The sequence below is a fragment of the Phyllostomus discolor genome, chromosome 3, assembly GCF_004126475.2.
Source record: "Phyllostomus discolor isolate MPI-MPIP mPhyDis1 chromosome 3, mPhyDis1.pri.v3, whole genome shotgun sequence".
Classification (NCBI taxonomy): Eukaryota; Metazoa; Chordata; class Mammalia; order Chiroptera; family Phyllostomidae; genus Phyllostomus; species Phyllostomus discolor.
The window spans coordinates 210,787,298-210,855,295 of NC_040905.2; the positions used below are offsets into that span (position 1 = coordinate 210,787,298).

General features: G+C 59.7%; 2 protein-coding genes across 8 annotated transcripts in view; both read left to right on the top strand.

Moving 5' to 3' along the window:
• The first annotated feature begins 971 nt into the window (after positions 1–971).
• On the top strand, positions 972–48,501 carry FUBP3 (far upstream element binding protein 3). 7 transcript variants are annotated; one of them, XM_036022381.1, is made up of 20 exons: positions 3,250–3,386; positions 4,292–5,140; positions 13,366–13,471; positions 24,048–24,081; positions 25,470–25,519; positions 25,831–25,902; positions 27,127–27,184; positions 29,039–29,201; positions 30,424–30,522; positions 32,816–32,920; positions 34,171–34,273; positions 35,341–35,441; positions 37,038–37,179; positions 41,008–41,168; positions 41,904–41,977; positions 42,296–42,376; positions 42,531–42,607; positions 45,115–45,186; positions 46,184–46,311; positions 47,208–48,501. In XM_036022381.1, the coding sequence occupies exons 5-20, from the start codon at positions 25,507–25,509 to the stop codon at positions 47,214–47,216; spliced, it is 1,458 nt and encodes a 485-aa protein (XP_035878274.1). In that variant the 5' UTR covers positions 3,250–3,386; positions 4,292–5,140; positions 13,366–13,471; positions 24,048–24,081; positions 25,470–25,506; the 3' UTR covers positions 47,217–48,501. The 7 variants fall into 7 exon arrangements, 6 of the variants coding, with proteins under 6 accessions (XP_035878271.1, XP_035878272.1, XP_028375283.1 ...); XM_028519482.2 differs by lacking the exon at positions 4,292–5,140 and having other exon boundaries at positions 3,230–3,386; XM_028519492.2 differs by lacking the exon at positions 4,292–5,140 and having other exon boundaries at positions 3,231–3,386; positions 24,051–24,081.
• A 19,064-nt stretch (positions 48,502–67,565) lies between these two features.
• Positions 67,566–67,998, top strand: part of PRDM12 (PR/SET domain 12) — a 13,680-nt gene continuing 13,247 nt past the window's right edge. Inside the window, exon 1 of the mRNA XM_028528281.2 lies at positions 67,566–67,788. Coding sequence (XP_028384082.1) covers positions 67,566–67,788 — 223 coding nt within the window. The remainder of the gene's footprint in view (positions 67,789–67,998) is intronic.

The following is a 67,998-nucleotide window of genomic DNA, read 5'->3' on the forward strand; positions in this document are numbered from 1 at the left end:
GAATTGAGCACGGGCTGCAAACCAAAGCATGAAGGTTCGATTCCCAGTCAGGGCACACGCCTGGGTTGCAGGCCACGGCCCCCAACAACCGCACATTGATGTTTCTCTCTCTCTCTCTTTCTCCCTCCCCTCTCTAAAAATAAATAAATAAAATCTTTAAAAAAACTCAAGAAATCTACCCTCCCAACACCTTTAGAAGTAAAAAGTTTAACAAAGTTTAAGGATAAAAGTTTAATGTAAAAAATAAATTTCTATATACCAGTAATGAACAAAAATGGATCATCAAAATTTTAAAAGCATACCATTTACAATAGCACACACACACAAAAAAATAAAACATGAAAAATTTAGGTCTGCATCTAACAAAATATATTCAGGATCTTGATCCTGAAAACTACAAAACACTGGTGAAAGAAATCAAAGTAATCCAAAATAAATTCAGAGACGTGTACTGTTAACCGAGTGGAAGGCTTGCTGTTGCTAAGATAGGAATCTTCCCCAGACTGATCTGCAGATTCAACACCTCCTCCGTGAGATTATTTTGTAGGTATCAACAAGCCACGGTTCTGCTCAGATAAGGGAGCTTAAGTAGCCACAACAATTTTGATACAGAGTAAACTTGGAGGACTCACGCTACTTCCTTGTAAGATTCACTGTAAAGCTACAGCGAACGAGACAGCAGGGTGTTGGAGAAAAGGCACAGGTGCGCGTGTGTCAATGGCAGGCGCAGAAGTAGACCCGCACCTGTGTGGCTCATCTTTTGACCAAAGTACAAGGCAACTCCATGGAGAAAGCCTCATCCTTTTACAGTTAGTGTGAAACAAATGAATATCCTCGTGAAAAAAAAATGAGTTTGACCCATACTACACACCTTAGGCAAAAGTTAACTCTTAATGAATCACAGACCTAAATATAAACCCTAAAACAATAACACTCCTAGAAGAAAACGGGAGACGATCTTTGTGACCTTGAACTAGGCAGTTCTTTTATTGGACGAAACACCAAAAGTATGGTGTATGAGAAAATAAACTGGGTTCCATCAAACCTTAAAACTTTTGCTTTTCAAAATATTGGAAAGCTATAGACTGAAAGAAGATTTTTGCAAATCATGGATCTTATCAAAGGTATCCAGAGCATACAAAGACCCCTCCGCATTTGCTAGATGCTAAATGTTTGCATCCACCGAAACCCAGGCGTTGAGATCCGAATGCCCGGTGGTGTTAGGTGAGTCCTGTGGAGGGTGATTAGGTCACGAGAGCAGAGTTCTCACAAACAGGATGAGGGCCAACGAAACGCCAGGCACTGTGCTAGGTGCTGGTGACAGCTAGGTGCTGGTGATGGCCCCTGTCTCAGCAGAGGTTTTATTCCAGCAGAACAGGCAGATAGTAAACAAATAATTACATGGGGATTTAAAAACAGTTGTGATACACATGAAAATAATGAGGTCCAGGGTGTTAGTAGAACATATAACAGTGGACTTGAGTCTGCCGTGGTCTTCCTCTTCTGCCCCAAGAAATAAGTAAGTTGCCTGAAGTTGGTCAACCAATAAGAGAGGGACCTTGTCTTTTTCCTTGGGTATTCTGTGGTCTTTGGACCAAACTTGAATGTACTTTGTATTACAGCCAATAGCCCTGTTTTCACTATTTATGCTCAGAGAGAGAAACAGCTGAAATGTGATGAATAAACGTATCTGAGGTTTTGAAAAATATTCAAAACAAATTATCACTAAAACTGGGTCAGTGAAACCTTCCCTGTCCTGGAAGGCTGATGTCACACCCTTGATTTTTACAAGCATAGCCAAGTTAAAACATTGAACACGGACAGATGCGTTGGCAGGTATCATCCCCGCCTTATGATAGCACGGTGACAGCCACACAGCCCGCTCTGTGCTTTCCTATGTGGGCTGAGACATTTTTGTCAGAAAGTGATCATCCTCAATATTGCCATTTTGCCAAATACGTTCCTTTTCCCTTAGCTAGGAATTATCCTAATGTGGCATTATTGAATTCAAAGTCAGTTTCCTATGCACCTACTATGTGTCGAACTATAGGGATACAGGTTGGGGGGTGGGGGATCAAGCTGTGCGTGGAAGACATTCACAGTCTAGTAGTGAAGTCATGAAAAACGAGGAGCTGCTCTTGAGTATCGGGCGGTTATTCTTCACACCTCTCCCCCCAAAACCCAAAGCTCTCCTACCATGCTGACCCAAGGGACCAAGAGAAGTCACGCTGGGTTGTACTTCTTTCTTTCCCTTTCTTCCAGCTTCTCTGGCTTCCCAGCCTCAAGTTGGGCATAAAATGCTGGACAGCACGACTGCCCACGGAAACCCAACTCCTTGGCGTCACACCTGCCTCCCACAAGGTGTGTCCAGAAGCCCCTAAGCCTTGGTTCTTTTCTGGGTGCTTTGTGAGCTAAGAGCCACCTCAAAGGCTCAAGTGTGTAGCGACACTAAGGTTCCTTCTCTTGCTTTGTAATGTCTGTACCCAGTCACTACCATTTCTTAAAAAAAGTTAAGCATTCCAAGAAGCCCTCTTGCAATACGGTCGGCCTTGACTTAGCAGGCACGGAAGCAAAGGTGGTCCCCTGGTGTTTCCTGCTTCCTCGGAGTCCCAGGGGAAGGACTGTGAGAGGATGCCAAGCTGGTTTTCCAGTGGGAGCGTCCTTCCTGAGCTGTGTCGCTAGGCAACCCCAGGTGTGACGTGAGCCCCTCCTCAAGCAAACTGATTACGGTGCAAGAACTGGGGCCAGGGACTCCGTGCCACCATGGGGCACTGATTTTGGGGGGTGTTGTCCGTTGCCCTCCAGCCTCCCTTTGGGTCCTCATGGCGCCATTTCAAAGCGCTCCGTCCCAATCTTCCAAACCAATGGCCATTTCTGGGCGGGTTGCCAGGGTCAGACTCTCGGGGAACCCGCACGGCTCGGGTGCTGCCTTTTGGGAGAGCCACGTCACTCTTCTCTCAGTTTCCGAAAAGCCGACAGCCGGACACCTCGGGCCACATTCGAGCTTCCAGAGCCCGTCACGGCCGCACCATCGACCAACCGGGACCGAATCACGTCTGGGATGGGCGGGGCCGCAACCTGTACCTCCAGACCCGACGGCGGCCTCCCGCGTCGGCCCCGCCCCCCACTTCCGGCCGGACCGCGGTCACGTGTTCTGACTCGCCCAGCAGACGCGGCTCCTCCGGCGTCCACTGTCCCGTCTTCCCTTCCGCCGGAAGTGGGGCGACTTTCCTTTTCCGGCTACGGGTCCCCAAACGGAGGGGGAGGCCGGACGGGGCAGCGGAGCGGCGGCGGGGGCGGTAATGGCGGAGCTGGTGCAGGGGCAGAGCGCTCCGGTGGGGATGAAGGGCGAGGGCTTCGTGGACGCCCTGCACCGGGTCCGGCAGGTACGGGCGTGGCCGGCTGGCGGGAGCACGGGAGCCCGAGGCGGGGCCGGGCCGAGCCCGGTGGGGAGGAGGGGGTCCGGCCTGGGGTCTGGAGGGAGCTCGTGCTGACGCCCTAGCCGGGCTTGGCGGTTCCTGGGGGCTTTTGCAGCTGGGGCGGAGCCGAGAGATGGGGCGCCTCCGCGAGGCCCAGGCCCAGCCTGTCGGGCGGGTCTCCCAGGTGCATGCAGCTGCTGGGACAGGGTTTGCCCGGGACGCCTGGCCCCATCGCTTGTGGCCAAAGCTGGACCTTCAGGGCAGCCAGCGAGGGTGGGGTTCTGAGGTTCGCGAGAGGAGGTGACAGGGGAGCTCACGGGGAGGATCCGGGTATAGACAGGAGGCGGCTGTCTGAGGCCCAACAGCTCCGTAAAACTTGGAAAACATAGTCTTCGGACTTTCTGTATTTCGAGGGTGGAGTGGAGAAGTTCGAGGGTTTTTATTTTTGAGGGTGCTCTTTCTTGGAGAGGCGAGAGAGGAAAATGTTAAGGAGTTGCGGGTAGTCCATAAGACGTAGAGATTCCTTATGGGCAAGAGTGTTGCGGGGAAAATGTGATATAGACTCATTCCAGCAGTGAAAATTTACCATCTGACAATGTCGTGCATTTTGTCAGACTTAAATAAACTGATTTTTAAGAGTTCACAAGCTTCCTTGGAGAATGAACACGGGGCCTGCCATATGGGGCCTCTGACACGGTGCCTTGACCAGAGCGCGTCCCTGAGCTGTGTGTAAAGCTCACGGGCGAGCCAGCTCGGCCACTGCGGCTTCTGCCAGGGCCTGGTGTCCGGCATCTCCTCCTGTCTAAGTGTAGGCATACTAACCGATGTTTTCAAAGTTGGGCTGTAACTAATTACTGCTTGATTCCTAACAGAGAGCCACAGGATTGTGGTAGAAGATCCACTCGGTCACGTGAAGACACGGTCTTTTCCATCTCTTTCCAGTATTCCAGGGGCGGGAACCCTACCTGTCTCCCAGACACTGGCTTTTCATTTTAACACTGACGCTCCTGTAGACATTATGTTGGATCCCAGAACTTTCCAAACCTGTGGTTCCACCCAAACTTTTACCCGGTGACTTGTTGCTTACTGCCCAGGCACCAGCCAGTACAGTAGTGAATACCCACCTTCCTTAGACTCCAGAGCCAGCCAGTGCTGTCATGGATGAACATGCCATCCAGCTCCCCTCCAGCGCCCTGCTTGCCGGCGTGTCACACTGCTCTCCTCTGCTCTGCAGGGTCCTGAACCTTGTTTCTCACTGGCTACTAATATGTAATGGCTTTCACTCTGTGCCGCTGTGTGACAGTCACCTTGTCGGCCTTCTGTGCCCAGGAAGAAGTATAGTCACTGCCCTAAAGAGCGCAGAGCCTCGGCTGGCCGGAGGCCTGTAGTTGAACGTAAAATGAATTTTGAACCATTGAGAAGACTTTCTGCTTCTCTTGAGCCAGTGGTTGAGCTCATGTTCTTGGACAACCTGCTCGCGAGGGAGGGAGACCCTCTGGTAAATGCTGACCTAATGTGGATTGTGGAAGCAGTGGTGTTTGCTACTAGCAGAGAAAACTTCATTGGAAATGTTCCCAGCTCTGAAATGCACCATTGACTGGAGCGGTAATAAGCCCAATGGAGACACTGCTGTGAGTGTATTGCTTCTGAATGTTAACTGCTGGAGGTCGATACTATCTCCAAGGATTTGATGGCCTTTAAAAACTAAAGCAAAGAAACAGGTTTGTGGGTAATTTTAGGTTTCTTTATAGATGTGCACTGGGCAAGAACACAGCAGTAGAAATCTGAAACATTGCATGCTGACAGCCACACTCGCCCGAGAGGCGCTCGCGTCATTCAGGCAGCTGGATGACGGTGGTCTGTACCTCTCCGCTGTAGACACAGCATGTTGCGGAGATGCGGTTTTTCCCTAACAGTATTTGGAAGTAAAAGACTGTGTTTATGGAAATGATTGCAAAGCTTCCCCCCTTCTTCTGTGCCCTCGTAAACACCAGCAGCAGTCCAGAAGGCCCTTGCAAGTGTGCTGAGCGGCAGGAGGCTCTCTGGCGCTCAGTTTATCTAGGAAATCGTAGTAGCGTCTGAGTTGACTCTGCTGGGATTTGAACCTGCAGGTTCCCTTATGGCTGGTGTTTGGAGTCCAGCACCCATCTGCTCAGCTTCCCTCCTGGCATCTGGAAGCCTCTGTCTATATATATAGCCTTTGAACTTTTTCCAGCAAAGGGAACCAATTGTTGCTGCTAGTGCTTGGCACAGCGGACAGTCCAGGCATCCCGGAGGGAAGTTCAGAAGCGTAGAAATGCGATCTGATTCGGTGCCATTGATGAGTATCTCATGCTGCTGGGCATTAACCAACCCTCGCGTCAGTGCTGCGGTCGTGGGCGGGTTCGCAGTGGCAAAGGGCCGTTTCTTCGGCCTGTTCGGAGAGGGCAGCATCCTAACGGGAGTGGGAGGTGGGCTCGGGGCCGGAAGAGGTCGCCCTGTTCTGTGGCTCCACTGCACCCCTGCCCTGACTGTCTCTCTGGGTTATAAGGGACCTCATGGAGATTACGGGCGAAGAGATAAAAATGTTTGATTTAGTTTTCCAAGCATCCCAAAATGTGTCCAGAAAGCCCGCTGCTGGTGGTTTAGTAGCATCCGTCATCAGGGGCACGCACATTTGCACGCGCACAGGACAGTGTGGCACCGCAGTATGTTACGGATTCCCAGCAGCCTTCCCTAAACCAGACCCGCTGTCTGCCGGTCAGCAGCTACGCAGAAGAGATTCTTGGGCCAAACGGCTGCTGTTTTCTTGGGACTTCTGACTTAGACCCAGCCAGTGCCTCTGTATTGCATAACTCCGCAGTATTCCAGCCCCATAATGCCCCATTACGTTGATTCTGCACCCAAGCGATCGTGGTCAAGCCACTGTAGACTCAGTAGAAAGTTATGTTCAAACCTGTTTTCTACCAGCACTTTGAAAAAATACTGAGTAGCGAGGGCCCTCAGAAGCCCCGCAGTACTCCGGGAAATGCCTCCCGGGGCTGCTGCCCCACGCCGAGCCCGAGCGGTGGGTGGTTTGGCACGAGCGCTGCACACGGGCGGCAGCTTCCCCGTGAGAGCATGCGCATCCGCCATCGGGAGGAGAACCCCGTGTTCTTCGGCCACCAGGTGCCCCCGGGGCGACACTGCCTGTGCTTGCGTAGCGCGCGGTGTTTCTGACGCAGAGAGCGTAGCGCGCGGTGTTTCTGACGCAGAGAGCGTAGCGCGCGGTGTTCCTGACGCAGAGAGCGTAGCGCGCGGTGTTCCTGACGCAGAGAGCGTAGCGCGCGGTGTTTCCGACGCAGAGAGCGTAGCGCGCGGTGTTTCCGACGCAGAGAGCGTAGCGCGCGGTGTTTCCGACGCAGAGAGCGTAGCGCGCGGTGTTTCCGACGCAGAGAGCGTAGCGCGCGGTGTTCCTGACGCAGAGAGCGTAGCGCGCGGTGTTTCTGACGCAGAGAGCGTAGCGCGCGGTGTTTCCGACGCAGAGAGCCGGGTGTGCTGACGGCTCGGTCGCTGTGAGTTATGCTCCGATGAGGCCGGTGGTTGGGTAGCTCAGGCCGTTTGACTGGGCACGCGGTCCTGCGTGTGCCTGCGTGTTAGCGTCCTCAGACACGTGAAGAAAGCCGCTGTCTGCGGGAACCCCGGGACCCGGGAGGTGCCCTGCAGAGAGCGAGGCCTTGCGGCAGGGTCTCCCGTTTGAACGGCAGTGCTGATTGCGGCTTCGGTGTTGAAGGCAGACAGTACACGAACGGTGTCTGTGCCTCAGACTCCTCTGTCCCCTCGGAATCGGGTGTGTGTCGTCAGAGCTTGGTCTCCCCTGAGGTCCCAGTGGTGCGTCGTCAGAAGTTTGTATAGAGCAGAGGTCTCGAAGGGGGGCCCGCACGGTGCTGCCACCGAGTAACCAGCAGGAATTCACGTACAGATGGAGATTTCTAGCTTCTCCGGGAAAGGTCTGGCCGCACTGTCCCTGTAGTTTGCAGCCACGGCGGTCGACGGGAGCCGGGTGGGCTCAGCCCCTTTGCAGGGGTTGCATCTCCGGGTGCCTCCCTTCCCCCCCTTGACTCATGTTCGCGTGCCCATTGGGATGCCTGGCCAGTGGCCTTTTCTCCTCGTCCTTTTTCACATTATGAGCCCATCACCACTGGTTTTCTTTTGCAACTGATAATGGAAAAAACTTGGGTGGCGAGTTGGGCAGTCTAAATCTGCAAGCAGCTACGCGACCTTGGAGTAAGCTACTCTTTCCCAACATTCGATCTGCCAGCTTTTAATACTCATGGCCCCACGGAAGGGGCTCGTGGATAGATAAGTTAGGGGACTCCGGGGTTAAGTCAAGTGAATTGGCCTCTTTCCTGTGAGACTTCTCGTTGCCTGGCCCACACCCTTGTGCACCGAGGCCCACAGCGTCTGGAAAGGGCATTGTAAGCATCTTCCCTCGTGCCCTCTTTCCACAAAGCCACATCCCGTTTGGTGCATCAGACTCGGGGAAGTGTGGAGCTGGGTAATCTGAGGGGTCCCTGCAAGCCCACTGATACTCAGAGCTTGCATCTAGCTGAATTTGAAAAAAGAAACTTTTGGCCACATTAGTTTGGCTCTTCCGTTCTGTGTTATACAGCAGGTCCTCAAAAAAGGTCTTTTCATTCCGTGTTTTGTTACAATGATGAGATGCCACAGGAACTTTACTCTTCTATCGATTAGTGATTAGCATGTGGTAAAATTTGTTTCTTTATATGTTGTTTGGCCGCAGTTCCAAGAACCCTTGGATGAGGGTTCTACCATTACCAGCTGAGTCACCAACGAGTCATCCGCCTTCCTTAAGCCTCAGTTTCCTGGTGTAAAAGGGAGATCTTGAGGGTAGGAGTGATTTTTTTTAAAAGTAGTAGCTAATGCTAGAGGTCGGGAGGTGGGGCGGGGCAGGTCCTGAAGGGACCCGAGGCAGGCTTGGGGGGGGGGGGGGGCGGTGATGTTGCATTTCTCACCTGGGTGCTCTGGCTCAGGTGTGTTGGTCTGTGGAGCCACACGCGTGTCCAGGCGCTGTTCTGTTCTGTTACTCTTCAGTTAAAGGTTGGAGCAGCAAACACCTCTGGCTTCTTACCACGCGCCTGGCATCGTCTGGGTGCTCTGCGTGGTCCCCTTGGTGTCCCCTTGGCTGTGGCTGCAGGAGGCTCCCAGTCCCGCAGCGCTACAGCAGCAGCCACTTTCCAAGGCCGCTGCGGGGATCACGTGAGGGCGCCGTCGGGCTCTCAGGGAGAGCGCGGTAGGCGGGGTGTACTGCCTGGTCGCGGTAGCTGGCTAGACTGTGGGGCGCAGGACCCTGCCCTCCGGGGCCTCCCTCAGCCACAGCGAGGCTGCTCTGGCCACACCCAGTCCCTCCTGTGCATTCTTCGGGGCCCAGGCAAGGCCACTCGGGGGAACTGCAGAGCAGGGGTTCCGGGGAGGCAGGTCGGGCTCCTGCTGCCTGGGCGGCGGCGGCGTGAGCATTTGCCTCTATGCGCTGGGTGCACGAAGATCAGCAGCAGCTCTGTTCACAGCGTGGGCACGGTGCGCGGATGGCTCAGTGGCACCCGGTGGCGTTGCCTGCTTCCAGTCAGTGTAACGTTCAGTGGGCGTGCCGTTGGTGGAAGTGTGCACGGCCTCTTCTTTGGGTCTGTGGGGTGAACTACAGCCTGTCATCAGAGGACGAATGATTCCCAGAGCTCCCTTTCAGGTGCGAATAATTAATTGCCATGTTTATGTACTTAAGTGATTTGTGTAGCACCTTTGTAATTTTTGCCATGTTGCAAAAATCACTTAGTCATTTAAAATTTAGATTTATTTGAAACATTTTTCAAATGGGAACTAAGTCATTATCGTAAGTGAAAAACTTTGTCGTGCATTGAAGGTAACTGTAAGAAATATGTTTTATCCATGTACTTCCCAAAGTCACCTGTGTGGCATGTACACTGAGGAGCAAGGCCATTGAGGGTCTTGTCCAGGGTCACACACTGAAGGGCTGGCTGGGAAACCAGACCCGTGCCTGACTCCTGCCCCACATCTTGCCACCTTCCGCACTCCCGCTGGCTGCTGGCAGTGGGTGTAAACCCCCTGCGTCACGGTGAGTTATGGTTCATCTCGCACTGTGCTCAGAACAGCGCAGGCAGTGAGAGAACCCGTTCTCTTCCCCCGCCTGCCCCCCAAAAGGGGGGAAAGCAGCTGAAGTGGTAGAAAAATTAGTTGCACAGTCCCTTTAAGGTCATACTTTCACTTATTTAAAATCATTTTTTAATTTATTGATTTTAGAGATAGAGAGGAAAGGAGGGGGAGAAACATTGATTTGTTGTTCCACTTACGAATTTATTGGCTGATTCTTGTCTGTTCCTTGACCAGGGATTGAACCTGTGACCTTGGCGCATTGGGGATGGTGCTCTAAACAGCTTGAGCTACCTGGCCAGGGCTCAAGGTCATGCTTTCAGATGACTGGAGCGGCCTTGGTTTTGTCAGAATATTCTGGCTTCCGTGGCCTGTGCCATTCACTGAGAACGTACCCTACTTCCCTTAAGCAGCTGCTGTTCAGAATGGTTAGTCATGGCGTGCGGCGTGCTGTGAATCACCGGGTTTTGCGTCCTCAAGAAGTGAAGTCCGTTAAGGAAAGCATTAGGTGGAGGGAAGGGAGGTCCTTGGTGCTGTGGTGGCAGGCCTGGGCTGGGACGCCATTTTTGGCCACTTACGAGATGTGTGACTTTGGACAAGGCCACTGAGGTTCTCTGAGCCTCACTTTTCCTTATCTTACAAATGGGAAGAATAATGCCAGCCTCCTAGAGAATCGCCATAAGGAGTAAATGAGATACTGTGTTTAAAATGCCAGTAGTCGCCCTGGCCCATGTGGCTCAGCTCAGTTGGTTGGAGTGTTGTCCCATGACTGAAAGGTTGTGGGTTCGATTCCCAGTCAGGGCACGTACTGTGGGTTGCAGGTGGTTCCTGGTCAGGGTGCATACAGGAGGCAACCAGTTGATGCTTCTTCTCCCGTATCAGTGTTTCCCTCTCTCCCTAAAAAGCAATGAAAAAATGTCCTCAGGCAAGGGAAATAAATAAATAAATAAATATTAAATCTAGCACAGTGCCTAGCAAATAGTAAGCACTCATTGAATTTTTCAGCTGGTGATTTTAGTACAGTGTCATTTCTTGGAATTAGTTTACATTTGTATAAAGAGAGGAATACATTGTTTTTTATGGTATATTGTAATGGAGAACGTAGTATCAGTGTAAATAAATTACGGCACAGTTGTGTTGAACTTGGAGCTGACACTTAGCCGGCCAGGGTTTAAATGTATCCTGTTGCCTGCAGAGCCGCACCCCTTCCCCACTGCTGGCAATTTCCCAAATTGCAGGTACCCGAAGCAAGTGTGATTTAAGAACGAGTCTGAAAGCTTGGGTCCCATTCTGGAAGGACGCTGACTGATACAATCAATGTTAGGAGCAGGAAGCTATTGTAACACCTTCAGCACGTGGGCTCTGGGGGAAGACAAGGAGGGCCAGGGCCTCAGGAGTAACATTCTAGCTTCCTTGGCCTGACGGCAAAAGATCTGGAAGCCTAGAGGCATTGTGGGAGGGGAGCAGGGAGGGGCCTGAGGCCTGAGGCCTGAGGCCCTGTCTTTGGGGGTTCCGTCACATGCACACTGTCGGGGGCTCCGCCGGCAGTCGTGCCCTTTCCTCTGTGTCCCGGGGTTGTCGTCATCTCTGTCCTCCTGAGTGTGTTTTGGTGCGCCCTTAAAACCAGCGAGGCCGGTGACCTCGGGAACCCTCACGCCCGCCAGGCAGCGCACTGCTGCTCAGTTTGCCCGGGGCAGACACCAGGGCCTCCCCTCCTTCACCCGCCTGCGCCCCCAGCTGAGCCCTCGCTTCTGCACCTTCAGTGAGTGGCCAGCCTCCGCTGGCTCACCCGAAACAAGCGCGGGGAGCAGGGCTGCACGCCGGTGGCGGGGTGACGTTGGGCAAGGTGTGCACGGCACCTTGTTGACGAGCAGATGACCCCTTGCCCTGAGAGACTTACCTGGATGTGGGAGGTGGGGGTTTTACCAGTAGTCGAGCTTAGTGTTGTAAGTGTTGACCTAAAATCATGTTTTTAAGCAAGTAGCTGTCTAGGCCACCACCATCTCCAGCTTAGACAGGGATCGGCAAACTTTTTCTTTAAAGGTCCAAGTAGTAAATCTGTGTGCGCATGTGTGTGGCTTTGCACACACTGTACGGTCTGTAACCATAATGAGGGGGCGCGGCGCCCCCCGGTCGGGCTTTCCTTAGGGAGGCAGGCGGTTCTCCGGGCGCCGCTGGCTCACCCCTGGGCTGGAGTGGCTCCCAGTGGGCAGTCCTGCTCTGGCCCCCATTTGCCTCGTCCGAGGAGACCTCCAAAAACAAGTCAGCACACCACTCCCTTAGGACGTCTTGTAGTTGGTCCGACCGCCCTTTCTGTAAACTCCAGGCCCCTTTCCGTGACCTGGAGAGCCCCGTGTGAACGCCCCCCCCCCCCTTAGAACACATCCATTCCTCGCACTCCGGTGATGCTAACCTCTCTCTCTGTCGGCCCCCTGCTGCGGAGCCTGCTCCTGCCAGGGCCTCCGTGCAGACCCTTTCTCCTGCGGGCGGCTCTCCTCGCGTCCTGCACAGCCCGCCCCGATCGCCCCGTTCAGAGCGGCTCTCCCGAGCGCACTCTGCCTATCCCCGTCTCCTGTCACCGGCGTCATGCTTGCTGCCGGCTGAAACGGTCACTCTGTCGTGCGTCTGTGCCTCCCAGCGGCCGCCGACTCCAGAGTCGGGGCCTGGTTCCTCTCATTCGCCGCAGGCGGCCTGGCGCCTGGAACAGCCCAGCACACAGAGGGCGACTGGCGCTTCCTGGGTGAACCGCCTGGTCTTTTACAGCCCGGGCCTTGGGGACGTGCCCTCGGTGTGCACAGCGTTTCAAAGCCTGGGGAGCAGGTGGTGTCGTACCCAGAGGGTTGTGAGTGGAGACCAAAGGGACTCGCCCCACATCACAGAACCAGTAAAAGGAGGGACAAGGCCCCACCCGAGGGTACCCGGTGTTTAAATCCTGCCGCGGGTTTTCAGGATTATCTCTGGCTGTTTGTGTGGGGTAGTTTATCCTTGTGTAGGTCCCAGAAGGTGTCAGGCTTTCGGGAAAATTGGGACAAATTCAGAACTGCTGTTAAAACTTTGCTTTTGATTAAATCAAAGTGTCGATTTATACAAAGGTCATTTAATTTAAGGTCATTTTACCAGTGAGCACACAGCAGGTAAGTAAGGAGTTCTACCTAGCGTTTGTTTCTGGCGGGAAATTTTTCATAGCTGTGCTCTGTTTTGAACTGACAGTAAACGTGAAAAGTGGGGGTCTCTCAGAGAGGCCCCCCCTCGCTCCGGGGCAGCGCTGCGTCCGCACGGCCCGGGCAGGCGGCCCTCGGCCCCCCACTGTGCAGGCACCGCCGGCGAGGGGCCGGGAGCGGCTTGGCGTGTCGCGTCTCTGCAGATGGCAGCGGCACTTCCACAGACATTGGAATTAGCAGGATGGAGACAGCCCTACAGAGCTGTCGCCTTTGAGCAAACACAGCCTTTTCCATGTTGTTGGGGAATTTGGTTTTTAAAGCAATCCTGGGGTAAAACCTTCTGAGCTGTTTTTTGTAATGTCAGCCTGCTGTTTTTCTTCAAATGCAGTGTACCTGCATTTTAAGTGATGGCTTAAAAATACTGATTTGCTGGTGAAAGACCCATTTTTGGAACTGTTCTATTTCTGGAGACACATTAAGACCCAAAGAGAACGCCGACCCCGGCCTGGCCGGCCAGCCACGGGGGTTGGGGAGAAGGGGGGCAGTGGCCCTCTGAGGGGGGCTCTCGTCTCCCCCCCCCCCCCCGGCCCCGGCGGAGCCCTGACCTGTTCCTGAATGTTGAAATCTGCTTCTCTCCGTAGATTGCTGCTAAAATTGACTCACTTCCTCACTTGAACAATTCCGCACCTCTAGTGGACCCCTCCGTGTACGGGTACGGAGTGCAGAAAAGGCCCCTGGACGACGGAGGTAAGTTGTCGTACGGGGCTTCGCCTTCCCGGGGGCAGTGAGCCGGCCCGCTGAGCGGGGTGAGTCGGCCGCTCCCGAACAGGACCCCCGCATCCGTCTGAGGGGTGGCTGAGGGGTGTTCAGGCTGGTGTCTCCCAGCAGTTCTCCTGCCCTTGAGTTCTTACTTGCATTGCTAATAACACAGGGGTCTCGGTAGCGGGCTCTCGGGCTTTGCGCGTCAGCTGGGAAGTAATCGGGCGGTTTTGCTGGATGCGGCGCTCCGTCTTTCCGGGACACTGCAGGAGCCGGAGCTCCTACGGCTCTCCGAGAGCGGCTGCACTCTGGTGCGTGGCTCAGAGCTCACACGCGGGAGCAGGTGGCGGCCTCTCCGCCGTCCGTCTGCCAGTTTTCCACCATCCCCACTGACAACAGGGTCTTGCTAGAAACACCCATTTTCTTCCATTCACGTATCCACTCATTCACCGTTCGTTGGTTTATTTCCGTACTCCGTCCCTCGCCCCTCGCCACATGGGAAGCCAGTAAGAAGTGCCTGTCACTGGCACCCTGGCAGGGTGTCCATTACCCGTGTTTCTGCAGAGAACTCGCACGTCCTTTATCTCACCTCGTCTCCCACGGGGTGTGGAAGGGGCTGCGAAACGCGCTGGATGGCACGCGAATATTCACGGATGGAGTAGGTGGGGCCGGCGTCGTCTTTCTGTCCCATCGACCCGTGTGGGCGTCCGGCCGCGAGGCCCCACCGTGAACATGTGCACGTGTGTCCGTGATGTGTTGTGTTTTCCTTTTTGTTGAATGTGTTGGGGGGACACCGGCTGTGGCATATTATTATGTGAAAAACAATCCAGGTGCACAAAAGTGTGTATTCTGTAATCAACTTTTCCCCAGAAAGTGCATGTTTTTATATACGTGGAAAAAATGTAACTTTTCATGACTGATTTCTCGGGTCTCCGTGGGGCTCTGAAAGAGGAGCGTGCCGTGACTTTTAGACGTGGGAACCGTTTTGGAGTAACTGTGTAGATTCACACTGTGACGGCCTGAAGGGTTAGCATTTGGGTGTGAGCACTCTTGTCTGTGTAAGGAAACAGTGTGCGTCTCGGGTCGCACGCACAAACACCTGCCCCGGGCTGTCGGAATGGGATGGCCGCCCGGATGGCCGCTCCCAGACGGCGCCCGCGGTCCCTGCCGGTTTGTCTGGTGGGAGTGGCGCTTAGACTGCGTGTGACCTGCCTTCCGGAAGGGCTTTTACCTTTTTAGGGCAATTACGCTTCTGTCCCTCCTGTGAGTCATCAGGGGAAAGGAAGGGCTACATATTCTGGCTCTGAGCACTTACCTTGTTAATGGACAGAGTCTCTCCGGCCCGCGGTTTCCAGCAATCGAGATCAATGCGTTTCACAACTCCCAGCCGCGCTTTGTCGAGGGGTATGTAACGCTGCCCGCGGTGCTGCTGCTCCCTGTGTCCTTCGCGTGGGGATAGCCAAATACTTGCAGATGAAACCGCCGGCATTCTGCAGACTTTTTTCTCCCATTAATCCTTTGCGTGGCCATTTGAAAGAAATTAGCAAAAGGTTCTGAACTTACTAAAGAGACCTAGGGGGCTAGCAGCTGTAGCCAGCACCTCACCATTAAGTCCAGAGTCTCACTTGAACCTTCAGTTCACTATCATTTTTTGTACTTTTACCTTTTTGAGAACCACGATTGGTTGGTTGGTTGGTTGTTTGGTTGGTTGGTTTGTTTTGCATGGCCGTCTTTTGGGGACTGTGTCCTTATAATCAGAAAGTGACCACGGTTCCTCTTCCCTTCTCCTAAGGGATAAGCCTGCTTACAGTGGGAAGGAACTGAGCGAGAGCCTTTCGACAGCAGGCTAGGTCTCGTGGCGCCTCGGGTGCCGGCGTCCTCAGACGTCCCTCGGGCGTTTTACATTCTGCGCTACAGTTCGGTGAGGTTAATCCTCTCTTTTTGAGCACTGCTTACATTACACAAATGGTTTTTCTCCAGATTGGTCTCTCCTGGAGAGCCTGAGACTTGCTGCTGGGCTCCAGGGACCCCGGGCAGCGGGGCCAGCCACACCTCCCGGCGGCTGCCGTCTGGCCGACCCGGCCCGGGCCGGTCTGTCCTCCCGAGTCAAGTCGGGACGCGAGCGAACAGACCCTGTCCAGGACCGTGTCCGAGTTTGCCGGGCAGCCTTCTCGGGCCACAGCCTTGCTGTTTGTGGGGTGAAAGTTCAGAAATGCGGACTTTCTGGCTTTCCTGTGACCCTGGGTTCTTTAACCTTTCGGAGGTTAAAGTTCAGTCCCCTAGAAGTTTTTGGAGGTGTTACTTAGGTCTGTTTAAAAGTACGTCCACTCTTACGGCGACCAGAAAAAAACTTTAACGTGAGGTTTACGGGGGACGTTGAGATAGTCGACCAGGCACGTGACTGGGAGGCTAGAACTAGTGCTGGGCGGTAGAACCGGGAAGGCATGGCTCCCGACCAGGAGGGGGTCTGTCCGGGGTGTGTTCCCCAGGCGGTTGGTTTGGAGAGGCCTGTCATCTGGCTGCTGGTTCCGGAGCCGCCTGGGGCCCAGCAGGAGTGGGTAGCGCTGAGGCCTGGGTGCCCTGCCCTCCGGCTCTGGGCCACGTGACTGCGGCTCCCAGCACCTGCACTGTCGGCACCCACGCTTTCTAACAGTCTTCGAGAGGTTAGAACCTCCAGTTCCGGAATCTCCCTGCTGGCCTGGGGCGTGGCGCCTTATATCCGCGCCTTATATCCAGTCCTTAATCCGTGCCTCGGCCAGAGCCGGTCCGACCTGTTCCGTTCCTCCGCCCCAGACCCGCTGCAGGTCCCAGGAGCCGGGAGGTCCAGCCCGGCCTGGCGTCAGCCGCCTGCCCCTCTGCCCTCACTGCCCTGTCCGGCACCCCATGGCCGCCTAGTCCTCCGCGTCTTCTCCTCGCTCTTCCAGAAGCATGTCCCCCACGCCAGCTCCTCACCTGGCCGATTCCCGCTCGGCCCGTAGGCCTCGGCATTGACAGGGAAGGCTCCTCCTGGAGACCTGTCCTCACGCTCCTCTTTGACCTTCTTCAGTGCCTCTTCATCTTCTCCTGTCGCCTGCCCTCCTCTCCCTTCCCCTCCTCTCTCCTCCACACGCGCGGTCCCCGGGGAGTAACCGCGCTCTGCCCAGAGCTTCTGAAGACGTGGCTCGCCTGGGGCAGATGGCAGGGTTCGCGGTGTCTGTCCCGGCCAGGTCCCACGTGCCTGGCCGTGGAGCCGTTCCCCTTCCCTCCCCCCTCACAGAGCGGGGGACTGAATGCTGGGTGCGCTCGCTGGTCTGCCTCTCTGTGCCCTCTGGTTCACGTTTGCACGGTTTCCTGAAGAATAAGCTTCAGAGTTAGAACAGCATCAGCCAAGCGACTCAGGCCTGTGACTTTCGGAACCTAAGTCAGGCACTGACAGGCTTCTTCGTGAACGGCCTCTCGGGAAATACTCAGCAGGCCTTCCGGTCTCCGGGTCTCCGGGTCTCCGTGCCGCCTGCTCCGCCCTGCCGTGGGCGCCGACAGCCGCGAGGACGCACGTGAGCAAACCGGCAGGGCTGTGCTCCGGCGAGCCCTCGTTCGCAGGAGCGGGCAGCTGGCCCTCGGGCAGTGCTCCAGCCTCCGATCTCCCGTCAGCCTTGGGGGGGGGGGGCTCACGAGAGCACGATCTCCGCCTTCCGCGAGGGAGGCGTGCAGAGGGTCCCCCACCCCTGCTTCCGTGAACGGACGCCCTGTCTCAGGTCCCGCCGTGGCCGCCCGAGAGCGCGAGCGAGAGCGGGAGCGGCTTCCGATGCTCAGCCCCGGGCTGGCTGACGGGTGGGGAAGCCCGTCTGCTCCCCGTCCCCTTCGCGGGTCCGGGGGCCGTGAGCGCACCCTCTCCGCCCCCGCCCACCCCCGCGCCGTGGAGTCTGGTAACTGTGGCCTCTTGGGCTCCGGAGCAGAGGGGAGCGGACCCCACTCTCCCTCTCCCCTCCCTGTCAGAGGCGGCGCCCAACCTGAACTTGGGCGGACACGCACTGTCCCTGCCGCTGCTGGGGCGGGGCCGGGGTCGGCACGTGAGCGACTCTGGAAACACGCCTGCCTTCCAGTCCTGTCTGAAGGGGGTTTGTGGGGTGAAGGGAGAAGAATTCTTGGGTGTACCGTCAGGTTAATCGTTTACAGGAGAGTTGGGATAGAGTATGTCTGCGGTCCTGTCCGAGTTCTGTCAGCCCGTGTGGCGTAGGGCAGAGATGGGGGGGTGGAGAAAGAGTGAGGAAGGAAGACTTTGCAAAACCCCGGACTTTCGAAGAGGGCGGGGGGCCGGGGCGGGGGAGGCACCTGTGGAGAGAGCCGGGCTTTCTGCCCCGAGGGGGCCCGGGCCGCTCAGGCTCACGCAGCAGCCGCCGGTCCTGGAGCCCCTGCCGGGCCGGCGGGTGAGCAGAACTAATCCGGAGGCAGGCGCTGGTGCTTTCCCTGAACTGGGGGGGAGGGGGAGGGGCGGGGGCTGCCGGGCAGAGGGGCGGGGCTGCAGCTCCGCTCCTGAGAGCTGTGGGGAGGGGCGGGCGGCCTGGTACAAGCGGGCGAGGCAGACCCAGACCCAGACGTGGTCAGGCAGCCGTCTCCGAGCTGGGGTAGGCGAGGACCTGCCCGGCTGGGTGGGCACGCACCAGTGTGAGCAGCCCCGCCCAGCTCCTCAGGCCTGTGCGCCTGTCCCCCAGCGGGGGCTCCCTGAGACGCATGTCTGCGGCAGGTCTCGTCCCCACCCCCCCTTGTCACACGCTGCGTCCCCGGGGCTGGTCAGACCCTCCCACCCCTCAGAGTGGGTGGGTCCGCCGTCCGGGTGGGAGTCCCAAGGTCACAACACATGGGAGTCTTGGTGAGAGATACTGTGGGGACAGGGTCCGATTCTGATTTCATGCAGGTGACAGCTCGTGGCAAAGGCTCGTGGGGTCGCCCATTTTAGGGCTGTAATTTGGAGGTGAGTGGTGGTCCTGTGGGCGCTCGTGAACACGGGTGTGAGCGGGAAAAGGAGGCGAGGTTTTCTCCCTGGCAGAGTGTGGTGTGACTGGTCGGTCACGTCTGACGTTGACTCGGGCAGCGGCGGAAGAGTGGGCGTTTCCCACCAGACGCAGGGGCGAGCCCCGCAGCGCCGGCTCGCGATGGAGGTGCAGCACCTGCGGTGGTGTTCACGACCTGTAGCCTGCGGGAGGGCTCAGGTGTCGGGTTCAAGGGGACTCATAGTTTCTTCAAAGTGCCTTTAGCGCCCTGGCCGGGTGGCTCAGCTGCTTAGAGCGCCGCCCCCGTGCCCCACGGTTGCAGGTTCAGTCCCTGCGGAGGACACACAAAGAAAGGGTCGCCGCTGCGTGCACAGGTCAGGGGGACAGGTCGGTGTTTCTCTCAAGTCAGTAAACAGCACATTTGTTCTAAAGTCCTTCTAGAGCATACGTGACGGAGAGCGGCTCTCTTCTCTGCCTGCTGGGTGTCGGCGTCACCCGAGGAGCTGTCAAACACACCTGCTGGCACAGCCTCTCGGGCAAACTTAGAAAACCACACACACACTTACCCTCCAGCCCGCGGTTCCACTCCTGGGCATTGATTCCCACGGAAAGAAAATTTGTCTTCACACAAAACCTATCCACACATCTTCATGACAGCTCTGTCCGTAAGAGCCCCGAACTGCAAACCACCCAGCTGTCCGGCAGGCTGGGGGACAGATTGGGGCGGCCGTGCCGGGGACACCACTCGGCAGCAGGAAAAGCACAGGCTCCTGACGCGCCCAGCACCGACTTCTCGGGGAGCTGTGCTGAGCGGGAGAAGCCCGCCCCAGGTGGCTGCATGCGGAACGAGGGCATTTATAGAACACTAGGAATGGAGACCGGGTTAGTGGTCGCCGGATAGAGTGGGGGGGGGCTGCTGTGGGTGAGAGGAGAGCTCTGCTGGAGAAACCCTGGCACCTGAACCCCTCGTGGTGTGGCTGAGGAAGCCAGTGTCGAGAAATCGGCCGCTCGTCTGGCTGGGGGCAGGCGCCTGGGAAATGCCAGAAGGCAGGCTTTGCACCCGGGTCTCTGTCTCCTAGGCCATGGTAGCGTGTGCTCGAAAGTGTGGGTTCCGAAGCCTGGTGGGTCAGGGTTTGAGTCCCAGCTCTGCCAGTTAATTGTGTGATTTTGGGTAATTGCTGAACCTCTCTGAGTCCCTGTTTGCTCATCTGTAAGTGGAGATCACATCTACTTCATGAGGTTGTCATCAGGATTGTAACAAATTATTTTCAGACTTTTTTATTCATTTATTTTTTAGAGAGAGGGGAGGGAGGGAGGGGGAGAGAAACATTGGCTGGTTGCCTCTCACACGCCCCGAACTAGGAACTTGGCCTGCAACCCAGGCATGTGCCCCGACCAGGAATCGAACCAGCGACCTTTCTTGGTTCATAGTGACTCAGTCCACTGAGCCATGCCCGCCAGGGCTTCAGACTTTTAAAACACTCCTTACTGTATGAGAAATGGATCGTATTTCCATCAGAACTAGTTAGTAAACACATACTAAAACACGTAACTGATACAAAACTTTTATGAAAAAATGCATGTTGTTATAAATGGTACACTTTGTTTTATATTTCTTTTTTTTTTTAATTTATTTTAAAAAACTTTTTTTTTTTTTTTTTTAGAGAGAGGGGAAGGGAGGGGAAAAGGAGAGGGAGAGAAACATCCATGTGCAAGAGATACATCGATTGATTGCCTCTTGCAGGCCCCCAGCTGGGCACCTGGCCCACAACCCAGGCAGGTGCCTTGACTGGGAATGGAACTGGGGACTTTTCAGTTTGCAGGCCGGCACTCGGTGCACTTAGCCACACCAGCCAGGGCTTATATTTTATTCTTTAATAAAGCTGGTCGTGAGCCCCTAAATTAATTTCCTGACCACTGGATTAAATGGAAATGAGGCATGGATGGTGCTGTAAATTAGCACCATAGACTTACTCTTCCTCTTAAGTTTACTCTGCAGGCCCCAGGGTCTGCACCGCAGGGAGGGGTGCGGCCGGGGTTCCCGGCACCTCCACGTGCCTAGAGCCCAGGTCAGGACTCCGCCCCTCGGGGAGCTTCCTGCTTTCCCAGCCGGACTCCGGGCTTCTTGAGGGCAGTGAGGACCTGGCTCTCCATCTGACCCTCACACTGTCACGGTGCCCGGCGCCTGGAAGGTGTGACGGGTACAGAGTGCACGCGGGCAGGGGCACTCGCCGGTGCCCGGTTCTGAGGGCACCTTGCTGGACGGCGAGATGGGGCTGTAAGAGCAGCCCCTCCCTCCGGGGCTCCCGGAGGGCGAGGTGGCCCCCTGCGGGGGAGGCCCCTAGACAGGTGCCTGGTGAAGCCGGTGGTGGTGGCGGTCTTCCCCCGCAAGCGTGTCACACCGCAGGCGAGAGGGACGCTGTCGTGGGGGGCTTGGATTTACTCTCACTTGTAAAAAAGACTGATTTACAGAATTAGGAGCAGATTACTGGTCCAGGGACTTCCAGTTGAACTTGGCGCATCAGAGTTTCGTGGCCCCGAGGCACGAGTTACTGCTCAGGGCACAGAACACAGGGAGCCTTTGTGTCGTCCGTGGGAGAGAAGCCGCTCAGACCCTCCGAGCAGCACAGAAATGGCCGCAGCTGACCGACCGCGAGTGCAAGTGCGACAGGCCCTGCGGGGCTCAGGTCGGCCGCGGTCAGAGCCAGGGGACCCTGGAATCCGAGCCCGGGCGCCGGAGGGTCCTCTCCAAAACCTGGAGGGGACGGTCAGCGTTGTCTGCTTGCTTGGCCGGCTATCCCCCGCCTGCCTCTGGTCTCCGGGCCTGAGCCGGGGGCCTGCGTGGCACCTGTGCCGTCTGGGCGTGAGGGTGCTTTTGTTCCGCGGGCTTTTCTGGAGGGGGCGGGGCTCGCTGTCACAGTGGACGCCTGTTGTACAGCCGATCTGCGCCCCAGCGATACTGTGCTAGCGCTGCTTTAGGGGACAGAAAAAGGAAGGCGTTCTCCTTACTGGTGGGTAACAGTGGGTCCGGCCGCCTTCCATTTTTTATTCAAAAATTATCACTGAAATTGGCAGAGTATTCCTCTTCGGAAAGACTTTCTTGTGTTGCGGTGTGAGTGTTTTCCGTGGGAAGCTCGTTTTTCCGCAGCCCCGGGGGCTTCCCATTTATGTGGTGTGCAAGAGAAGTGAGAAGTGTGCCTGCGTGTGCGTGTGCTTGTGTGTGCGTGTGTGCCTGCGTGTGCTGGAACTGAGCAAAGGCACCATTAGGGGGAAGAGGACTGGTTGTTCAGAACTTTTTTCTTGTTTGCAGTAAAATGATGGTAGTTAGCATGAACTTGAGCTTGACAGTGTGCCATGCGCCTCCCTCATTGGACCCCCTTCCTTGTGAAGACCGAGTAGAACCCCCGCCCGGCGCCCCTCGCCCCTCCGTGGGGTGGGACGTGAGCCGCTGGCTGTGTGAGTGCTGCCCGGTGCCCCTGGCCCGGCTGCTCTGTTTGCGTTTCGGCACTGAGTGGGGATGCTCCCACAGGGGCGAGCCGGTGCTCGGGCCTCTCGGCCTTGGGCTGCGCGCTGGTGTGGGGGGCGGCGGGTGCTTATTCTCGGGGTCCCCCCCTGCCCCCGCCTCGGACTCGGGTCTGGCTCTGAGGGGCCATCTTCCCCGGGGGCGCCTCTCTAGGCGGCCCGTCTGCCTGTGCGGGGTGCTGGCGTGCGCACTTCTACTTTTGGTCTGTGAGCACCCCGGTCCACAGCAGAGCAGCTGGCCGGCAGAAGCCACCTGTGTGCGCGGCCCCTGTGACACGAGCTTTGCCAGCACAAAGGAACCTCCTTTTCTGTGATGAGCGCAGCATTTCAGACGGCTTTCGACAGGTGCCTGTGGCTTCTCCAGAATCTCATGGAGTTCTTCCCTGTAGCCTCGCCCTTTACGCTGTTTCTGTGGTTTTTCCGTCCGAAATAGCCAACAGCGGTCAGCCTCTTGACGAGTCTCAGCACACGGACGGCACAGTGGCCCAGGGCCAGGGGTGGCCGCAGCGCCCCGCTCCGGGGGCGGGCTCTGCTCCTCTGTGCTCGCCTCACTGCAAGGCATTGTCACTCTTCCGTCTTCAGTGGGTTCTCCCCCTTAGGGAAGGGCTCTGACAGCAAGCACAGAGCTGACCTCCACAGGGACAGCTAACCAAACTCGAACGCACTCTCTCCGGACTATTCTGCCTCGTGCCCACTGCCTTGGGGGTGGGCGGTCCTCTCTCAGCGTCCGGGGGCTGAGTGTGTGGCAGGAATTTCCTTCCCAAGCTGGTCATTGTCCAGTTTCCGCGTGGAGTGGGAGTCATGAGCACCACCTGTCCCGAGCGAGAGCCTTTGTCACGGCCAGACTGGAAGTGCAAAAGGAAACATCTCAGAGTTGATGAGAAACAATTCTCTTATTCCTGGGATGAGCAGGTCAGTAGAACATGATGCCAGCGTTTTGGCTACAGACCGTTATCTTGCTACTGATCCGGGAGGGTCCGGTGTTGACTCAGCAGCTTCGTTCACCCCAAGCTGGCATCGTTTCTCTGGGCACCTTCTCCTCCTTCCGAAACAGCCGGATCTGCCCCGTCCAGTTCCCGCCCAGTCCGAGGAGGACAGGGTGTGGCGTTAGCAGGGGGAAGAGCCACTGGAGCTGGATTTCAGGCGCCAGAGCACGTCCCTCTGTCCCGGAGTTGGTGGCACCGACCGGCCCTCCCCGCTCAGCTCCCGTCTGCCCTGTGCACGCCCTCCCCCAGAGTCACTGTCCGACGCTCTTGTTAGCGTATGGCGAGATTCCCTCAGTTTTTCGTAACACGTTTAGGAGTCATGCTTTTCCTCGTCTGCTGACTGTGTTTCTGGGGCTGCGATCGCCAGAGGACGAGCCCCACAGAGCTCCCTTTGCTGATATCAGCGAAGGAGACGCACTTCCCGGGGGCTGAACGAGGGACAGGAGCGCAGCGCGGAGCGGGAGGGGCTCTGTGGGGCCCCAGCGGCAGAGCCAGCTCTGCTCAGACGAGGCCATTGGGCCCTGTTGTCTCCGTGAAACGGCCTTGAAAGGCAGCTGCCCGTTCCCGGCAGCTCATGTGGCTCTCAGACTACGGTGGGGGGTCGGGGAGGGGGCCCAGGGAGGGGCAGGCCAGGGCCTCTCCTTGAAGGCCGTGCTGCTGGCAGGGCTGGGGAACAGGGGGTGCCCCCCAGCGAGGAGGGCAGGTCTTCCCGCTGGCCTCACAAAGGGGAGGGAGGAGCCCTCGGTGTCTGTGGCTGAGTGCGGACCAGCGCGGGAGGGAGGCGGGCGGTGGGAGGGGTTGGGACGGCGGGATTTTCTCCCAGGCTCCTCAGCATGGGGACACACAGATCAATGTCTTATCCCGCATTCAGCTGGACACTGGGCTGGAGACGGTGCTGATGGAGGCGCTCCCTCCTGTTCCGTATCGTGCGCCGCATTCATTTCGGCCACTGAGCCTAAATTACTATTTGCTTTCTTTCTGCCTGCCTTTTTTTTCCTCTTGGAACGGTAAGAACTTGTGTGAGGGTGAAGTTAGTTTATCCGTGCTAATGCTTTGATTTTTCTTTTCTCTTTCTCTTTGCCACAGTAGGTAACCAGTTAGGGGCCTTGGTACATCAAAGGTAAGCAGTGGGTTATATTTTATTATTTATTGATCATTTCTAATTGTTTATTGATCCACCATCTGTACTAGAGTGTTAGAAAGTCAGAGGTTGAGAGGGAAAAGCCATCGGCTAGATTTAAGACTCAAGTTTTTTGTCGCCCTTTCCAAGACGGGATAAACTAGCACCAGGATTAAAAATAATCAGCCGCCAGGGTAGGTAAACTCAAAAGACTTCTAGAACATTGGAGCTGCCTCCTCCCCACGTACATTCAATTTAAAATGGGAGAATGACATTTTCCCTCCTGTTTTGATGGTTTTCCCAATGCTTCATGAATCCTTACCTCTTTACTGGAGAAAAGGACATCTTTGGTCCTCGGGGAATCCTGAGCCCAGGAGGCCAGGGGCCTGGTGTCCCGTCCCCCCCACCCCCCCACCCCCCCGCTACCCCAGCGACGGGGGCTTACAGGGAGCTTCAGATAAGTGCCCCGTTGATTCCCTGCCTCAGTGTCTCCTCAGCCATCCCTTAAACATTGTGGATTAGAAAGATACAAAGACGGCTGGGATTTGAAAAGACCAGTCTGTAAGATGGTATTTGCAGTCACAATATCACCCTTTACAAAGGGTAAAACATGCAGGAGACTCTATGCCTCAGCATCTCCTTGTAGCGGATGGAACGGTATGATTTGTACCCACTCCTGTAACACATCATCCTTAACCTTCCCTGGCTGTGCTACAGTTACATTCTCCTGTGTGCTGCGCACATGTTTGGGTGTTTCCAGAAATCCCCAGGCATCAGTTAATCAAAGGATTTGTCCTAGGTTTTTTGTTACTTTCTTACTTGTTTTGTCTTTAACGAATTAATATGAGTGAGGTAGCTTCCCTGTAAAGCCGTACTGGATCATGGCTTTACCTCCCTGTACCGTGTGCATCATGCAGGGTTCAGCCCTGCATTTAGCACGCAGGGCTCTGTTCTCGTCGGAGGCCCAGAGCAGTTCGTCTTCATGTGTTTCCTCCTCAGAAGGAGTCTGCTTAGATTGTCCCTGAGCTCTGATGGGCTGCCTGAGCGCTGTGACATTTGTGTTGTGACAGCGCGGACCCTCGGGCAGTACAGCCCGCAGTGGTGGTCTCTGAGGACCGACGGCGTGTGCCGCCCGCACGAGCAGCAGCCTCGTGGCTGCACCGGTGGGAGCACCGCCCCCTGCCCCACGGCCGGGAAACGTGTCCCCACGGGGCCTGGGCCTGTGGCGAGATGTGTCAGGCCAGCCGGGGCTGTGGGCTTGTTGGCCAGGCTGGTGTGATTTCTGTTAAGCCTTTATCTCCCAGCATGACCAACTTGGGAAATTTGGGGAAATGGAACTTTCTGCAGAACTTACTCTGTATCTTTCTCCAAATGTTCTTTGTTTTTAGGGCAGTCATAACGGAAGAATTCAAAGTGCCTGATAAGATGGTTGGCTTTAGTAAGTATCCACATGTCGCGCCTTCCCCCTTTCCTGTCGGTCCTTCCCATGTCGCACTCTCCCCTATGGGCACCCCCACCTGCTCTCTGGGGTCTCCAAGCACCCCGTGGCCTCCCTGCGGGCTGAGGCCGTCTGCACCCTCTCCCACTGTCGCTCGAGGGTCCCATCCCCCTGCTGCACGCGTGGTCTCTGGCCTCGCCAGCCTCGAGCTGAGCCGCGTGACTGCTTCTTGAACTCAGGGTCCCGGGCGTGGGTCACTGTGGGCTGGGGGCACCTTCTGACCCTGTTCGTTTTTGTTTTTTTCCCCCCAGTTATTGGCAGGGGAGGTGAGCAGATTTCACGGATTCAAGCCGAATCTGGCTGCAAAATTCAGATTGCTTCAGGTAAGGGCTCCTTTCTCGTAGCTCTCAGTCCGTAGAAACCAGCGTGTTGCCAAGGGTTCCGCTCGCAGTACTTCCTTCCTTGCGTGTCGCCGGGCGGGTACCCACGGGGTGAGTCTGTGCGCCTGCTGTCAGCCTGCGGTTTGGAAGCTGGGCTCCCCGAGGAGAACCGGATCAGCTGCGGGCTCCGGCAGGGCCACCCTTCTGGCCTCGGGGTGAGACCCTCCCCCGGTCTGTGGCCCGGCCTGGTTCCTCCCCAGCACCTGCCACTCTGGGACCTCTGTTTTCTGCACCAGAATGCTATGCCGGACACAGTGGGGCCACTAGGAGTCGTGTGGCTTTGGGGTTACCCCAGGGGATCCAGCTCCCCTGGATCAGGCCGTCTGTGCCCTTTGCGGGAAGAGGCCAGCGGGGGGCCTGCCTGAATTAGCACATGTGCGGCCCAGCGGAGGGCCTGTCCCAGCTGGCTCCGTGTCGGCGGTGCAGCGAGAGGGAGGCAGGCCGGGGAGGAGGAGTTCCCCTCTTACCTATAGGTTTGTCACCTAATGCGAGTTGGACCTCTTTCCGCAGGGGGGGAGGAGGTTTGAAGGACATCTCCCGAGAAATGCTGCTCACTTCAGGGGGCACTGGCTGTAGTGTCCTGCCGGCAGTGACTGCTGTTGGCTAGTCCCCCCGCCCGAGGACTTGGAGAGGCAGCCTGTTCAGGGATGAAGGGGAGTGTCAGGCGTGGTGTTGGGGAGGAAGACTGTCCCCTCCGGCCGAGTGGTCCAGAACCAGCTCCACGTGGAGCGCGCCGCCCTCGGGTATCCGCGCAGTGGCAGGCGACAGCCCCGGCGCGCACCCGGAACCTCTCGCTGGGGTGCGTGGGAGCCGCGCGCACCGGGTCACCCGTGCGCTGCGCTGCAGGCGGAGGGACCGAGGACCGGCGGGCCGATGGAGTCCCTCGGGCACCCGCTCGCTGAAACTGGTCGTTGGGACCCGCCCCGCACACCGCCGCCACGCTCCCCCGCCTGCCCCCGGGGACTCGTCTCTGCTCTGAGACTCCTGGGGGGAGCCGCCAGCTCAGCACCCTCTCCACAAGCCGAAGCAAACTCTCTTTCTGGGAGAGCCTGGGCCTCTGTGGGGCCGCTGGCGGCACCAGCCCGGAGAGACAGCCCCGCACAGAGGCCGGGCGCGCGGTTGCCTGACGCCCGCCGACACGCCTCATCTTCTCGATTCTTCTTGTAGAGAGTTCTGGGATTCCAGAGAGGCCCTGTGTACTTACCGGAACCCCAGAAAGTATTGAGTAAGTTTGTTTTATTTACTTTTCCTTTCGCTCTTCTTCCTCGCTCCCCAAACGGGGAGCAGCGGAAGGGCCACCTGTCCCTGAACGCTGCCGCCCCACACTGCAGTCCAGCCGCACGAGCAGGTGTGGCCGCCTCAGGGGAGTTCTCTCTCACCCTAAACACACACGGCATCTCCTTTTCCAAGCCCGCGCAGAGCTCCTCACAGCTGCCGCAGCATCTGCTCCACACACCAGGCTCTAAGGAGCGTGGGGTCACCAGCCTGAACGCTCTCATGCCCTCCCCCCTCCTCGTTGATGCCTCCTTTCCCCGCACAGGTCTGGGTTAGCGGGCCTCTCCCTCTGCGGACCACTGAGCATCCTAGAACCGGGGCCTTGGCCTGGGGGTGATCCCACTGCCCTTCTGGTACTCGGGAGCCACGTGGAATGGACTCTTGCTGGCCATCGGGACCGGCCAGAGGGGGTTTGGACTTTGGGCACCCTTGCGGCGGCCTGCAGACTAGCGTGACGTCCTGCCTGGCGCACACGCACGCAGAGCCCGGGGCCGGGGTGGCCTCCTCAGCCCCGGAGCCTCCTGGGGAAAGGGGCGGTGCTGACTCGGCTTCTGCCCTGTCCCCTGCCGGTCTGCTGAGCGGCGTCTTGGGGGGGGTGGTGCTGAGGTTCTGTCTGGCTCAGTAGGCGGGGCTCCGTCCTTGTTTCCGTTTCTCGGGGAGCTTAGATGAGTTCAGCATCTCTCGTCTCGCTGTGATGTGGCAGGCAGTGAACCAGAAGAAACGACTCCAGCAGGCGTGCACTGTAGGGCAGGCGAGACGGTTTTGCGGGAGTCAGGCGTTCTTCTCCCATCGCGGGTCCACCCAGTGCACAGGCGAGATGCTGACGAGCCCTGTGACTGCGAAGGTGCACGAGGCCGATTCAGTGCACACACTCGGGACCGTGAAGGGCAGCCTCTGCTTCCTGCCTTTTCTTCTTCCTGCCCCTCTGTCCCTGCTTCCTGTTCCGCCCGGGCAGCGGAGGCCCCCCGGGCCGTGGCTCTCAGGGGAAGCAGTTTTGCTTTCTCAGGGCACGGTACAGCCAGCCCGTCGAGTAGCTGGATCCTTTCCTGTCAGAGGAACCAGAGAGGTTGTCCGGGTGGTCTGAAGAACAAACAGGGCGAACGGCAGCCGGGGAGGTCCTGGTGCAGAAAAGGAAGCTGGCCGCACAGGCGGCCTCGGGAGGCTGGGCCGTGCGGCTCAGCATCGCAGCGCTCCCGCCCCGCCTCCGCGCCCGTCAGCACAGAGGAGCGCCTGCGGGGAAGGCCGGCCCCTGGGGTCCGCCGGGGGCGCTGCGCCTCCTTTTCCTGCCCCTGGACCCACACTGGCGATGCATAGCCTTAGCTCGAGAGTCGCAGAGCAGTCTGGCTGGCTGCGGAGGAGAAGTGTGGAGTGTGGGGCTGCGGGTGCTGGCCACTAACCCTTGCTTTCTCTCTCCCGTCCTCCTCGCTGCTCTCTCTCCCCTCCTGCTCCTGCTCAACACGAGTCTGCGGGGGGCGGGGGGGGTCTCTGGCTGCGGGGGTGGCGAGATGCAGAGCCGCTGGCGTCCTGATAGGAGAAGAGACGTGCCCAGGGGTGCCCGTGCGGCCCACGCACGAGCAGAGGGCAGACACGACGGGGGCCGTGTCGTGACGTTGGTGTTGTGTACGCGATGCTTCTAAATTCCAGCCCAGTAGCGTGGCCGGTGGCAGAGCGCCCCCAGGCTGGGGCAGAGCTGGCTGCCTCGACTCCTTCTCGTCCTCCCCTGGGGGCAGGCCCCGTCGTGGGTGCCTGGGGCGCTCGTGTAACCTCGGCTTCCTGTGGCTCTGTTCCCCCCCTTCCCCCGAAGACTGGCCAAGCGGCTCCTGGGGCAGATCGTGGACCGCTGCCGGAACGGGCCTGGCTTCCACGGCGACGCAGACGGCAGCAGCACGGTGCAGGAGGTCCTCATCCCCGCGTCGAAAGTGGGGCTGGTCATCGGCAAAGGCGGGGAGACCATCAAGCAGCTGCAGGTGCGGGAGCCTTAGCAGAGGCCTTCCTCCTCCTCCCTGCGGGCGGGGGGGAGTGGGCGGGGGCGGGGGCTTGTCATAGCTTGGGCTTCCCCAGTTGACCCCACTGCCCCTGCCACAGGCCAGAGCCCCCCCTCGGAGCCCCTGCCCCATGGGTCCATGGACATTCTCTGGAGCCAGGCCTCTGCCACCGGTGAGGCCGGTCCTGGGGCCCCATAAATCTGTAGCAGCCGCTGTGGCTGTGACGCTCTGTCACCGTCAGACGACAGCATCTCTGATAAGAAGGCTGGGTCTGGAGCCAGCAGCCCTCCCCGCCCCCCTGGCGTGAGCTGAGCGTGCTCACGCGCTTCCAGGGCCCGGGCCTCGCCCGCGCAGGGAGGCTCGCTTGCACCGAAGCTGCGGTGACACCCGCGGCTGCGTGTTTAAGGGAGGCCCTCCGCCCCAGGCCTGGGGCCGAGCAGGTGCTCCGTGAGCAGCAGCTGCCGGCAGCTCCACAGCCCCTGCCCTGAGACCTGTGGACCAGGCGTGTTTCAGAGCTGAGCAGCATAGCAGGTCCGGGGCTGCCCCCGTGACGAAGTGCACATTTCCATCGCTGAGCCCGGCGGCGGTCCCGCTCTCAGAGGGGCTCGGCACGCACTCACACGGGTTCAGGCACTTCTGCCGCCCAGTTAGTCACAGGCAGACTCTAACTTTGGGGCTTTGAGGGCTGCAGGTCGGGTTGTGGCCCCACCGTGCACTCTCGCTCCTCGCCCAGGCCTTGGCCGCGGGGGGGGTGGGCTCTGGTGTGGGCTCGAAGAGTCCAGGGTCTGGACTTCCAGAATTTAAACGTGGCCCAGCCCCTCGCTTCGCCGCTCGGACGGCAGCCTGCTGTCCCGGCCCCTTCACCCGGGGGCGGGGGCCCTGCCTCGCAGCCGAGCGCAGGCGCATGCCGGGCACTGTTGTAAGAGCGAGGGCCCCGCCGGCGGGGGCCTGGGGGCTCAGGCACGGAGCCCCTGTCCCCGCGGGTGAGTGGGGGCTGGAGGAGGAGGAGGAGGCGGGTGTGGAGAGCGAGCAGTTCCTCTGTCGCACTCCAGAGCTCACACCCAGGAGCTCGCTGGCACGGCCCGCGGGTCGGCATTCTCAGGCGGCTCCCCCGGCCGGGGCAGTGGGCCCTGCCCTCCCGGCCCCCCATCCCCCACCCCCCACCCCGGCAGCGAGGGCTGTACCGGTGTGTGTGCCTCCACAGGAGCGGACGGGAGTGAAGATGGTCATGATCCAGGACGGCCCACTGCCCACGGGCGCAGACAAGCCTCTTCGCATGACGGGAGACCCGTTTAAAGTGCAGGTAGGAGAGCAGCCAGCCGCGTGGTAGGAGGGGCGGGCCCTGGGGCGGGGGCTCGCTCGGCAGTGGCTCCGAGCTCTTAGGGCCGAGACGTTATAACACTGGGTGTTCCTTTGACGAAGGCAGGCTGTTTCCCGACCGTGTAGGGTGACGGGAAGAACCCAGGGGTGTGCTGCCCAACGCCAGAGCCACCGGCTGTGGTCCGAGTGCTCGAGAGCACGTGAGAGCGGCGGCTCCGGCTCCGGCACCGGCACCGGCACCGGCCGTGCGCGTTCGGAGCGTTCCCGCAAATGCGGAGGTTCTTCGGGCGGCGGAGCAATGAGCAGGCGCCGTTTCAGACTTGCTCCCTGTGGTCGGCTCGGGTGCAGGCTCCCCTGGGCTCCTGTCCGCTTGTTCTTTCTCTCTGGGCTCGTTTTTGCCAGACACGCGGCTGAGGTGGGAGGCCAGAACAGCCTCCGGCCAGCACGCCACCACACACTGGGTGCCCTGCCAGCACCCACCCTGTGTCGGGGGGCTTCCACCCCGGGGTGGTTCCGGCCTGCAGGAGCGGGTGTGGGCTGTGGGGGAGGGTGTGTCCGAGCTGTGAAATCCGAGCACTCCCTTCTGCTGCCCCAGCCAGCCTCGCGCCCGTGCTGCGTGCCGGGCAGCCCCAGGGCGACGGAAGCTCCGCGGTGAGCCAGGCCATCAGACAGCTGTTCCTCTGTAGGCGCTTCGGGGCTGTGGTGACGTGGAGGTTACCAGCCTCTGGCAAAATGTCTCCCCGATTCTTAATTAACACTCCTTCAGCCGAACTCCAGTTGCTATCGCTGTGGTTTTTCAAGGCACACGCGTGGAAGAACGGTTCCAAAACGGCTGAGGGCCAGTGATTCCAACGGCTTCCTCCCCTTGGCCCCATCGGAGAGGCAGCCCCCCCCTCCCCCTCCTCCCCTCCCCGCCTGCAGGCCAGGACCCCCCAAGTGCCTTCCTCCCCGCAGTGTCTGACCTCTTTGGGTGGGAGCGGGTGGGAGCAGGTGGGCTTGGTACAAATCCGATGCACCCCGTCACTCATCCAGTCCGGCTTGTAGGTGCCGCGGCTGCGGAATCGGGACGCTCTGGAAGGCCTTGGGGGGCTGCCTGCTGGAGAGCGCCCCCTCCCTGCGGCCCTCCACGCCTGCCTGCTCTCTCGGCACCTTTGGTTTCATCTTCGGTAGAAAAACACCTGCGCACAAAGCTTATTTGTTTCATTGATGTTTCGTGAATTTGCAGGAAAATAGTTACACACTTTTTTATGCATTTCACGTGTTTTATTTGGGAGAAGCTATTGTGTTTAGGGTAAGTTGTTGTTTGGAGTCTTTTATTGTCTCCAAGTTTTTATCATGAAAAACTTCAAACGTCCAGGAAAACTGAGAAGACAGCACGGCAGGTACCCGTGTGCCCTCGTCTCACCTGCCGTCTGCCACTGTGCGCATGCGCTGTTCACTTTATTTTATTTACCGTTGGTGCGTGAGGGGCAGGTGTTCGCCGCTCCGCCCGAGCCCTCAGAGCAGGGGCTCCGCTGGAAGACCGGGCCAGAGAAGCAATGGCAGCCCCTGCTGCCCTAACTCAGAGTTCTCCCTGTGTCCTGAGGCTTCCGTTGCTCTTTGGGGGGCAGGTGTGAGGGTGGTTTGGTTTGGTTTTTCCAAAACCAGGGCTCGTGTGGGTTCCCACGTCACCTTGGGTGGGGACGTGCAGTTGGTCCTTAGTGCAGCTTCCTGTGGGGCGGGGGCTGCTGTGGGCGGGATGGGCTGGCTTACGTGCGTCCTCTGTCCCTCGGGGAGAGGACACTGAGTGTGCCTCGGAGACCGTCAGGCCTGGGGGCAGTGCTGGCTGTCGGTGATTGGGCCTCTGGAGGCTGGAGGCTGGAGGTCACTCTCGGGCTCCAGGGCTGGCCTTTGCCCTTGGACGTCTTAGTGACGTCTTCTCCTGGACCTGCCTGGTCAGAGCCTCCCTGGGAGGTGGCGTGCCGGGAGCCCCCTCGGGCAGCAGTGACCGAGTTGGGACCCAGCACAGGTACGCTGGCCCTCACCCGGGCAGTCCGGGCCGTGTAGAACACTGTCGCTCGCGGTTTGGCACAGGCCACTCCCCCAGCAGCCTGCCCGTCCCCCACGCAGTGGTGACGGTGATGATGATGACGCAGTGTGGGAACGCCCCCGCAGCTGGGTGCCTGCCGAGTCTTGAAGCCCAGATAAGACTGTTCGCTCTCGAAATTTCTCACGGTGTCATGTCCGTTTTCTTAGGGTTTTGTTTTCCATGACGTCTTTTCTCTGTGTTCACGCAGCAAGCGAGAGAAATGGTGCTGGAGATCATCCGAGAGAAAGACCAGGCCGACTTCCGCGGCGTGCGCGGGGACTTCGCCGCCCGGACCGGAGGAGGCAGCATAGAGGTACGCTTGGATCGGGGCAGGAGGCGAGAGAGATGAGGGTCAAGGCCGAAGGTCGTACACCTTCTGGCTCTTTAACCTTGAGCAAGCCCTTTCATTTTTGTCTCATCTGCGCAATCCTGCGTGGACGCTCGCTCCTCCGAGTGGGCGCGCGCACAGCTGGGGGCGGGCGGCCGCGGTGAGGGCAGCCGCCGCATGCGTGTCAGGGCGGGGGCCGTTCCCTGGCTGTGAAGTTTCGCTTCAAGGCTGATCCTCCTGCCCAGGTGAAGACCAGAGTCCAAGTCTTCTTGGTGACCTGTGTTGTGATTGTTCCAAACTGAAGCCAGATTTATCGGTGAGGTGGGATGACCTCAGAATCTGTCCTTTAGAAACATCCTTTAAAAACCGAAGGTCAGAGAGAGAGAGAGAGAGAGAGACGTTGATTTGTCGTTCCACTTACTTATGCACTCATCGGTTGATTCTCCCGTGCCGGGGATCGAACCCACAACCCTGGTGTATCAGGACAATGCTCTGCCCCACTGAGCTGCCTGGCCAGGGCCAAAATGAAATTTTGATAGACGCTGCAATGTGGATGGGCCTTGCAAATAGGATGCTTATATAGTAAGCCAGACACAGAAAGAGAAACACCGTGTGACTCCACGTGCACCTCGAGCGGGCGAATCCGTACAGACGGGAGATGGAGCGGAGGCCGCCAGGCGCGGCAGAGAGCGGGAGTCGCTGTTGAGCGGACACGGAGGTTCCGCTGGGGACGAGGGGAGGGGAGGGGAGGGTTGTCCGGGGGGCCACGTGGCACGTGGGTGTATCTGTGCCACTGAGCAGTGTGCTCGTGGTGGCCGAGGTGACAGCGTCGTCATGTACAACGTACCACAATGGAGAAATGAAAAAACGTTTCCGAGGACTGGGTGTGATGAATGTGTATGATGTGTTTATGCTCATCTCACAGAGTCTGGAAGACCATTTGCCGTTTTTAATCTTTTACCTCTAAGGTTTTTTCTTGCTTTTCTTCATTTTTATAACTATTTTGATCAAATCTCAGACTTTCTGGGTGCATTTAGTTAACAGAAATGCAATCATTAACCACAATACTGTTTTTAAAAGGAAAAAAGTATGCTTAATCCTATGGCCTCCAAGAACGCACTGTGATGAAACTCAGGTTCTGTTACACTCACACACACACACACACACACACACACCCACTGAGGAGAGCCAGGTTTGCCGAAAGCTCTGATGAGGTTCTGTTTCTCCACGCTCAGGTGTCTGTGCCTAGGTTTGCTGTTGGGATTGTAATAGGAAGAAATGGGGAAATGATCAAAAAGATCCAGAATGACGCTGGTGTGAGGATTCAGTTCAAACCAGGTTGGTTTTGGTCCTTTTCGAAAACCCCATAATTATAAAGCACCTCACAAAACAAGGCCCCGGCAGCTAGCCCGTCTGTGTCCTGGTCTTTCTCTCTCCCTCTCCCTACCCCCAATCCCCCGCCCTCTCTCTCTCTCTCTCTCCCTCCCTCCCTCCCTCCCTCCCTCTCTCTCTCTCTCTCTCTCGCACCAGTCTGGGTTTCTCCTCCGGGCCCTCATGTCTTCCGGGTGCCCTTGCTGCGCCTGAGCGCTCTGGCCTGGGGTTTCCAGGGCTCCCCCTCCCCTTAGACTAGTAAAACTGGGAAAAATCAACTAGCCTTTCCAGCTTTTAATTTCGCCACATAAAGCCTTTTAAAAAAAAAAAAAATCTGTTATTTTGCCCTGACTGGGTGGCTCAGTTGGTTAGAGTGTTGTCCTGATAAGCCAAGGTTGCCGGTTCGATCCCTGGTCAGGGCACGTAGAAGAAACAGCCAGTGAATGCATCAATAAGTGGAACAACAAAGTGATGTCTCTCTTTGTCTCTCTCACCTCTCTCCCCTTTCCTTTCTCTCTCTAAAACCAATAAATTAAAAAATAATAAAATGAATGGAAACTAAAACATTATTTTGATTTCATAAATCAGAGGTAACTTAAAATCGTGACAAAGGGCAAGCACGTTAAACTAAAGAACAGCTCTTGAAATTCTGTTAGTTTGTAAGCAGACTCACCCACGGTGTCTCTATGTTCCTCTTTTCTCTGAAGATGGCGAAACCCCTCGAGGGGCTGATTTTGGGCACTGTTGTCATCGCTCACCCCGTCTTCCTCGGCTCTGTCTGTCTGTCTGTCTGTCCTTGGCTCTGTTTGTTTCTGTCACGGTCGCCCCTTTACATGCCCGCAGGTGTGCGGCTGCTGGCTCAGGCCACGCGCCCAGACGCGGCCGCGCACCTGCCCCTGGCCGAAGGGGCCCGGGTCTGCAGGTGGTCTCACCGCCCCTCTGGCGTGGGTAGGGACATCGATTGCAAGTCAGGTGACCTCCGTTTCTTTCTTAAGTTGGGCTTTCCTGACCCCACCTCTCACCTTGTTCCACAGACGATGGTATTAGTCCAGAGAGAGCTGCCCAGGTCATGGGGCCCCCCGACCGATGCCAGCACGCGGCCCACGTCATCAACGAGCTTATTCTCACAGCCCAGGTGGGTCCGGCTCTGCGTTCAGGTACCTCCCGCACTGCAGCGGCAGGGGCCGCGTGGGGCTCCAGGGCCCCCGTGCGGGTCGCTGTGGGGCACCGCTGTAACTGATGACGGGTGGGCACGTCCTCAGCTAGGCAGAACGGAGGAAATTTGGGAATGGTTGGAGCTGAAGAAAGAAGCAGGAAGTTGGAAATGGTCGTCCCAGCGCTGCCATTAGCCGTGTGACTTTGGATGCGTCTTTGAACTTCTCTCGGCCAAGTGCTCTCAGCAGCACAGAGGGTCTCGCACCAGATCACCTAAGTCACCTGGGAGTGTGCGCTGGAGGGGCACTTTTGAAGACCCCTGCCACGACCTTCGGAACCCGAGTCCCCAAGACGGGCGTGGGTCTCAGCTAGAGTCCCAGGTGAATCTCAGGGTTGGACATGTTCCAAAAAGGGTCCCCCAAGAGTCTCGCCGCCTCTTTAGCAGGAAGGGGTCATGCACCTGGAGCAGTGAGGGTTATGCGATGAGTCCGTCCTGGGCGCTCCGTGGCACACCCAGGACACTGCACACGCGTGCACACACGCACATGCACACGTCGGCCCCTAAACTACTTCGTTCCCTCCTTGTGTCTCTTGTCCAAGCAGAGGGCGGGGGAATGCCCCCCAGCAGTCCCTGCTGTCCGCGGGCTCAGACTCTGGGGGAGCCTCCGCTCGCTGTTCATCACTGGGGCGGCCTGTGCCGAGCCTTCCCTCACCGAGCTGGGCCTCCCTCCGTTCAGCTTCTCCCTCCCGTGAAAGCCGCTCTCGGCTGGGCTGGGTTTCCCCTCCGTGTGGGGGGATTTCAGTGCTGCGGCCCCAGGGAGACCTGGGACAGAGCCTGGACGGAGACCTGCCGCCCGCAGGTGAAAGGAACGGTCCTCTGCCGGCCGTCGGGGCTGGGGGTTGCTCTCCACTGGGGGACGGTGCAAGAACGGGTCAGCGGTGCCTCCAGCCCCGCACCGTGCGCTCCAGCCCGGCCGGTTCCCTCCCTCCTCTGGGGAGCGGGACAGCCGGGCGTCCTTTCGCAGTCTTTTCATCCTCCGTGCTGGCTGAATTGTAAGGTGTTCTGGCTCCCACAGCAGCGTCTAAATCGTTCTTTATACCAGTGTGGTCGGGGGAGGGTCAGAGGTCATGCATTGTCACTCACATGTCACTCCAAATGGCCTCAGCTTTTTGGCAGCCACTCTCTGGCTTCCGGTAGGCCCAGCGCTGTGAGCCCCGGAAGGAGCGGTCTCGGCATTGAGAAGGAAGCCAGCTCCTGGCCCTGTAGGCCGGGGCCCAGTAGTGCCGGCTCTGGGGAGAAGGGTGTGGGCCCCGGACCCAGGAGTTGCTGCCTGGCCGCCGTTGCCCTCGGGCCCGGGTTGGCTGCCTCTGTGACCGTGCGCACGTGCACCCGAGTGTGCCTGCGGTTTGGGCTCGTTCTCTTCTCAGGAGCACTCGGGGCCGGGACATGAAGTGATGTGCGGGTTCCGGCGTGCGGCATGGAGTGCGTCCTGTCACGTGACCCCCTCCCTGCAGACGGAAGGTGGCGCTGGTGGCGGTGGCAGGAATCTTCACCTAAGCTTTGCTGCTTTCCCAGGAAAGAGACGGCTTTGGAGGCCTCGCAGTGGCCAGAGGACGAGGCCGTGGCCGTGGCGACTGGAGCCTGGGAGCGCCCGGTGGCATCCAGGAGATAACCTACACGGTGCCAGCAGACAAGTGTGGCCTCGTCATCGGCAAAGGTAGGAGGCGGCGGCCAGGGTTGTCGGTTCCCTCCCCGCCTACTCACCCGACGGCAGACGGGGCGCGCACCTCCTCCGGGGCACGGGGGCAGGGTGTCTGCCATGATGTCTGTGGCGTCAGCAGCCTCCTGTGGGAGCCCTGCTTTGCACGGTCCTCTCGTGAGTGGGGGCAGAGCGTGGGGACACGCGGCAAGAGAGACCCACCACCACCCCGTGAAGCAGCCCAGTTGCCAGAGAGGACCGGCCGAACGTTCGCCTCCAAACGCCTGTCCTGTCCATCGCTGGTCAGGGATGAACTCGCCTGCAGGGGACGCGGGGGAGGGCTGAGACCCCCTCTAGCGGAGGGCGCCTTCTGGCACGTGGGCCGCTTCCCTGCTTCCTGGGTCCGGGGGCCGGTCTTCATCGACACAGCGTGCGAGAACGGGTCTTACCCCGTCGGCACCTTGGCCGAGCCCGCAGACACCCTGTGCGGGAGGTACAGGTGGACGTGCTGGTTGACGCGGGGCGTTTCAGAGAAGACTAGCTGAACCCTTGTTCGCGCCGGGGGTGCTCCTGCCCCCCTCCCGGCGAGGCGCGGGGAAGGGAGCAGGCGCGTGACTAGGCCGCCGGGGCTGGTTCGTCTGGGCCGGCCTGGCCCTAAGACCAAGAAAGGCTGCCGAGAGCCCTGGCTGGTGTGGCTCAGTGGATAGAGCACTGGCCTGCGGACTGAAGGGTCGCCGGTTCAATTCCCGTTCAGGGCACATGCCTGGGTTTCAGGCCAGGTCCTGAGTTGGGCTGTGCGAGAGGCAACCAGTCAGTGCTTCTGCCCCTCTCTTCCTCTTTTCCCTTCCTCTGAAAATGAATAAAATCTTGAAAGAAAAGAAAGGAAGAAATAAAGGCCGCTGAGAGCTGGGCTGTGGTTCTCGGTCCAGCCCCGGCCCCGCCCCCGGCAGCGGCTCAGCTCCTCTCTGCTCCCGGCGAAGCCTTGGTGCCGACCAGTGACTCGGGGGTTGGGTGTCGTGTTTAGGGAAATGGCAGTCGTCTCCCCACAGTTTCTCCAGCTCCCGCGATCCCCAGGCGTCTCCCAGCAGCGGAGGGGCGGGTGCCGGGGCTTCCACAGAACGTGATTTGGGAACGTCTCCCACGGCCGCGGGCTGAGGCGGCCGCCGCGCCCCCACAACCCGGCGTGGGCCGGGAGCCCCTGACCCTCGCTCTCACTCCCCGCAGCCGCTGCCGCGGAACGCGTGTCTGGGCTCTTCGAGAATGCCCGTCTCTCGCACCCGCGTCGGAGGCGGTGCGGGCAGTGCGGGCGTGTTCCGATTTCCTGCAGGGTGTCCATGCTCGAAAGCGTTGGTGGCCCTTGTTAGCCGCCCAGATGCTGTGGCCGTGAGACACGCTGCCCAGCCCCGCGCCCTGGCGGCTGCGAGGGCAGCTCCGCTGGCGCCCATGGGTTGGAGAGGCGGCTCTGGGTTCTGTGTCTCGTGAGAGCCAGCGTACGGGCGCGGCGTTGCCGCGGGCCTGTCCCTCCTGCAGGCACTGACTGCGCCGCCGTCCTCCCTGTGGTGGCAGTGCCGTCGTGCTCCCAGGACGGCCTCCCTCGGAGAGGGTGGCGGCAGGGGGAGCCGGCACTGTGTCCGTACTCCGGTCACCGCCAGGGGGGCCTAGAAGCGCTTTGCTGGGAGGGTGGGGGGCTCTCTGCACCACCCCCCACCGCCAGGAGCTGCTGCTCCTCCTCCTCCTTGGGAAAGATTCGGGGATGGGGTCAGGGCAGCGAGGGAGAGGGGAGGGCGCTGCTCCCCGGCCCCGGCCCCCCGGACAGACGGATGCTGCGCCTCCCCGGCCGCCGGATTTCCATGATAAACACAGCAGTGCTGACAGATAGCGTGGCCAGCCCTGCTCTTGTCAGCCGGCCTTTTAGCGGGGCTGATTGATTACTTTACAATTTCACCAGCAGCCGGGGGGGCCGCTGCGGGCCGCTCCTGCCCCCGTCAGGTGGAAGGATGGAGCGGGCCGCCTGAGTGCGTCTGTGGGCAGCCGCGTGCGCCGAGCTGGCGACCTCAATTTGAAGGAAGATAGACTTAAATTAACTCCTTCCGGCGCCCAGCAGTTTTGTGGGGCCGCCCCCCCTTACTAGCACGCTCCGCAGGCGGGCACAGGCCTCGGGAGAGGGGCTGTGGGGCTGCTGGGCTGTGTGCCTGCCTGCCTGGTGGGGTGGGGGGCCCGCAGGGTCTGGACCCAGCCCGGGGCGCCCCTCCTGCCCCCACTCCACAGTCACAAGGGCTGGCCTGGTGGGGGCGGGCCGTGCCGGAGAGCAGTCCCTGCTGAGTCTTTGCTCTCCGTCGCTCCCCAAGAGCACCGTTGCTGAGGAGAGCAGCCGGTCACTGCTCATGGGGCGAAGACCAGAGTCCGCACCGGTCCCTGCTGTCCCCAGCACCAGCGTGTCCTCTCACGGTGGAACTCGAAGGGACACTCTCCTTAAACTGTTGCAGAATGTGGAGAAAATCGTGTGCACACACGACTTTCGTCTGCCAAGTCCTTTTTATAATTTGCTCTTGAATATAAAGCGACCCTAAACCAAACCAGCGTGCGGCCCGCGCCAGACCCGAACAGCGCTTCGTCCGAATGCCCGCAGCCCCCGGTGCCCTCCTGTGGTTTGAGGTCCGTCCGCATCACCTGCAGGACAGAGACTGGACCCAGGCCCAGCTTTGCTTTTTGACCCCAGCGGTGTCCCCTGGAGAGGACAGGTGTCCCTCGGGCACCTCCTCCTTGGCCGGATGGGCAGCTGCGGCCTCCCGCCAGTGGCGTGGAGGGCAAGCCGGGGCGTGTGGCGGACTGCAGACGTGTCACAGGGAAATAACGTGTAGCGTGTGGCATTCGTTCTGACTCCGGAGGGCAGGGGTGACACAGACGCTGTCCCTCGGTTGTCGCTTTTGGTCATTTGGGGCTTCCTGGCCCCTTGCGCCAGCATTTCCACAGACTGTCTTTTTCCAGTTTTGGAAAAACTGCTGAAGTTTTCCCTGTGTCCCGCCCCCCACCCAGCTGTGCGGAGCCCGTCTGGAAGTTCTGGGAGATTGCAAAGGAAGAATCGAACCATTGTCACACTGGTGGCGGTTTTGTTATGCAAATTTCATTAAGAGACTGGGACTCTCACAGGTTTTTCAAAGAATCTGACTACATTTTCATTAGCCGGGCTCCACCCAGGCCTCTGTGACCCCCATTCTCCGGCTGCCTCTCTGTCTGGACCGGTCCCTCCCACGGAGGAGGCAGGGGCTGGAGAAGTGACGGGATGGGGGTTGCAAGGCCTGAGTGGGCTCCAGGCATTGTGGGCCCTGTGGCTGTCTGTCTGACCTGTGGAGGGAGGGCGAGTGGCAGGGCAGTGGCCCTCGCTGGGGCCGAGGGTCCCCATTGTGCCACAGAGGGGCCAGCCGGTCTGTCTCCAGCGGAGAGGATGGAGGGCCTTCCCTGGGCCAGCCGGCGGCTGGCGGGAGCGGGGGCTGAGGCCTCCTGGGGCCGAGCCCCATTGTGAGCAAACCCCTGGGCCTCGGCCCGGGCCGGCTCCTGGTTCCGTGGAGGACACCGGGACAGAGACCAGCAGGTGCCCTTTGGTGGCTGTGGCTTCAGCCTGGCTCAGAGAGAAGGAAAGGCTTCCCGCCATAAGTCCGGGGTTGCAAACGAAAGTGCCCGGCGTTTGTGAAGTCAGTGGAAAGTGCTCCTCTGTCCTCTGTTGCCCGGGCGACAAGGTGCAGGGAAGACCCCGCCCTCGTCTCCCGTCCGGACCAGAGCCCTGCGGCCCGTTCAGCTGCGCCGCCGCGCCGCTCACCCTCCCGCCCGCTGTGCTCCTGCCTGCAGGGGGCGAGAACATCAAGAGCATAAACCAGCAGTCGGGGGCGCACGTGGAGCTGCAGCGGAACCCCCCTCCCAACACCGACCCCGGCCTGCGGATTTTCACCATCCGGGGGGTTCCTCAGCAGATCGAGGTGGCCCGGCACCTCATCGATGAGAAAGTTGGCGTACGTACAAGGCCCTCTCCCCACCGGGCTCACCGGCAGCTGGGTTTTCTGGTGGGCGTCCGGGGTCCCTGTTTCCCCAGAGCCTCGTACTTCCCGTGCCTTTCACGTCCGGTGAGGGCACCCCCCTCGCTCTGCCGAGGGGCAGGTCGGCGCCCAGGGGTGCCAGGCCCGGGGGCCCGGAAGGAAGCCCTCCGGCAGAGCCCCCCAGGCCCCCAGTGCAGGCCCCAGAGCCGTGTCCCCTGCAGGCTAGATGAGCAGCGGGGCGCAGCCTCCCCCAGCGGCGCCCGCCCAGCGCTGCCCGGCGGCAGCCCCGCAGGCAGCGTTCATTGACTCTGGCTTTAGTTTCAGGCGCCTCAAGGCAGATAAAGAAAGGGAGTGTTGATGGAGGACAGATTGGCCACTGCTCACCTCAAGGGGGACGTAGAGTGGCAGAAAGAGCCGTGGGCCAGCCTAAGTTGACGGGAGAGGCGAGCAGGTTGGTCCCTACCCCCAGGGCGACACGCTAGGGCAGGCGTGGTGCCAGTGTCGGCCGCGTGGCGGTGCCGGTCCCTCGCGGGGCAGAGCCGTCGCCACGCACCCCGTCCGCTGCGGGGAAGGAAGGCTAGCACGAGTGCCGTAGGGTATCTTGACTCCCCTGACCCCGTCTCCCCAAAAGCCGGGGTCCGCCTTGGGGGGTCCGGGCGGAGGGCAGCGGTGCCCCGACCGCTAGTGAGCGCCCCCTCTGCGCCACGACAGGGCCCCAGCCTGGGAGCACCCGGCGCCTTCGGACAGAGCCCCTTCAGCCAGCCTCCTGCCGCCCCGCACCAAAAGTGAGTCTCTCCGCCTGTCCCGACCCCACCGGGGAGAGTCGCCCCTCCCACGGGGCCCTCCTTTCCAGCCGCCGCTCAGCAGTGCCGGCCACAGCCAGAAGTCCCGTGGGCAGGCGGGTTCCACTCTCCCACCCGCGGCCCTGCGGCCAGTCCACGGGTCACTGACCAGTGCTGGGCTGCGAGCCCTCCTGGGGCAGAGTCTGCTCCCGACAGCGTCCCCAAAGGGCACGCGTCCCCCCGGGGCTGGGGAGAGGGAAGCTTTGTGCCAAAGTCTTCCCGTTGTGGGGTCCTCAGCCCTGTGACCTTTCCCCCATGCAGCACCTTCCCTCCGAGGAGCTCCGGGTGCTTCCCGAACGTCGCTGCTAAAGTCAACGGGAACCCCCACAGCGCCCCCGTGAGGTCAGTGACGCGCTCCTGCGCTGGCCACGTGGCTCCCAGTCTGCACTAGGGCCGTGGTCGTGCCGCCTGGGGTGGGGGGCGGGCGGTGGGACGGGCGGGAAGCGGGCTGGGGCGGGGGTGCAGCCGCACTGGAACGAGTGTCTGTCCTCCACAGCGGTCCTCCGGCCTTCCTGACCCAGGGCTGGGGCAGCACCTACCAGGCGTGGCAGCAGCCAGCACAGCAAGTCCCAGGTGAGCTTCCCCAAGGAGGAGGGGCTGGTGCATCTGAAATGGTCTCGTTCCAACTCTGCCGCCGGGCTTGGGATGCCCCTCCAAGGAGGTGTCGGGGCCTCCTTGCCGTTGAGAGCTTCCATTCTGCCCACCCCCCACCCCCACCCCCAGCAGCCAGGCAGGGTCAGAGGGGCTGGCTCTTTCCTGGCCCGCCTTCTGAGGCCTCCCCGTGTGCCCTGTCTTCCTCTGGCTGTGGGCACCGAGGGCCCGTGGGCCGCTGGGGGGCATGGCTTGCTGGGCCCTCCGTCCCCAGCCTGTGCTCTCCGAAGCAGCCCCCTCCTTTGGCTGGAAGGTGACCGTCTTCCCCTCTTCTAAGACGGTCAGCGCCGTCGTAGGAAGGGCTCCTCCCGTCCCCTGGACCGTTGGGGAGGCTCGTGCTGGGGTGGCAGCTCTGCTGAGCGGCTCTCCGAGGAAACCGAAGGAGAAGGTCCTTGTGGGGACGAAGCCCACGCCCCGCGCTGCAGCCCCACGTGTGTGCCGAGCCTGGGTCTCGGGCCCGTTGCCGGTAGAGCCCGAGTGCACAGCCTGGGGGACGAGTGCGCACGCGTGTGTGCGTGCGCGTGTGTGCGTGCGTGTGTGGCGGTGCTCGTGTCGGCAGAGCGTCCTGAGTGTGTGCGGGACCACAGGCCGGGTGTCACAGCCGCGCACAGGGACCGGGCCGGGGCCTGGGGCCTGGGGCCACGCCTCTCCCTGGGAGCAGAGTGCTGGGGGGCAGCCCTGCTCAGGCCCCCGCCGGGCCGGGAGGCCGGTGCTCAGTGGCCTCGGCGCGCTCCGCCTTCTCCGGGCTCTGGAGTCGTGTGGTTGTGTTTTTCTCTCTTCTCTTGCCATATTTCTTTTTTTTTTTTCCTAAAGATTTTATTTATTTATCTCCAGGGAGGGGAGGGAGAGACACACACACACACACACACATCAGTGTGCGGTTGCTGGGGGTTATGGCCTGCAACCCAGGAATGTACCCTGGCTGGGAATCGAACCTGGGACACTTTGGTTCGCAGCCCACACTCAATCCACTGAGCTACGCCAGCCAGGGCTCCATATTTCTTATTAAATGTCCTAAATACATAGAATACTTTTTAAAACTTCGCTGTGACCACCACATAGATGCCACCCTTCTGGTCACCGGCCTCGGTCCCCGAGCCTGGCCGTGCTTCATGTCCTCCTGCTCCCACAACGAGAGGGCGACCCCGAGACCCGTGAGGCGCCTGGGGCTGACCTCGCACCTGTGCCCTCGCCCAGGGCGGGGCCTGTGGGAGGCCCCGGACGTGGGGAGCGCGTCTTCACAGTGAGGCCCAGGGACACCCGTCCCCCCTCAGGGACACTGACCTCGGGGCACGGTTCTCCCGGGGCCTGGGGCCTGGGCAGGTGCCGGGCATTCGGGCTGAGTAGGACGGCACGGGGCGCACCTGGTTCCCGGCCTCCATCCCCAGGGGGCTCCCAGGTTTACTTGGGGGGTGCAGATTGAGAATCAGGTTCAGTCGGTGAGCCCTGGCTTTAAAGAGAAGCTCTGCCGGCCCACACCCTCCGTGTCCGAGGGCGGCCGCCTGGCCGCCCGCACCCTTCACGCCCGGCCTTTCCCCTGGGCCGGGTCCCCCTGCTCCGCGCTCCTGCCTGCCCCGGCGGGCCCTCCCCGGCCCACACCACACCCCATCACCCTCATCCCCATGCCCCTCCACTGGGTGTCCTCAGGGTGTTCACCTGTGGGCACACACTCGCCGTGCGACATGCCTGCTGGCTTGTCCTTCGTGCTGCAGGCCGGGCTCACTGAGGGCAGGACACTGAAGGGGCCGCAGCAGGCGGACACGCGGCCGGCCCGACCCGGGCAGGAAACGAGGTCCCGGCTTGGTGCTGGGTCACCCTTCGTGCTCGCCACGTGGCTGGGCGGGTGGGGGCTGCCCGCCCGCCCTCCTCTGTGCCCCTGCCGCACTGAGAAGGCGCCAGCTTCTGCGGGAAGGGGAGGGGGGCGTGAGCCCACCCTGTCCCCTGCACCGGCCTCAGAAGGCTGGGTGTGTCGCGTGCCCCCTGCCGAGGGGGCCTCGTCTGTCTTCACCTGGAGCTCGGTCTCCGGACCGTGTCCTGAGAGTCTCTGCTCGTGCAGAGACGACACCACCGGCCCCCGAACAGAAGCGACAGGTGAAGGGTGTGCCCAGCGCCGCTTGGGCTCTGTCCCGTGGGGAGGTGCATCCGGAGAGCTCAGCCGACAGTCCGTCCGGACCTCGGGCTCTGCTCCCCCCCCAGCGCGGGTCCCTGTCTGAAGGGGGTGCCGGCTGTTCCCATCGTTGCCCTCGAGGGGCAGCGGCCTGCCCAGCCCCGGCCTCCAGGAGATCTTGGTTGCGCGAATGCCACCTTCTTCCCGGGCCCCCGGGCCTGCGTCGAGCTGCAGTGGTGTGTGGCCCGGGGCGAGCTCGCAGAGCGGGGCCTGGAGTCTGCGGCCAGGCCGGGGCCTGACTGCTTCTGTGTCCCTCGCGCAGGCCAGCAGAGCCAGCCGCAGAGCAGCCAGCCCGACTACAGCAAGGCCTGGGAAGACTATTACAAGAAGCAGAGTGAGTGCGCCCGCCCTCCTAGCCACCCGCCCCCGTCCCCACGCCTGCAGCCTTCTCTGCCCACGGCTCCGTCACCTCGTTCCTTTAACGCCCCCGTCCGACGAGGTGTGGGCGCTCCCCTGTCTCTGCCCCCCTGTGTGTCTCAGAGGGGGTGTGCGCCAGCCGCTCCCCTCCCCTCCTCCACCTTTCCCTCCCAGACTCCAGAGGGCCTGACGCCCCAGCTGGGCGACCAGTGACCACTGCTCTGGTCCCCTGTAGAACCACGTGGCCGGGGCACAGCCCAGCCATGTGCCGTCCCGTCCCGTCTGTCTGGGTGCTGCCGGGTCCCCCTGGCCAGCGCGGGGCGGGTGGGGAGAGACGACCGGTGGGGCTCGGGACCGGGCCTGCAGCTGGAAGGGTGACGAGGTGTTCCTTTTCCTTAAGGAAGCTCGTTTCCCTAAGAAAGTAAACGGGGTTTATTTTTTTAACGGAGGGAGGAAACTAACAGCAGCAACCCCCGAAACCCCAGGTGAACCCCTGCAAATCAGCCCCGGTTCTCGGGGCGCGGTCCAGAACTGCTGAGCCCGGGTGTCAGGGCGTCGGCAGGCGGGTGCCTCGCGCGGCCCGAGTCTCGGGGGCATCGCTGGCCGGCTGGAAGAGCTCAGGCCAAAGGCCATTAAAGAAAGGTCCCCCTGGTGTTTGAGTCATCACCGAGGGAGGGGGGTCCCCGTCACCCTGTACAAGTCCAGGCGCCACGCTCCCCGGCCCCCCCAGTCCTGTGTCTCCCACCCCACGCCCCCAGGCTGGGCAAACCGATGCGGAGAACGGGGTTCTGAGAAGACACCCACGAGGGTCTCGCAGGGCGGAGCAGAGCACGGCAGCGCCAGGCTACTGGGACTTTTGCCCCCAGCGCTCTGGCCCCCTGTCGCCAGCGTCCCGAGGGCGAGAGCGACGGGTGCCCTTCCCTCCCCTCGGTGCGGCCCCGCCCCTGATGAGCACGTTCCCCCTCGTCCATCAGGTCACGCCGCCAGTGCGGCTCCTCAGGCCAGCTCCCCGCCGGACTACACGATGGCCTGGGCGGAGTACTACCGGCAGCAGGCCGCCTTCTACGGGCAGACGCTCGGGCAGGCGCAGGCCCACAGCCAGGTGTGTAGCCGCCGCCGCGACCCCACCCCCACCCCCCTGCCAGTGGCGGCCCGACCCCGAGGAGGAGAGCACTTGGTTGGGCAGCCCCTCCAGGGACGTGCCTGGTGCTCCTTGAACCCAGGCCCGAGACCGTGGAGCTCAGTGGCACTCGGTTTCCCCAGGTGCACGTGAGAGCGCCAAGCGCAGGTGACTCTCGGCAGCACGGCCTGGTGGGCGGCCGCTGCTGCTCTTGGAGGGGGCGGCGTGACCGTGACCGGCCGCTGCCGCAGCAGCAGGGCTGGTCCACAGCCTCTGAAGGCGGGCCGGGGTGGGCAGGCAGAGCACCAGAACGTCCCCGTCCCTGTCGTCCCCGTCCCCGCTCGGAACCCTGGAGGGCTCTGTCCCGTGGGGCCCAGGCGCATTTCTTGCTCACGGAGGGAAGGGGCCAGGTGCTCTCGCAGGGCGCGGTCAGGGGACCCGATGCCGCACGGGTCCCCGTGGACGACGGGTCCCTCAGCAGAGGCCCCAGACCTAAAGCTGACGGGCCATCGAACTGCCAGGTTGGCCCTCTGTGCCCAGATGCCGGGGACGCAGGTTTCCCGGCTGGTGGGTGACCCTGAGCAGAAGTGTCAGGAGCTCACTCCCCCCGTCCCCTTTGCAGTAACCCCTGCGGGGAGACCTGGGACCCCGGTCCCAGCGAGGTTGTGCTGGGCCAGAGCCCCGGCTGGAGGGGAGGTGGGAGACACCGCTGGCTCCTGTGCCTGCTGCGGCGCGAGGGGAGGGGCGCCCTGTCACCGCCTCCCCGACACGGAGCCGCGGGCTGGACACAAGGCCCGAGAGGGCCCTGCTGCTGCGGCTGCGGCTGACTTCTCCCCCCCCCCCCCCCCCGCCCCCGCCCCCGCCCCCACCCCCCACAGGAGCACTAGGACGGCGCCTGCGGCCCCCCGAGATCATCATGGACGGGAACTTGTTTGTAACAGAGGTTTTTAGATTTGCAAACATTTTGATGAAGAACCTTTGTTTTGTTCTGTGAAACACTATTAACAGGATTTTTCTAAAAATCGGGAAATTAGTCACTAAACTTGCTGATAATTTTTGTTATTTCAAACGTGGAAGCTCCAGTATTTTTTTTTGGAGCAATATCTGCAAAATCAGGCAGCGGACTGTGCCTGGTAACATTGACATTTCAGCTGGTGTGTTTTTGTTTTTGTTTTGTTTTGTTTTTTGCGTGTCTTTTTATTTACAGTTTCTGTTGCAACAGAAAGTGGCTTGGAAGTCTTAGGTGGTATGTAACAAATTATTTTTAAAATTTTTTAAACAATATTTAAATGTTCTTAAACATGTAAATTCATTAAATGTTTTACTTCTAATTTCTTGTACCTTTGGCTGTCTGGTTTTATTGCATTTTTTTTTAAAAAACTGAACTATTATGTATTGTAATTAATTATGTGAATTCTGAATTAAGACAGAGAATTGTATTGCTGTCCCACAGGGGCTGGGAGGGGGCATTTTATAGGGTTTGTATAATTTCTAGAGTTCTAAGGGTAATATAAAAATGTGTTCATGTGTCTAGCATGTTTTTTCATGTCTCCATTACCTTTGAAATTGTGTATCTAAGACCTCCAAGCTTGTTTTAAAAACAAAACAAAAAACCTTTCTCTATTCTCTCAGAAATATACTGTTATTTTTTAATATTAAAAAGAAATTCAATATAACTTTTAACACTGTGGAACATTAAACTGCATAAAAACCTAGTAACTATTTTTTAATTCCAAAGCATTCTTTGCTTTTTTCTTTTAAATATTTTTTAATATTTGTCAGATTAACTAGATGAATAAATAAATCTAGTATTAACCACAATATGAATTAAATAATTTTGATTTAATAAAAGGGATAATATTTCCAATGTTTACTGTAGTGGATCTTGTACAGATAACATGTATTTTTAAAGGAAAGAAAAACAGACTTGAAGCTATTTTTTCTTGCATTTTTAATTGACCTGGGAGACATTCCGTTTGAAATGTACTAAAGTTACAGTTTGTTTTATCTTGTTTTCCGTATAAATGCTTGAAATGTCTAACTATTAAAAAAAGGCCGTTGGAAATCTTATGCATGTGGTTTTAAAGAAAGTGGTCTCTTTATTTGACTGACAATTCATTTTACACTCTGTATAATAAAATTCCCACGAGACACCTTGTGGGTGAACGAAGTGCTCAGAGTCTGCTTGCTTTCCGTTCCCTTGTGTGTCCCCCGCCCCCGCCTGCCACCCCCTGCCCCAGAAACCAGAGGTGAGGGCCCTCGGACTGTCACCCGACTCAGTCCGCACACGACCCCGATTTCCAGCTGCTTCGTCAAGCTGATTTTATTTTAACGGCTTTGTATAATTTGACACTTTGACTTGAGAGCCTAGGTCACCGTCAGCCCTCCCCTCTTACCTGTCACGAATCCGCGCCTCTCTGGCGGTGGGTGTGGCCCAGCAAAGTCAGCAACGGTGTCCCGGCCGGCAGGCATAAGTGGGGCTGGAAGAGCCGTAGAAGAGAGTCAGGAAGGAAGGATGAGCTCACTTTCCCGGAACCGAGTCAGCACACCCCCCACCCGCCTGAAAAGCTAGGACTGAGCCCCTGGTGGCCTCGTGCGCCGGCTGCTGCCCCCCAGGGCGGCCTGCCACCTGTTTCTCCAGCTGCAGCTCCTGTGACCCGCTCCCGCCCCATCCCCGACGCCCAGCCTGTGGCCGTGTGCTGGGTGGCACCTCTGTCGGCCCCCTGCCGTGCCGTGGGACACTGGGTGGCCGGGAGAGCTAGAAAGTGCCAGCAAGGTGCTCGTTCTGCTGTTGCTGTTTTCACTAGGAAAACGTAAAGCGTGTGTTCTTACCTGTAGGGTCAAAGTCAGGGCGGGGGTCTGGTTTCAGGACACAGGAGGGCAGTGTGGACCCTGGCCCATTGAGGAATCAGGCTCCGCCTCCATCTCCTTTTCTCCCCTTCCTTGCCTGTTGCTGGGAGCACCTGGCGCCGGACCCAGTGCGCGACCTGGGCACTTGAGCCCGCCCTGCCTCTGCCGCTGGCCTCGTGCGAGCGCCGTCCCTTCACTTAGACTCGGGGTGCTGGCAGGACCCTGTGGGGAGCCGTCCTTGTGGCTCGTGCTCGGGTGTGCTCCCCGTTCTGGTCCCTTTCTTTTCCCTACGCGGAGCTCTAAGAGGAGGGGGGACAAGCATCTGTGACTCCTTTAGGCCAAAGAGGGGTGCGGAGAGCAGCCCATCTGCGGCCACTCTGGGGCCCGCGAGCGCTGGGAGACAAACAGGAGAGCGGGCATCTTGAACTACACCTCTAGAGAATCGAGTTTGACGTTGAGAAATTGAATAGTAAAAGCCACTTGAAGAGGAGGAGGGGGCCGAGCAAGAGGAGGGCATAAACGCTGATGATGGGGATGGGAATTGGGGAGAGGGCATTACGGGGAAGACTTCCTCCTAATTCATCTTCCAAGCTCCGTGCCAAAACAGCATTTGGCATGGTTCACAGGGAGCGATTGTGTGATAATGAACCCTAAGGTGTCCCTTAATTGAAGACTGAGCATTGTGGTTTGTGCCAAGAGTCATAAATGGTGCAGGCTTGTGGGAGGATGCATTTTCTTAAATGTATCGGTAAGTACAGATTAGCGCTTGTCCCCAGTGAAATGCCCATACTATAAATTATGGAGATCTCTCTCTCTCTCTCTCTGATGCAACCTTTTATCGAGGGGGGTGGGGGACGGTGGGGTGTAATACAGCAGGAGGCGGGGGGAAAGTTTGCAAGCATATGAAATTTGGCCTCATTAACATGGCGCCCACGCAAGATGGTTTTCATCAGCAGTCTGGTGTCCTGGAAGGCTAAAGTGCTCGAAATGTACCAAGTTCAGCGATTGTGTTCCATTAAGAAAGCTGCGTGGTCATCACTGAAAGGACAGCCTGTGTGTTTGGGGAGGCGGGGGGCGGGGCGGGGCCCAGTCTGTCTCCTGAGTTCTTGCCTCACCTCCCGCCCTCCACTGCACATGCACACTAGGTCTCCGCCAGCCACCCCAGGTCACTATCCAAGGCCCCGGCTGGGCTGTTTCCGACCCACCCAAGCCTGGGAGCCCGGGGCGGGGAGCTCTCCAGCCAGTGTGCCTCCGTCAGCACCCCTGACCTGTCTGTCACAAGGTTGGAGGAGATGCCTTTCCGGCGGCCATCCGTGATGCCCTGCAGCCGCACTGTAGGGTTGGCTGGGGCCCAGAGGGCCCACTGCAGGGCCTGGTCCAAGAGGGCGTTGGGACACCACGGAGACTCAGCTTCCAGCTGGCTGCAGCGGCGCAGTTTCTGAGCCCCACCTCTGGTCCGCGGGGGCCCAGCTGGGGCTTTTTTTTTTTTTTTTTTTTTTGAGATGGGCTAATGCAAATGGTCCTGATAGACTCTTAGAGATTAATGGCCAGAAAGTGGCTTGACACACGATTCCGCAGGGGGTGCCGGCCCTGGGTCTGCGTGTCGTGTGGGGTAGAAGGGGAAGTGAAAATGAGCCACCGAGACAATGGGAACCCTTGCTGGCCTGTGTCCTGAGGGTGCTCAGAAGCATCTACTGAGGGAGCTCTGGCCCTTCCCGGGCTCCTCCTCTGACGGGGTCTCCACACCTGGGGACGCAGTCAGGACTGGTCCCCCCTCTTACAGAGGAAGGCTCCCAGCCAGAAGCTTAGTGTGTTAGTGCGTAGGGGCCGGCTCTGTGCCGAGTTCTGTGCTGCACTGCGTGCGGGACCACCTCCACCGAGAGCACAGTGGGCGCCCGCCAGGAGCTCACGGTCAAGTAGGCGACACTGTAGTCCCCAGCGAGTGCAGTAGTGGACAGAATGGAGAAACTGCCCTAAAAAGTGAGTGTCACGCACATGCCAACCCCAGGTCAGGCCCTACATGTGCATTACTACAGTCAATCATTTTTTAATGGAGAAATTATAGCTTATCTCTACAATGGAGCATTATAGTGCATGGAAAGTAAATGAACTGCCATCACATGCTACAATGCAGATGAATCACACAAACATCCTGTTGAGCGGAGCCCTGGCTGGTGTGTGTTGCAAACCAAGGGGTCGCCGGTTCGATTCCCAGCCAGGGCACATGCCTGGGATTGTTGGGCATGTCCCCAGTTGGGGGCGTGTGAGAGGCAACTGATGGATGTTTCTCTTGCACATCAATGTGCAATGTTTCTCTCCCTCTCTTTTTCCCCTCCCTTACCTTCTATCTAGAAAATTTAAAAAAACCTTTTTAAAAACATGTTGAGCTGAAGGAGCCAGAATATGTACTGTACGACCCCACTTACCTAACGGCCAGTGACAGAAGTCAGAACGGCAGTTGCTTTGGGCACGTAGCGGTTGGGGAAGAGTGTGAGGAAGGCTTCTGGGTGCTGGTAAGATTCTCCATCTTGGTCTGAGGCGAGTTACGTGAGTGTTCTCGCATTGAGAACATCCACGAGTCTTATCTATACACTTAGGATGTGTGCCTTTTCCATATGTATGTTATAAATATATTTCAGTGTAAAGTTTAGTTTTAAAAATTGATGATCTATATACATTTCCCTTTAACAGTGTCCATTGATCTGACACTGTTAAAAGTTGCAGATTCCTAGACTCCAAACCAAACTTATGGAATCAGATTGCCTGGGAGAAGGGCTCAGGGTTCTGCATTTAAGCAAGCTCCCTGGATGACTCTTATGTAGGCTAAGGTTTGAAAGCTGTGGTTGTGAAAACTATTTAACATTAGGAAAATAATAACTAAGAGCGGACTCTGGAGGCAAAATTCCTGGTTCAAATCCAGCCTCTGCCATTTACTAGCAGAATGATGCAGGGAAGGTATTCCCTCAGTTTCTTCAAGTGAAAACAAGAATAATAATATTTATCTCCGATGGCAACTGATCAATGTAGCTCTCACACATGGATGTTTCTCTCCCTTAAAAATATTTTATTTATTTATTTTTAAAGAGAGGGGGAGGGAGGGAGAAAGAGGGAGAGAAACATGGATGTGCAAGAGATACACTGATCAGTTGCCTCTTGCACGCCCCCAGCTGGGGACCTGGCCCACCACCCAGGCATGGGCCCTGACTGGGAATTGGGAATCCAACCCGTGATCTTTCAGTTCACAGTCCTGCGCTCAGTCCACTGAGCCACACCAGCCAAGGCCATTTTCTTTTCCTTTATCATCTAATTTCCCATCATGAAAAATTTCATTAGGAAATGTTTTTGAATGTTAGTAACTTAAGGTTTACTTAATTTATGATGCCCACATTTCTTAAGGTCCTCCTAACATCACGGATAGATGACACCATACCGTAAGGGAAAACCCTTTAGAGCTAACCCTTTAGGGCTAACAGTAAGCACTCTCTCATAAACAAACCTATAGGGGGGATAGGGCACTTCGGTCAAAATCTGTCTTCTTTTTCTTTTAAAGATTTTATTTATTTATTTTTAGAGAGGGAAGAGAGGGAGAAAGAGAGAGAAACATCAATGTGCGGTTGCTGGGAGTCATGGCCTGCAACCCAGGTAAGTACCCTGACTGGGAATCGAACCTGCGACACTTTGGTTCGCAGCCTGCGCTCAATCCACTGAGCTGCACCAGCCAGGGCCAAAATCTGTCTTCTTAAAGGGCCCTGAGCACATGTCTTTTAGGCTTCCTATTGTCTGCAGCATTCATATGAAGTCTTTTCATTGCTACTACCCATTTTCTTTCTATGTTCTCCTAGGTGGGGAATCAGCAGCAAACACAGCGACTAAGTCAGCCACGGAGCTTGCGTCTCCCTTCACTTCCGCCACGTGGCCCCCAGAACCGGAAATCCGGCTGCCCCGAGTCACGTGCTCAGCCGCCATATCCACTCTGGTGGCCGCGTCCTCGGGAGAGGGTGTGCGAGGGCAGGGTTGCTTCTCCGGACTTAGTTTTCGTCCTGGGTGGAAGGATCCATGGCGGGTGAGGGCAGGTGAAGGGGATGAGGCTGCCGCGAAGGGATCTGGCGCCGGGGCCCAGGGCCAGGGCGGCTCGGCTGCGAGCGTGCGGAGCGAGGGTGTCTCCTGAAGGTGACGGCTGCTCTGGGCTGCAGCCAGTCGTTAGCTTCTGCATTTGCAGATCCGCCTCCCGACCGCAATGCACGTGAGACCCACCGTCAGTGCTCACCGCCCTTTCGGCGGGCATCCAAAGCAAAAATACGGAGTCGCCTGATGCGCGCGTTCCTGGCTGAGGCCAGCAAGACATCCCTGCCTTCTGGTGTCGGCTGCGAACACGTGTCCTCCTGGTCCAGGGCCACGCTGTTTGCACGTTCGTGCTTTCTGTTGGTGATTCGGCTCTTCCCAATGGCCCCAAGCGTGACTCTGTGTGGCGTCCCCAAGCACAGGGAGGTTGTGACTGGCCTTAGGGAGAAAATACACGCTAGATAAGCTTGATTCCCAAATGAGTCGTCACGCCACTGGCCCTAAGTTCAATGTTACTGAATCGACAGAATCGTTAACTAGGAGTGTTTAACTAGAAGCCCACAGAAACCGAGGTTATATACTGATTGGTTGGTGCAAATGTGACCACCGGCTCGAAGGAACCCAACCGGGGACGCCCCCTAGGAGCAAGCGTTGGGGATTTGCCGATTCCCGTTCACAGTGGCTCCCTAGAACAAGTAACAAGAATCCGCTCCATCTCACTTTCCTCCCGAGGGCCACTACTCTCAAGACCCATTTTAGGTTTGAACAGGTTCTTGCCAGAGTCATATGATGGCCCTATAGGTGACGAGCCACCGGGACTCAGACCGCAGTCTGACCGCAAGGCCTGCCCACTTTTCCCATGGGAGGGACACCGGACTCGGTTCTAGAGGGGCCCACCTGGCAGGTTCGGTCCACCTGAGCAGCTGAGTGGAAGGGACACACGTGTGGGTGTGCGTCCTGTCCCCTGCACTCGGCCGCTGTGTGACCTAAGGCGAGTTGTGGACCGCTCTGTGCCTGTACGTCCTAATCTGCAGTAAGGGGGTGACGACTACCTCATTGATCATGGCGCCGAGGCGGGGTTCAAGGACACGCATGTAAAGCACTTGAGGCCCGGCTCATAGTGAGCCCTCGGAAAATGGCAGCTTAGAGTAATCATCGAGTTCAGGGCTTCTGGCTGCTTCGGTGGCTTTTTCCAATCCACCGTGATCACCAAGGACAGACGGCACGATCTAAGAAGATGCCACCCTCAGGGCTGCCTGTCTAGCTTCTCCCGGGCTCTCCTGGGCTCCTCGGGTTGCCACAGCCCCAGGTCCACTTGTTGGTCCCCTGAAGTTACAGCAGCGAGGCCATTGGTGAAGAGCAGCCCCCGAGGGGCCGATGAGACGGCTCTGGGAGAGGCCAGGCACAGATGTACGTGGGGAGTGAGTTTGGCCGGCCTTTGGGTGGATCAAGGCTGCTCAGTCCTAGCCCGCTGATGACATTAAGGAAGCCCAGTTTCAAGCACGTTGAAGAGGAGCCTGTGACCCTTGGGGTCTCCCCTTCTTTCACTGGACTCTGTAATCTCGGCTTCCCTTCCCTGAGGAGCAGCCTGGGCTCCCCATCCGTCCCAGCCATCCCTCACTGCAGCCGCTGGGCCGAGTTCGCACCACGCCCAGACGTCCACATACCGTCTACCTCCCGGGGTGCTCCCGGCTGCAGCTCGGGATGTGTAACAGAAGGGTGACAGTAAAGACTGGGTGGCGACAGGACTAGGGTGATGACTTTGTTCTTGGGACTGACCTCCTCCCCCGGGTCACGGAGTGAATCCGTAGAAAGGTGCTTCCCCCACCCTGACTTTGCTTGAGTCCGGGGGAGAGAGCAGCCACCTGGGGAGTCCAGGCCTGGCTTTCATTCCCTCCTCGGTGGGGGGGGGGGGGGGGGGCTGGCTCCCTCTGTGACTTGAACAGTTACTACTTCACCTCGCGTTCCCCTTCTCGAAGTCCGACCCCAGCAGCGGTTTCCCAGTCGTGTTGGGCTGGGGTCAAGGGCACCACCGTTGTTGGATTCGAATTCCAATAAAATTCAGTGAATGCAGTTTAACACTGTATAATTTTTTAAAAAACACCATGCCCTCAAGTCTTCCCAATCGGCTCGTCCGTCTTTGTGCCGGTGCACCCCCTCCCCCCAATCTCTATCCCGCTGCCTGTACAGTGAGTCTTGCAGCTTCGCTGTTCTCCAGGTCTGCCCTGGCCCTTATCAGCCCTCTGCATTTACGTATAAACTTCAGAATCAGTTTATCGGTTCCTTACTCCCCACAGAACAAATGTTTTCAATCTGGGGTTTTTATTAGAATTACACGGAACCTATTGGTCGCATCGGGGGAAATCGGCGACCCAGCGAAGCAGCGTCTTCTCCTCTGTGAAGGGGCGTGTCCCTGCTTTTGGTCAGGTCTGTGACTTCCGTCTGTGATTCCAGTAGTTTTCCGTGCAGAGGTCTTGCCTAGCTTTCTTTCCATTTATTTCTGTGTTTTGGATGCTTTGCTGTTACTGAAAGTGGTGTATTTTAAATTTTGCTTTTCATTTCTTTGTGTGGCTGGCTATAGAAATAAAATTTATTTCTATATAGTGTCCTGATCCCAATAGCCTGACATAAACCCCTTTGAAGTTCTAATAGCTTATCGATTCGTGTGGATTTTCTATATTAAGAACCATATCATTTATAAATAATGCCGATGTTATTTTTCCTTCCTGAGCCTTATGCCGTCTGTTTCTTTTCACTGTCCGGAGCAAGGCCACCAGCGCACTGCGGGCCGAGCGCAGTGAGAAGCCTCCCGGCCTCGCGTCCAACTCGGAGGGAGCACCGCCGGCGGCTCGCCGCGCGGGGGGGGGTCTGCTGTGCACGTGCTGTGCGTGCCCTTCCTCGGAGGAGGGGGCTCCCCTCCGTCTCCAGTGCGCCCCGAGTGTTGTCGTGGGTGGATGCGGAAGTTCTGAAATGCCTTCTCTGCATCACAGACATCCCCTGATTTATCTCCTGTTTAATTTTAATACAGCGATCCCATCGATCGATTTTCAAATGTTAAACCAGCCTTGCGTTCCTGGAATGAACCTGACTTGGTCATAATGTATTAGTTATCCTTTTCATATATCTTGGGATTGACTGGCCGAGATTTCTGTTCGGAACTTTTGCGTGTGCAGTCATGAGAACAGTGGGTCTGCAGTCTGTGCTGTAATGTAACCCGTCGAAGACCTGCAACGTGTCAGCTCGTGTTGCTGACTTCACTCATGTCTGCCCGTGTGAGCCAGCCCTGTCGCCTTCCCGACGGGCAGTGTCGCGGCCCCGCACTGGTGTTTGCGTTCGGGCCTGCGTGCAGGCGTCTGCTCCAGCCGCATCGCACCGGGAAGTTCCGCACTCAGTTCATTACCGAATTCCGCGCTTAGTCAGATGCCGGTGTGCAGCTCACCCCCACAACTACTAATGCTGGAGCTCGGGCCGCAGGCAGGGCCCTGCGGTTGGTCGGTCGGTGCTGGGGGGTGTGGCAAGGCCCTCCTCCACTCACAGGGCCGGCCTTCCAGAAGTGGGGCCTGCTGGTGCCTGGCAGTGGCTCCTTAACAATTCAAATTAGACACAGAAAGTTCCTCCTGCATCTTCCCTTTGAATCTTTGGAACAGTGTTTTATTTGAGAGTGTGTAACGAGGCAAGCCGTTCAAACACTGTGGTCGGTTCCCACGGCGGGTCTGTCTGAACGGGGACCACTCCCACGCTGGGCACCCGGCCAGGTGCTGGGCCCCTGTCGAGCTGTCATTCCCGACCCCGGTCCGGGCTCTCTCAGCCTCGCTTGCTGCTGCTGCACTGATTGGCTGTGAACTAGCAAGTAGACACTGTCAAGGTGAACTTATAAATCTATTCTATTTAAATGCCACCCGTACCTGTTCGATTTGTTTTTTTAAGCTTTTTTTTAAGATTATTTATTTTTTTAGAGAGGGAAGGGAGGGAGAAAGAGAGAGAGAGAGAAACATCAATGTGCGGTTGCTGGGGGCCGTGGCCTGCAACCCAGGCCTGTGCCCTGACTGGGAATCAAACCTGCGACGCTTTGGTTCGCAGCCCACGCTCAATCCACTGAGCCCCACCAGCCAGGGCTCGATTTGTTTTCTGCAGTTTCAATATGTCACCCCTAGATGTGGTGCTTTCCGTGTGTTCGTTTTCACTGTTGTTTGTTTTGTTGGCGGGAGGTGGGGGGGACGCTTTTGGAGATTCATTATTCTTTATCCTGCTCGCTGCTCCCTGAAATGCCTTGATCCGGGGTTTGCTGCCTGTCGTTAACCTTTGGAAGCTCTCGGCCATCATCGCTTTAGCCCTCTTCTCCTTCTGGTGTTCCGGTCACGGGTGCATCACGCCTTTGACGCAGTTCTTGGTCGCCCTGTCATTTCTTTTATTCTTTTTCCTCTTTGCACCCCCATCTGGGACATTTCCACAGACATATCCCCACGCTCCCTGATTCTTCTCCTCAGCTGTGTCGGGTCTGCTCCCGGCCTGTCAAAGGCCTTCTTCATCTTTGCTACAGTGGTTTTGATGTCTGACATTCCTCTGCATTCTTTCTTTTTTTTTAATTGTGTAAGTTGACTTTTTAAAAAAATATATTACAGGACATTTTCTTTTTTCTTTAGATTTTATTTATTTATTTTTTAGAGAGGTAAGTGAGGGATAGAGAGAGAGAGAGAAAGAAACGTCAATGTGCGGTTGCTGGGGGCCGTGGCCTGCAACCCAGGCATGTGCCCTGACTGGGAGTCGAACCTGCGATGCTTTGGTTCGCAGCCTGCGCTCAATCCACTGAGCTACGCCAGCCAGGGCTACATTCTTTCTTAGAGTTTCCATCTCTCTGCTTACCTGACCCATCTGTCCTTGCACATTGTCCACTTTTTCAGCTAGAGCCCTTAACATACTAATCACAGTTATTTAAAGTTCCACCCTGGCTGGTGTGGCTTGGTGAATCAAGCGCTGGTCTGCAAACCAAATATCACCAGTTCGACTCCCACTCAGGCCTCCAGCTGGGGGCATTGCAGGAGGCAACCACTGGATGTTTCTCTCGCACGTCAATGTTTCTCTCCCTCTCTTTCTCCCTCCCTTTCCTTCTCTCTAAAAAACAAATAAAATTTTAAAAATGAAATTCCTTATCTATAATTCCAGTATTGGTGGCACATCTGACTCTAGTTCTGGTCACGGCTTTGTCTGTCCAGATTTTTTTTTCTCGCCTTTTAGCGTACCGTGTAACTTTAGTTGAAAGCGGAGCGTGTCGTATCAGGAACTGCGGTGAGCAGCGTGTGGGGCCAAGCCGTGCGTCAACCCGCCCGGGAGTCAGGCTGTGCGTGATGTCCGCTGCAGCCGTAGGTGCCAGGGACTCGCGCCCTCTCTTTTGGTCTCGGCTCTTGACCTTGGGCTTCCCTGAGCGCTCCTCAGCCCGAGCCCGAGTCCGAGTCCCGTGGGGACTTCAGCTGCGACCCACAGGAGCACCCGGAACCCTGCTGGTAGGGCAGTGAGGTGCAGCGGATGGACGGTACAGGGGGCTGGCACTCCCGGTGCCCACCTCAAAGAGCTGTGGGGAACAAGGGGACGTCCAACCAGCAGGAAAGCAAGGATGTGCAGCTTTTCTCCCTGAAATTCCACAGAGAAGAGTTCCTGGGCCCCGGCTGACATCCTGCAGCGAAGCCTGGGTGTGGTAGACAGGCCCAGAGAGATTTTACCTGTTTATTTGGAGAGAGAGGGGAAGGCAGGGAGAAGAAAGAGAGGGAGAGAACCATTGACGTGACGGGAAACACCCATCACTTGTCTCTCGTCCAGGCCCCGACCAGGGATCAAACCCGCCACCCAGGCATGTGCCCTGACCAGGAATTGAACCGGCAACCTTTTGCGTTGTGGAGCAATGCCCAACCACGTGAACCACCCTGGTCAGGGCCCTAATTCACCCTTAACATTCTCAGGGACCAGAAGCTGCCAGGGCCGGGCTCAGGTCGCAGGGGACGCCCCGCCTCTGTGCCCCACCCCCGGGCTCCAGGACGGGCCTGGCACACTGCGGGTTGGCATTCAGTGTTTGCATCATTAAAATAAACACGTGATGGTCTGAGAGTCTGGAGCGTCCGGAGCAGACGCAACGTGTGCCTTACCGGACACTGGGAGCCGCAGCCTGTCCCTTCACTGTAACTGCCGATGATTTCCCCCGTCTCCCCATGGCCTGTCTTCCCTGATCGCCCCAAGTCTGCCTGCGGATGGGGGAGGGGCAGCTGGGCGTGGGTGGAGGTGGGGGTGGGGGGAGGCAAACGAGCCCGGAATTCAAAGCCTCCGTTGAGCCCAGGTTACCGCACGGCGCCCACCACCCCTGCAGAGTCGGGCTGGCGCGGCGGATAGGAAGGAAGAGAGGGCGTTTTCTTCTCTGGCTGCAGAGAGCCGGGGAAGAGGCACAGAGGGGCAGGCCACGGGGTTCGAGGCTGTTCATTGCTCTCGCTGGGCCTCAGTTTCCTCTGCCATGCAACGGGGTGAATGCTGGAACATACCTTGCAGGCTGGTTGCGAATCGTCGCTAGTCACGTGTGCACGTGCGTGGCCCAGCGCTCAGCACGGGAGCCGTCGCCACTCCACCCTCAGTGCTGCGGACGGTTTTGGAACTGGTCCTGTGACGATGGTGAGGGTGCCACCGGAGTGGCCTCTTGCAGTGTGGACGGCACACAGGCTGGAGGCGGGGAGCCCTAGGGAGCCCGAGGCCCAGGCTGGGGCGAGCAGGGGTGAGGAAGGGGGGCCTGAGGGGGCCCGGTCCCCTGCGGTGGGTCCCTCCGGCTCTGGCTTTCAGGCCTGAGGACGTGTCCCACTCGCTCGTGTCAACTCAGGTGGGAGCACTTGTGGCTGGGCCTCAGCACCTCTTCCCACACCTTGACCAGGCCCCGGGGTTTGGAGGCTCTGGGCCGCCCTCACCTCTCGGCTCTGCCTGGTTGATAGGAGCCGGGGGTCCCCAGACGCCACATAGCTGGGACACAGAGTGGGCAAGTCCAGAGGCCCCGTTGTCCTTCACGGCCTGTTCGTGCCATCACTCTTCCACCCACCCCAGGGATCACCCACTGGCTGAGTGCCCACTGGGAGCCAGGCCCTCGAGCTGGCCTCGGAGACCAAGGCAGAAGAGGGCAGGGCCTCCGACCTGGAGAAGCTCCCGGTCCAACCAGCAGGCTGCCACCACGCATCAGAAGGGACCACGGAGTTCACCTCTGCGCACCGTAGGCCTAAGTCCTCCACTGCACACGGGAGCTGCTTCCCTGCCCACTAGCACAGCATCTCGGAGTTGGCAGGTGGTGCACAACCCCGACCGAGAGGCTGCACAGGACTGTGGTTGAGGCCTTGCCCTGAGTCAGGTGGCCTGGGACTGAGTCTCGGCTCTGCTCCTTGCTCACTGTGCGTTATCCCGGGGATGGCAACGAAACTTTCCCTTCTCCCTGGCTCAAGTGCGATGGCAGGGCTGCAGCAGCCACTTTGTGATCATGAGAACAGAGGGCATATCAGGCCTTTCATCCTTGAGCTGCTGGGCCAAGGCCCACAGATACGTATGTACCGCCCTCTCTAGTCTTTTATGTGAGAAAATAAGCCCCTTGCTACGGCAGCCCCTGAGGTCAGGCCCGCTGTTGCTTGGGGCCAGGACGGTTCCTGACGGAGACACTTCCATTTTCCGTGGCTCAGTGTCCTCGGCTGAGCGATGGGGACGGCGACAGCAGCTCTCTCGGTGTGTCGGGTGAGGGCAGACGGAGAAACCCTTCTGCGGCGCTTCAGAGCACTGGATCCGTGAGTGCCAGCAAACGTCACTCCCTGTCATCGCTACTGTGTGTGTTCCCTTTCCCGCCACCCTCCGTCAGACAAGGACCGCGGCTCCTTCACGCGCCCGTCGGCTTCCTGAGCGCACGGCTTTGCCTCAGCGCCCCTCAGGGCCATCGCTGGTGCCCGCCTTCGTCTGTCCGCTCATACTTCACACACTCCCCGCGTGGCCGTGGGTCCCTTCTTAAATGTGCTGACTCGCTAATGTTCCCTACACGTCAAGTACGCTCATCCCCTGTGAGTTTTCCCTGCCTTGTGTCTCTCGTCCTCACGACAGCCCTCCTAGTGGAGGTTCGGTCTCGTGCCCACTTTGCAGATGGAGAGACTGAGGCTCGGAGAGGGGAGGTGGGTGCCCCGGCCCCCAGCAGTACCTGCTGCAGCCAGGACTGGACTCACACCTGCAGGTCCCTTGGGCCTGGGGTGTGTCCTCGTGGGGTCAGGGGGTCTGTGCATGAGGGGCCGAGTGGGCTTTGGAGAAGGGGCAGGAGTAGGCATAACAGCCACAGGAGTGTCCCCTCAGGGTGAGCTGACTCACGGGGCCTGTGACACAGGCGCTCACTGCTCCCACTGCCCCGGGAAGTCCAAGGCCTCGGGCGAGAGCCCTCAGCGGCTGGCCTGCGAGAGGCTGCCACCTCCTCTGGCCCCGCCAGCATGCACCCCTGCGCTTCCGGAAGCTGGTGCGAGAGGGGGCAAGCACTGGGTCTGCCCTGGGCACCCTGGGTGCCCCCAGGGCCTTGGACAGGCCTGGCACACAGTAGGTGCTCAGTAAATACTTGTTGAACAGAGGCACAGCCAGAGCCTCCAGGGTCCCCTGAGAAGCAGGTGATGGGGTGGATGACAGCAGGGGCCGTGTGAAGCGGCAGAATTAGGGAACCACCCACTGTTGCAGGCCCCCCCGCCCCCCCCCCCCCCCCCGGGACAAGAGCAGGTGGAAGGAGGAGCAAGGTAGGAGGCCGGGAGGGGGGGGGGGCAGGCACTGGGGGTGGTGGAGCGAGGCCAGGCCAGCTGAGCGTGAGCCAGGAGGGGCCTCTGGAGGAAGATGGGGTTGCAAGTGAGTCCGCAGGCTTCCTTCAGTCTGTCCCTGGATCTTGGAGGGGGCTGCGGCCACAGTGCCCCCCGAGGAAGGCGCAGGGAGGGTGCCGCCCATCCCGACCGCACCCAGGCGCCTCCATCCTTCCTGCGTGCTCTCTCCCTGCTCCTTCTCCCCCACCCCCTGCACACACACCCCCCAAGCGCTGTGTCTGCAGCACCCCGTTCCTCCCTCTCCCTGCCTCTGGGCCAACTCTCATTCTCCAAAGTCTCCCCACGCCTCCGGAATCGCTGCCTCTGACCCCTTGACCCCCTGTGTCCGGTGTCCCCACCCCCGACTACGACTCTCATCCGGACCCTTCCATCTCCACCTCTCTCTGCCTCAGTCTCCCTCTCCCTCCGCCCCCTCTGCCTCCAGGAGCGCGCGCCGCCGCCGCCTCCCGCAAGCTTAGTCTCTCCTGGGCTCCGAGCTTCCCCCAGCGTCTCTCCCCTCCGTCCCGCCGCATTGATTTGCCAGGCACTTGGCGCTGGCTTCGCGGAGCCTGGGGGCGCGGGCGACGGGGTGGGGGGAGGTTCCGGGAGGCGCAGCTCCTGCAGAGGCTCGCGTGCCAGTCCCCCGCGGGCCACAGGGCGGGCTCCGCGCCCGACGCGGGCATCCCGGGGCGCGCCTTTGTCTCCCCGGGACCGCGGAGGCTAATTAGATTGAGGGAGGGCGGCCGTCCCCATTCACCGTGCCGCCGCTGCCCCTCAGCCTGCAGCCCCGCGCGGGCCGCCCGGAGTCACGTCTATGGAAGCCGTTTCAGCGGCCCACGCCCCCGCCCCTGCACGGCAGCCGTCGAACCCGTGTGCGCGCCGGCGGGGGCGCCCTGGAGCCCAGAACCGGCCTGCGAGAAAGAGGGGAGAGGAGGCATGCAGGACCCACGCGAGGAAGAGATTTCCCCTAGGCCGGGGCGGGAATGCAGACCAGGAACAGTGAGACCCGGGCAGAAAGAGAGAGGACAGGGCGGGGGCAGCCTCGAGGGTGTGAGAGAACCCGGGTGGGGAGCAGATTCCCGGCGAAGAGGGGAGGGCGCGCGGGAAAGGACGAGAAGGGAGAGGTGCCGCCGCGGTGGAGAGCAAGTGGAAGGAGGAAGCGGACAGAGAAGACTGGGCCCGGCGTGGGGGCGAGGAGAGGCGGGGAGGGGGGCGCCTGGAGGCAGAGCGGAGAGTCAGAGGAGGGGCCGAGAAGCCCCCGGAAACAGCCGGACGACAGGACACGGGCACAGCGCAGGGGCCTGGGGGCCGGGGTAAGGGGTCGGGGCGCGGCGCATCCACATTCTTCGCCTTTTCTTCCTCGGGCTCATTCCTGCCGATCGATACCTGCGCTGGAGCCGCCCCCGCCGCTAATATCTTTTTAATGAGTTCGCGGGGCTTAGAGGGAGCGCGATCTGCCCTCCAGGGTGGATTTTCCCCCAGCAGATGTTTCGGGAGGAGGCGGCGAGCCGGGCCCCCGGGAGCGGGGACAAATCTCTCCCTCCGCGGGCGAGGGCAGAAGACTTTCTTCTAAAGTTCAAAAGAAAGACGGGCTTTCACTCGGCCCCCAAAAATGTATTTCCCGGCGGACAATGGGCTCTTTTCTGCGCCTCCGCGGTCCGGCGGGGCGGGAGGAGCGGGGACCTGTGCGCCTCGGCCGCGCCTGACCGACTCGAGCCCCCTCCACCGGGGAGCCGGGGAGCCGGGGAGCCGGGGACCCGGGGCTTCCGCTCCGGACGTGCCCGCTGGAGCGCGCTCGCCGGACCTGGGCGCACCGGCAGTAACGAAAGTGTCCCGCGGGCCGGGCCGCGGGGCCTGGGGAGCCCCTCACTCGGGGCCCCGGGCTCCTGGTGCGCGGCCCCTGCCCGAAGGGGCGCGCACTGTTGCCGCGAGTGGAAGTAGGACGGCTCTCTGGGCCCGGGCCGCGGCCCTCGTGCTCGCCGCGCTCCCCCCAGCGCCGGGCAACAAGTAGAAACCGCAGGGCGGGTGGCCGCGGAACCCTGAGTTCCTCTTCATCTGGCGGGTCCGGCCCACGGCGCTCGGCGCCGCCCTGCTCCCCTCCCCCACCGCGCTCCCCACCACAGACCCCCGTCCGTGGGTCTGTGGACCCGTCTCAGCCTCCCTCTCTTCACTCCCGTGGGCCCGGCGACAAGGGGAGACGGGCCACGAGGATGACCCCCGAAGAGCCAGGGCGGATTGATTCGTTCCGCCCGGAGCCGGGGCCGCGTGAATGGGGGCCCGGGCGGCGGCGGCGGGGATAAAGATGTTCTCCCTGCAAGGGGGTGGGGACGCGGGGCGGGAGCAGGCCATTCACTCCTGGCCCGGCCCCTCGGGAAGCCGCGCCGAAGAAAGGGGACCGGGGCCTATTCAAGCCCTACGAGCCGCCCACAATGGGCCGATATACTGGGGGCCTCTCTATTAACGCCCATGAATATTAACGAGATCGCGGAGCGGCGGCCTGCAGGAGCAGGGTGGGGTGGGGGCTGGGCGGCGCCGGGGAGCTCGGGCCGGGCCCGGGCGAGCGGAGGGGCTTCAGCGCCCGCACACTGCGCGCCTGCGTCGGGCAGAAGGCGACGAGGCTCACCCGCGGAGAAACCCACGAACCTGCGGTGCTCTCCCTCGCGGTCTGAGCGAGGCGAGATGAAATCGCAGGGCTCTTGCTCCCTAATTTCAATGGGGCCCAAGACTGGGGCGCGGTCCGGGCGGGTCTATGGCTAGACCGAATTTGGGGTCACAGTGCAGCCGCGCCAGGCCAGAGGGCGCGCGAGCTGGGAGGAGGCCGTTCCGGCTTTATGTTCACCCCACCCCCCGCGCTGCTCCCTGGGTCTGCGGGTCTCCGGGAAAGGAATCGAGCTCCCTCGGGGTCAGAGCCCTCGGTCCCTTTACCTTCTGGCCCCTCGCTGGGGTCAGGACCCAAATGTCGCGCGTCGGAGTGCTTTGCTTAGCGGGGTGTGGTCCGGGGATAGGCAAAGTCCTCCGGGCTTTCGGAGGGAAGTCGCCTGACCCAAAGACAGACAAGTGCAACCCGAACAGTGGCGTGGACAGGGACACTGTCGCCCAGGGAGGAGAAGGGCCCTCCCCAAGGGGCACAGCAGCCCTCGGCCCCCTCGGCCTCCCAGCCGCGCCGAGGTTGGCCGCGGCGCTGGGGAACTGAGCTCGTGGCCCCTGGCAGCGCTCGGTGATGCAGCCTCCTCCGCCCCGGGCACATTTCCTCCTCCGCCCAGTCTTCGCAGAAGCCAAGTCCCCGGCGCCGGTGCCCGGGGCTTTCGTGCCCGGACTCTGTCCGCCCCCTCGGCTCAAGCCAGAGCCGGTGTGACTCGCTGGAGGCGCCTGGAAGGAACCCTAACCCGCGGGCTGCGCGCTCTCCTCCGCAGCGCTGCCCTCTGCTGGCGCAGGCCCGAAGGTCGCTCCTTCCGCCCGGGGCAGCCTCCCCAGGCACCGGCCTCGAGGCGGCCCCGGCGGCCCGCGAGCGGTCCGAAAGCCGGCAGTTGCCCCCGTCCTTAGTTTGCGCCTGGATGGGGACCCGGGGATGTCGGAGGTTACTGGTCAGACCCCAGCACGCAGAGGCCCCGGGTCCAGGGCTGCCAGGTGTGAGGCTGGCTTCGCAAAGGCCGGACCCCCACGGGGGAGGGAGCTCCTCGCCAAGAACCTGAAGACAATAACTCCTCGTGGGAGGGTCGGGTCCCCTGTCCCCCCCTCCCCGCCCCTCACCCAAGCCTCCACCCTGCGGAGAAGACCCGGGCGGTCGGCTTCCTCCTGCGGACCCGGTTCCGTTAACGGAATCTGAAATAACAGAGGTGGGGAAACTGGCTGAGGAGCTGGGCAGGTGGGGAGGCGTCCTGTGTGCCGCCCTCCCTGGTCTGGGGCTGGAGCTGGGCACCCGAGACTAAAAGTCCGCGAGGCAGCAAGGCCCGCGGGAGGCCCTGGCCTTCCCGCTCTGGCTGTGGGCTCAGCGGCTCCCTGCCTCGGGAGAGAGCCCGGGAGACAGACCGAGCCGGCGGGCCGGTGCCTTGGAGCCTCCGGGCAGAAAGTCTGCTGGCGGGAGGGGTGGGGGAGGGGGAGAGGGAGGGAAGGGAAGAAGGTGGAGGTCGGAGAAAAAAAAGAGGCAGGAGGCGAGAAGGAAGAAGTGCGGGGACGCAACGGGTTTCTCTAGGTAGCCCACGAGCGGAGGAGCCGGGAGCCCCGAGTCCGGAGCGCAGCGCGCACCGAGGCCTGGCCCGGGACCGCCTGCAATGTCGGAGGGCGTCGCTTTCGGGTCCGGCTGCTCGCACTTCGTACAGTCCGAGGACCTCTCTCCGCCTCCCCTGTGTCGGGCAGGGAAGCCTTTCCGAGCAACCCGCGACTAGTGCGGATTCCGGCCCGCCCTTCCCGACCCCGATCCAGCCCCCTAGGGCCAGGAGCCCATCGCCCACGAAGCCCTGCGAGTGCCGGCCCGGCCCCGACGGCGACCGCAGCCCCGCCACGCAGCGCCCCTCGCCCGGGGACGGTTTCACACCCGGCTGTGAGCCGCGAGCGGCGTGGCTGGAGCAGCCCGTTTGAAGCGAAGCGCCGTCCGCGCAGCTCAGCTCAGCACCGCCCGCGGGGGGTCTGGGGGGTCTGCGGGGTCCGGGGCGACTACACAGCCCGGGGCTGGAGTCCGGGAGAGCCCGGGGTCCGGCCCAGGAGCTTGGAACCGGTCCGGGCAGGGGTGAGGAGCGCAGATCTGGCCTGGGACCGTGGGTGAGCGCGGGGCCTGCGGGGCCCGAGGCCAGCGTCTCCTCCTGCGCAGTCCAGTCCCTGGGGTCCGAGTGGGCCTCGCCGAGCCCCCTCCTCAGCTCCGTCCCCTCCTTTCCGGGCGGCGGGCTGAGCCTCCCTCCCCGCTCCGCGCTTCCCAAGGGGAGAGGAGGAGGAAGAGGAGGAGGGAGGAAGGGCCGGGGAGGGGCGGGCGGAGCGAATGGGGGAGCTGCGGTGGCTAAGGCGCCTTGAGCTCGGCCGGGTACGAGTCTGTCCTCCGACGTCAGGGCGTCATTAATAACCAATTAGGGGGGTCACTGAGGCTCCTATAAAGGCGCTGAGATTTTGCCAAGGCGAAGACCGTCCGGGCCGGGAGTGTGAGCGGCGAGAGCGCGCCGGAGAGCTCCTCGCCGCCGCCGTTTCTCGGCAGCCTCCCGCCCCGCACCCCCCCGCACCCGCACCCGCACCCGCCTCCGCCCCCGTCTCCGCTGCCCTTCGAGCCTCCGCTGCCGCCTCCGCCGCTTTCCCCACCTCTCTTCCTCTCGGCCTCGCTCCCCCTCGTTCATTCTCCTCCCCGCCATCCAGCCCCTCGCCGCCCTCCCGCGCCCTCATCCTGCCCCCGCGCCTCCCCCGGCTCCGCCAGCCTCGCAGCCCTCTTCTCCCGCTCCTCCGCTCGCCTCTCGCCCGACACATCCCCGAGTCTGCCCGGCCGCCCGTCCCCCGGCGCCGGCAAGTCCCGGGCCGCCCATGATGGGCTCAGTGCTCCCGGCTGAGGCCCTGGTGCTCAAGACCGGGCTGAAGGCGCCGGGGCTGGCGCTGGCCGAGGTCATCACCTCCGACATCCTGCACAGCTTCCTCTACGGCCGCTGGCGCAACGTGCTGGGCGAGCAGCTCTTTGAGGACAAGAGCCACCACGCCAGCCCCAAGACCGCCTTCACCGCCGAGGTCCTGGCGCAGTCCTTCTCCGGCGGTGAGTCGCGCCGTCGGGGCCGGCAGCGTCCCCTCCTCCGGCCCGCCCCAGATTCCCCGCCGGTCTGCGCGCGGGCTGCGGCGGGGACCCCGGGTTTCGAAGCTGCCCGCGCCAACCCGGGAGTTCCAGATGCTCCGTGCGCCTCTGTTTCCCGCAAGCCAAGCCAGGGCGCGAGCAGCCGAGCCCGGGCGGGGCGGGGGACAGCTCACC

Bases quoted from the DNA above. Each gene is read 5' to 3' on its own strand.
- FUBP3 (XM_036022378.1), top strand. From the start codon at position 3,062: ATGGGCGGGGCCGCAACCTGTACCTCCAGACCCGACGGCGGCCTCCCG. The intron at 29,202-30,423 runs GTGCGGGAGCCT...GTGCCTCCACAG, and splicing joins AGACCATCAAGCAGCTGCAG to GAGCGGACGGGAGTGAAGAT. The intron at 41,978-42,295 runs GTGAGTCTCTCC...TCCCCCATGCAG, and splicing joins CCTGCCGCCCCGCACCAAAA to CACCTTCCCTCCGAGGAGCT.